The sequence below is a fragment of the Pituophis catenifer genome, unplaced genomic scaffold (assembly GCF_029215685.1).
Source record: "Pituophis catenifer annectens isolate HBS135680 unplaced genomic scaffold, rPitCat1.0.hap2 SCAF_1, whole genome shotgun sequence".
Classification (NCBI taxonomy): domain Eukaryota; kingdom Metazoa; phylum Chordata; class Lepidosauria; order Squamata; family Colubridae; genus Pituophis; species Pituophis catenifer.
In genome coordinates this window covers 184,653,229-184,725,317 of record NW_027256881.1, presented here as the reverse complement: position 1 = coordinate 184,725,317, position 72,089 = coordinate 184,653,229, and the positions used below count along the sequence as shown (strand labels likewise).

The 72,089-nt window shown below is 40.5% G+C and overlaps 1 pseudogene; it reads left to right on the top strand.

Annotated features, from left to right (window-relative positions):
* The first annotated feature begins 15,752 nt into the window (after window positions 1–15,752).
* LOC139309724 (uncharacterized) lies at window positions 15,753–63,438 on the top strand (annotated as a pseudogene).
* Window positions 63,439–72,089: the final 8,651 nt, after the last annotated feature.

Genomic DNA, 72,089 nt, shown 5'->3' with positions numbered 1-72,089 from the left:
GATCCGTATGGATCATTGATAAAAGTATTTCAGAAGATTTGTTTAATGTGTATGTTTTCTATGAGGAGTATTTATTATGCCTCCAGATACATTTGGTTATTCTGACACATTTAAAGTATGTCTGTTATAATGTATTACTTTCAGAATCAATCATGTTTTGATTTAATATTTTGCTATGTTTTTTTCTAAGATTTTATGCTTGTAGAAATTAAAGGCTGTACCTTTACAAGAAAAGCTGTAACTCAGATTCATATGCTTCTCATGATCTTTCAGTAGAACAAACTTATTGATTTCCTCATTTATATCTCAAAATGAATTTAAAATATTTATATCCTACCCCTTAATTTCACTGATTTGCAAGGTAGTTAAGAGTTGCAATAAAAAGATGGAATGAGAACAGTTAAACACATTGACAACCTCTGAAACAAAAATAAATAAATTGCAGAATTAAAAAAAAAGATGAAACACTGTTAAGCTGTCAAAAAAAAAAAAAAAAAAAAAAAACTGGCCACCAAGGAATAGACCTGCCATGTCTATGCTAGAGTTGGTAGTATATTAAAAAAAAATGGGTAACTATGTAAGTTGTATTGAGAAAACATAGTCCCAAATCTTTGTGATCTATTTCACATCATTTACCATTTTTTAAACATAGTAATTTTTGAGGAGTAAAAATATGGAGTAGACTAATATGAGGGTAAATATAACACTATTGGCAAAGTCTGATGTACATATTGGTCCATATAATTCTTAACACAGGAAGTGGATTTTTTTCTGTCAAAGAAAACTGAGGTACAAATCTGGTATGTGTTTTTGCAGTCTGTGTACCAAGTACCTTGGAGAAATATCTGTGACTTTTGGTGCTTCTTTACTGCCTAAATAAGATAAACATTTCCAAAACAAGACACGAAAAGATAGTGGGCATATAATACATACCAAAATACATCAAACTAGTCATGTCAACATTGTACAGGAGAGTTTGCACTTATACAACTTCAATTTCATTAACAATATCTTTGGGATAAATATTTTGGGGCAGGTGCCTCGCATACCTTTGCATTATCTGCTTGTAAGATAAAGCAAAACACAACACATTTAATTGCAGCCCATTCATCTACATGAACTCTAATCTTATCACAGCAAATAATATTTTTAAAAAAACATAACTTATGATGCCGATTGCCTGGTGTGTAATTATGGACAATCTTCTTTTGTTTGGCCAGAATAACAAAATAACAGTGGCAGTTCCTGCTGCCTGGCCTGATCCCATGTGATGTCTGGTAGTCCACCAGACATCCCTGATCTTCTCCTAGATCAGGGGTGTCAAACTCAAGGCCTGCAGGCTGGATTTGGCCTGCGGGGTACTTAGATGTGGCCTGCAGGCTGCCCTGGAAATAGCGAAGGACCAGCCCACGGTGTTTCTGCCACTGAAAATGGAGCTCATTTTCAGTGGCAGAAGGCTGCAGGAAGATCCCCCAGGTCTGCCAGAGCCACCACAGGTGCCCCCAATATGAGTGACATCGAGCTGGCCATGCCCCCTGGCCACACCCAACCTGGACATGCCTTCCCGGCTTTGACTTAATAAGAGGATGGCACGCCTTCTTATGGGACGGATCGGATAAAAGACACATGAACTTCCAAGGTCATATAATTCGAGCTTCATTATTCAAGATCTGGCAGGATATTAAGAGAACTCACTATACTAAAATACCAAAATGGTGGTCCCCGATGGAAGCATTGATATACCCGAACACTCTCGAAATAGGAAAAATGATGAGATACCAAGACTTACTGAATCATGAAGGCGAACTCATCTCAAGACAGCAACTCCAAAACTCCGGCATAAATATCGATTGGTGGCCCTATACTCAAATACACTCAAGACACATAGCAGATAAAAAGCAATATGGAATCTCGAATAATTTGAACGAATTGGATAAGATTTTACAAGGCCCAGAACAAAAAATGATAACCAAATTATATAACTACTTACTTAGATATAAATTACTGGAAGAAACAGTAAAAGAAAATATGATAAGATGGGCCAGGGACATAGGGCACAACATCCAACTGGCAAACTGGGAGAAATTGTGGAAACAGAACATCAAAATGACAAGAGCCATACCCTACAAAGAAAACCTCATAAAAATGTTTTACAGATGGCACCTAACACCAGCCAGACTAGCCAAAATATATCCAAACACCTCCCCATGCTGTTGGAAGTGCAAAATAAAAAAGGGGACATACTACCATGCCTGGTGGAAATGTACAAAGGCCCAACAATACTGGAAGGACACAAAGGAAATCATTGAAGAAATAATAAATCAACAAGTAGAAAACACTCCAGAATTTTTTTTTATTTGGAATGATAACAACACAACACAACAAAGAGACAAAATACCTCATCATACACATTTTGACAGCAGCACGGTTACTGTTTGCGCAAAATTGGAAATCAGATCAACTCCCAACCAAAGACAAACTAATCTCAAAGATAACAGAATGTGCCGAAATGGATAGACTGACATTAGAACTCCAAGATAAAGAAGAAAGTGAATTCTATCTTGTGTGGCACCAGTGGTATCAATGGCTGGAAAAGAAAATCAGTACAAATATAGATGAAAGAATATAGGGTAGAAAAAATAAAACCGGAAATAAATAAATAAAGAGGAGATGCAAGATTATTTCTAATCTAAAACATCTGAATTGACAATGTATTACGTATATATTAACTTATAAAGCAATATATATTCTGATGATGATCAAAACATATATGTAAAGTATGGTGTGGGTAGGTTGGTGGTGGGAATTCGTTTGTCTTTGTAATGTCTTTGTATTTTTTGTATTGTCTTTATATCTCTGTTTAAAACTCAATAAAAAAAATTAAAAAAAAAAAAGGACATGCCTTCCCTGCCCCCCACCCCCCAAAGTCAAACACAACACTGATGTGCCCTCAAGGCAATCGAGTTTGACACCTTTTGTTGTCAAAACAAAAATATAAACAACTATTTTTTATAGTTCCTTTGGTATAGTGATTCTGTCAAAGGACAAAGTGTAGTTGGTGAATTCCTGTCTTTAAAAGGACAGGATGGTCCTTGGTATGTTTAACCTGTCACTATATGGTGTTTTTTATTCTGAAGCACCAAAAATCCTGACCAACAAAATATTATTTTTAATTTTGCTTCTAGTTTTCTGTTTTGTGTTGCAAAGAATATTTTTGCCGTTTATAAGGGGCATCATTGTTTAAGAAAATAGGGGAAATGAAGCTAGAAAACATATAATGGCACTTCAGAGACAGAAAGCAAATTATATGATAAATTATTCTGAATCTGTACACTATTTTTTTAAAGAAACATTCAACTGCTCAGTATGTTAAAATATACAAGTAATATTTAACTTACAAACATAAACTGGGACTCTAATTTCAGTTGCTAAGTGATGTGGTCATTAAGGGAATCATCATATGTCTAGATCCAAATTTATGATCATTTGTACTATAGTCATTAAGTGAATCACATGGTCATTAAGTGAATTTGGCTCCCCCAATTCACTTTGCTTGCTGGAACCTGGCTGAGAAGTCACAAATGGCACAAACCTCACCATAAGACACTGCAACTGTCAAAATGTAAGCTTATTGCCATATTGTAATTACATGAGCTTGGAGATAGTATGATAATTGTAATGGGCTGTAAATGACTTTTTCCAAAACCATTGTGACTTCTAACCATTGTTAAATGAATTGTCCTAAATGAAAAAACTATCTGTATACAAATGGTTGCTATTAACTGTACCATTACAAAATGGCAGATTAGGAACTCAGTGCTTTCAGTCTGATGATGTTCGTCCATCATTTTTGAAGAGGACCTCGACATCTAATGGATTGTGGGCTGTCCACAGTGTGTCCGCAGGTGGCTGGTAACACCTAAACGAGAACGGAATGTTCTGTCACATGTCAGGCAAATGTGTGGGCATCACTATTGCATTTGCAGCTCTGGCTTTGCGGAGTGCTTGCTTCTCTTGTGCTATGGTTGTCCTTCTGTCTTCAAATGTCTGGCAGCCTTGGTGGATCAATGTGCACCATGTCGATAGATCTTGTGCCAGGGTTTCCCAGGAGGTGGTGTTGATATCCAGGAATTTGAGAGAGGCTTTCAGAATGTTGTTATATTGCTTCCTTTGTCCCCGTGCGATCACTTTCCTTGAGACAACTCACCATAGAAGAACTGTTTGGGGATGCGGTGGTCTGGCATCCTTGCAACATGGCCTGCCCAGTGGGTCTGAGCTTTAATCAGCAGGGTGCAAACTGATGGCAGGCCTGCTCTGGAGAGGACTTCTGTGTCTGGCACCCTGTCCTGCCACTGGATCCTCAGAAGTCTGTGGAGGCAGGTTGTGTGGAAGTGGTTCAATTGCCTAGCGTGCTTCCTGTATACAGTCCAAGTCTCACTGGCGTACATCAGGGTAGTTAGCACTACTGCTTGGTAGACTTTGAGCTTTGTAGCAAGGCTTATTCCATGGTGGTCCCACACGTTGATTAGTAGTCTGCCAAATGCAGAGCTTGCCTTGGTGATTCTGCAGTTGACCTCAATGTCAATTGTCACTGCACGGGTTTCAGTTTAGAATAGCAAGGGAGATGCATTTTAGACATTTTGATTTAAGTGAGCATTAGAGCATTATAATATGTACCTCTGCAATGCTCATCAATGTACCAACAGACTGGTGCAGATATTTATTAGGAATGATCAAGTCAGTGTTGGCTCTTAGCACTCATTTAGCTAGATCTTCTCAGGATGTTGTGTTTCCAACCTCATCCTTCACATATATTCACCTTCCTGTTGATTGTCCTTTCCTTCTCTTTCCTCCTACCTTTCCAGCCTAATAGACTTCTCAGGGAAGCTGGTGCCCAGTTTCCTCAAGAGTCTTCTAATATCAATGTTTAAAAGCATCAGTACTCTATCAAAGAGTTAAAGTCTTCTCCCAAAGACTGAAGAATTTCATTACCAAAGGGTTTCATTGGAAAGGTTTTGTTTTATTATTTAACCCATGTACAAAATGGCAGGAACCCTTTGTGCATGCATAAAGAGCTACCTTTAAACTTTCCATGGAGTCATTATTTATGCTTATGTTGTAGCTAGCCATCTCCACATTTCTATTCATTCCACACAATAGTCCAAGATGTGTAAATGAGGTCACTTCTATATAGACATTTTCAAAGATGCATATTCTCAGTTAACCTGTACTTTAAAAGGTTATTGAGAATTGAAACCAGCACCTCTCGTATGAAAGCAAAAGCTTGACAGCTTAGTTATAAAAATCAGTATTTGATGCAAATTAAATATTTTTCTATGTAGGAGTTAAGGTATTATGAATAATTTTATACTAGCTATAGACTGTACTCTTGAAACATAAATAATTTGAGATCTAACTTTGAAGCCTAAGATGTGAATTAATATCATAATTCATTCAGATTTTTGCAAAACATTGCCTCTAAATATCATTGGCTAGAATTCACTATCCTTAATCATATATTCAGTTAAAACTGGAATATCTCCCAAACAGATATGTTAAATGCAAACTCTGGGAGTTTTACAATTCAAAATAGTAGTAGTAACAGCAATGATCATGATCATACTAATAAAGGAAGTATTTTACGCAAACTCATTTTCACCGCAATTCTCCTTCATTTCAGTCTGAATCTCATTTCAGACACAAAATCTCATTTCTTTTCCTTTTTAATTTTTAGTCTACAAGTTTTGACAGATGACAAGCAATCTTATCTGTTTTTCCTCATTTCCATTTCTATAAGTCTTTAATTCCTCAGGCTCTGATTCTGTATCAAGTCTGACATGTCAGTCTTCCATTAAAATTTTCTACTGGCTGATAAAACATATGGGCTAAAGGTTTATTTCAGCTTACCATGCAACCTTCTTCATATAAAAAAATCCTGGGGAAATTCACCTGTAAATAATATGTCAGTTGGAGATCTTATAGTTATGGATAAATTGTAAACCACAAAGAAACACATCTTTTTCACCTAGCCGGGCTGGCTTGATCCCATCCCTTCAATTTTAATTTGTAATTGGTTTTAACCCGGGTTGTTTTAATTGGATAGCCAAATTATTTAATGTTTTTAAATTGCTTTTAATTTTTATATGTTATGTTTTAACATGGCTGTTCACCGCCCTGAGTCCTGTTGGAGAAGGGCGGTATACAAATAAAATAAAATAAAATAAATGAATTACAAAGAACATTTCTTCCATTTATTTATTTGTAAACCACCAAAGGGAAATATTGATATGTATGGCCAATTACCTAACTTGCTAAGTTGGTTGCATTTCAAGTGGAAGATAAGCAAAACAACCATGTTTTCCTCCTGTACGATACCTACAATTATACGTATTATAACCACTATTCTGTATCGAAAAGCCTATTTGCCTTAACTTGCAAATGGGTTTGTGAAAAAATGGAAAGCTAAAAGAATACAGTTGCAGTTTATATACTGAATAAGTGACATAACACTTCTCTTTCTGAGGAGCAGCAATTGTAGAGTGTGGTCTTAAGAAGGGAGGTGGACATAGTAATCTATCTCTAGATTTGGTCAATTTAATATATATGAAATCACTAATATGGTCCATTCAAATTCTGTTTTAGATTGAGAGCTTAAAAGATTGGCATTTAAAATTGACTTTTTAAAATAAAACTTTCCCTAGTACATTTTCATATGCAACCTTCCTTAGCGAACATTTTATGCATGCAGCTTTTGAATCTGGAGAAATGTTCAGTCTTAAGAGTAATTGCACTATGATCATCCCAATAACCTAGGAAGCAGAAATTAAACGGTTCACTAAAAAATTGAACCTGTCCATCATTCTACTTTCACCCTCTCCAGGAAGGAGCAGGGTGGATTTTCAGAAGATGTTTTGGAAGCTAAGGCAGATGTTTAAATACTGTATTTTTCGGAGTATAAAATGGACCGTTTTCCCCCCTAAAAGAGGCTGAAAATTTGGGTGCGTCTTATACTCAGAATGTAGCTTTTTTAAAGCTTTTTTTCAGCCCTAACAAGGCACTAACGAGGCACTAGCGAGCGATCTTCCCAGCTTTGCCTGCTCCCTTGACTCTCCACTGTGCTTTAACAAGGTGCTAGTGAGTGAAATAATCTCCATGCTTTGCTCCGACTCTCAGCTGTTCTTTAGAAGCTTTTTTTCAGCCCTAACTAGACGCTAGCCAAGTGAAGCGATCTCCCCCCCCCCCGTGCTTTGCCTGCTTTTTTCATTTCTGCTTCCTCTCAGCTGTGCCTTAGAAGCTGTTTTTTATCCCCAAGCAGGGGATTAAAAAACCAGCAAAGCTGACCAGACTAAGGACGCTAGTCAGATGAATACCTGGTAGGCAGGTTTTTTTTCCCTATTTTCCTCCCCAGAAACTAAGCTGCGTCTTATACTGCAGTGCATCTTATACTCTGAAAAATATGGTAAATCATTAGTTATCTGCTGTAAAACAGCTTGAGAGTTCAAGGTACAAGATGCTGGACATCTGACATATCTTGGCAAATGAATATTCATAGCTCTTACTGTTCTACAATACTTCTAGAAACTGACCAGATTGATTATTTATTTATTTGAAGACCATTGCAAAAATCATTACCTTGTGACATTGGGAGTTTACAATCCTTAAGAATATTGTTGACTCTGGATTTTTTTTTTCTTTAAAATTTGGAGGGATGACAAAAGGAGAAGAGAAAGTATTTGAATGTGTATACTCTGATAAGCACATGTGGGGCAAATCATTTGCAATGTAATTGAAAATCTGTCATAAGTGATCGTAGGAGAAATGGATCTAGCCTACTGCATTGGTCAAAAGATGCCCAGGAACCAACTAATTAACTAGTAGCCAATGACAACAATAAGCTCCCATGCCAATCTTTAAGTGGAACTATAATCCGTGGCTTTGGGGTGAGATACCACCAGTACGCTGATGACACCCAGCTGTACATCTCCACCCCAGGCCACCCCAACGATGCCCTTGAAGTGATGTCCCAGTGCCTGGAGGCTGTGCGGATCTGGATGGGGAGGAACAGGCTCAGGCTCAACCCTTCCAAGACTGAGTGGCTGTGGCTCCCGGCATCCCGATATAGTCAGTTGACTCCATCACTGACTATTGGGGGCGAGTTGTTGGCCCCCACAGAGAGGGCTCGCAATCTGGGAGTCCTCCTGGATAGGCAGCTGTCCTTGGAGGAACATCTGACAGCTGTAACCAGGGGGACCTTTTGTCAGGTTCGCCTGATCCGCCAGTTGCGGCCCTTTCTTGATCGGGATTCCCTGTGCACAGTCACTCATGCCCTCGTCACCTCTCGCCTTGACTACTGCAACGCTCTCTACATGGGGCTCCCCTTGAGGAGCACCCGGAGGCTCCAACTGGTCCAGAATGCAGCAGCGCGGGTAGTGACGGGAGCAGCCTGGCGCTCCCATGTAACACCGCTCCTGCGCGAGCTGCACTGGCTCCCAGTGGTCTTCCGGGTGCGCTTCAAGGTGTTGGTTATCACCTTTAAAGCGCTCCATGGCATAGGGCCTAGCTATCTTCGAGACCGCCTGCTGCCACCGACAATCTCCCATCGACCCGTGCGCTCCCACAGAGAGGGCCTCCTCGGGGTGCCATCAGCCAAACAGTGCAGGCTGGTGACCCCCAGGGGGAGGGCCTTCTCTGTGGGGGCACCTACCCTCTGGAATCAATTGCCTCCAGAGATAAGGAGAATCCAAGACCTCGGTGCCTTCCGCCGTGCCCTTAAAACCTTCCTTTTCCAGCAAGCCGGGCTGGCCTAATTTTTTTTAAGTGTTTTTAAGTGTTTTGTTTATTGTTTTTAATTAATGGGGCCAAATTTATATATGTATATTTTAACTGTATTTTAATATTTGTACTTGATGTTTTTACTTGGCTGTTCACCGCCCTGAGTCCTCAGGGAGAAGGGCGGTATACAAATTCAAAATAAAATAAAATAAAAAAAAATAAATAATGAAGCATTTCATTCAAGGATTTAAAAGGGGAAAATAAGTCAACTTTACAGAGGGTTTGTCAGCTGGATGAAATAAGTTGGTTAGATGAGATATACACATGGCATGGTTTCTAGTGTCTACAGTACTCAGAGGCTGGAAATATGGACCAATGTCCGCATGCTCCAAATAAATCAGTTTGCTTTGGAACTGTCACTTCTTTTCTAAATATAACCAATGAGTCTTATTAATGTAGTTAACATTAAAATCTAATAAAAGACTTCAAATGATCTCCCATTCAAAGAGAATGCCACCAACAATCATAGGAGAGCAAACACATCAGGATTAGATTCAGCACTCCATCTGCATTTAAAAGACAAAGGCCACTCTTTTGAAGACAGCAAAGTCCACATTTTGGACAGAGAGGACCACTGGTTTGAAAGAGGGGTCAAAGAGGCCATTGATGTCAAAACTAAACAGCCCTCTCTCAACAGAGGAGGAGGAATATGGCATCATCTATCTCCAGTCTACAACACAGTCCTTTCAACAGTTCCAAGAAGGCTCCACACCCATTTGCACCACTCACATGAATCTGACGGCACAGATAAATCTCCAGGTGACCTTAACAACTTACTAAAAGAATGAAAATGACCAGCTGACTGCCAGGAATATAAATCCTTCCATTCCCCACCATCCAGTCAGAACTGAAAAAGCTTCTTGGATGAGAAATGAAATGTCTTCAAAGAAAAAAACAAAAAGTCCAGTTGCCTCTTGAAAAAGCACCTTTGGGACTGCCATGACTGAGAATCTCTATAGACAGAATACTGGAATGGTTTGCCATTGCCCTCTCTGTTGAGTTATGTTTACCCTGATTCTTCTTCTATGACTTATCCATGATGGGTCAGCCTCCTAAGAGTGTATAATACCAATAGTATAGTTAATAGGGTTTTTTTTTTTTTGAAAGTAAAGGAAATTGGAAAGAAAGTATATATTTAATATAAAATTGAGGATGCTCGGATACCAAATAGGGGAAATATTGGACAACAAAGGAGAAAGAAAGAAGAGAGGAGGGTAAGATAGAAGAGGAGAGGGAAAGAGAGGAATGGAAGAAAGGGGAAAGGAGAGAAAGAAAAGAGAAGGGAAAAGAGTAGGAGAGAAGGTCAGAAAGGGGGAAAAGAGGGGAGGAGTGGGGGAAAGGAAGTAGGGAAGAGGAAGGAGAGGAGAAAGAAAGGAGAAGGAGAAGAAGGTTTGTTGTAAAATGAATGGAAAGAAAGGGTAGAAGAGCAACCCCAAATATAATTAAAATGCTTTATTGTTATGCCTTCTTTAGAAATAACATGTATATGTATGATCAATTATGGATAAGAGAATGTACATTTACAATATGTGTATAAGAAATAAAAATATTTTTTCAATAATATAGTTAATAGTATCATTGTGTAATACTATTTCATTGTGCAAACTATTTCAACACTACAAGTTTACAATCCAAAAAGAGTTTAGTATATTATAATTGTCTAACCAAGACATGAGAAGGTCACTGATTAGGACTGAATAAAGGGGAGCACTGAATAATAGTACCCCCCCACAAGTTCCAAAGTTAATAGGTGGTCTACCAGGATACCAGGATATTGAATGGTGTCACAGTCTAATATGACTATAAGCACTATAGTTATTCAGATTCCAATTAACCACTTTAAACAATGAGAAATGTGAAGTGGCTTTATGCCAGGGAGAAGTTGTACAGGCCAGATGTTTGTTCTTCCAAACGTCATTGAGAAGTGTATGAATGTGGGAGAGAAAATTGATTTCTCTCTATTGATTTAGAAAAAAAAGATATGATAAAGTGAATAGATTTGAATTACGGAATGTTTTGCACAAATATGCAGTTGAAGGTCCTTTGCTGAATGCAGTAAGAATGATACATGATGGAAATAAAGTATGTGTAAGAATAAATGGAATGCTTAGTGAATAGCTCACTGTTGAGCAGGGGATAAGCAAGGATATGTGATGTCTCCTTGGTGGTTTACTGTATTTATGGGCAAATGTATAAAATATGCTTGTTATGATGTACACGTTTGTTGATTTATATGCAGATGATGCTGTGTTGCTGGCTGAGAACTCAAATGATTTTGCAAGGAATGTTAGACGGACTACAGAATGAAATAAGGAGTAGGTATCTGAAAACTAATGTATTGAAGACCAAGATAGTTGACAGGGAAAATGGAGCAAATAATGGCAAGCTGCTTGTAAATTGTGAACAAGTAGAACATATAGATGAGTTTGGTGGACTATTTTCTAAGGATAATGGATGGAGAAATTTCAAGACATGCAAATTCTGCTAGAAAGATCCTTGATCATATGCAATATATGGCAAGGAATATGCAATACTGTACATAAGAGCATACTTCTGACCAGTTGGTTCTATCAAAGTGAGAATTGGGTGTATATCCCAAAAAGTGTAAACATTGAAGTCAGTGGGAAGATGTCTGTGTGGTAAAACAAGAATGATAGGATCAGTAATAAACAGGTGGTGAACAAATGTGAATTGAAGACAAAAGTGAGAAACCACTATGGAAGAAAAGATGTGTTGCATTGATAGATTATATTGGGAACAGATATATAAAGGAAAAGAGAATAGATCAAGAGGGAGAAAAAGAAATCGTGTATGGACGGAATTGATGAAATCCTAAAAAAAAAAAAAGTAAAGAAAAAAAGGCGATGGCTATTAGCAGTAGTGGGCTGCTACTGGTTCAGACTGGTTCGGGCAAATTGGTAGTTCTGATGATCAGCTGGCCCCTCCCACCTGCCCTCGCCCTATCCTGTCCTACATTTCCTTCTTTCTGTCTCAGATGATTCGCGCGGCACAGCTGATCTTCTTACCAGGGGCTGCCTTAGAAGGTAAGCAGTTGAGCTTCAAATTGCTGTATTTTGAACACTGCACACAAGCGTGTTAGGTGCACACATGCGCAAAGTGTGGGTTCACAGAGCCAGTTGTTAAACCAGTTGCAGCCTACCATTGACTATTAGCCCTGATAGCAATGTGACTACCACTGAATGCCATCTGTTGCTAGACTAGCAATTGGTTGGTCAGTGGTCCAATCTAGCAGAACATGGCTTTCCTTTGTCTGTTCTTAATGCATAAAGCAATATGTGGACGTGATGGTTTGTAAACACAGAAAAATATAAAGATGTGTACCAAATTGTGACATTAACTAGATTTAGCTGTATTTCCTTTTCTTACTTCAGACATTTAATTTTGTTTTATTATAAATTCTTATTTTTATTGCCTTTTATATATTTGTATATATAAATAGCATAACTGGCATATATACAGTATTGCTACTATTCTTTTTCAAAGACAGGTTGAGAGTAAGATTCAGAAGGAAGCTGGAAATTTTCTTAGTCTGCAGACAGGTTGAGAGGCTGAATTGCCAAAGAAAAATAGAAACAGATTTTCCTCATCAGGGCTGGCTTTCAGGTCCAATGCCAGAAAAGCTCCAGAGAACTGGAATTAGTAAAATAAAATTGGCAGGAAATCAGCGTTCAGTCTGTATCAACACACTGCACTCTAAAATCACTTGGGTCTGGAGATTCTGATAAAAAGGGTACCGGTAATCTGGAACCATTTATTCTGAGGAAGAAAGATTTTCTGCCTCATCTAGATTCCAACTGGGTGAAGCCATGTCTCTGGTCAAGAACAGGTGTTGGCAGCATAATTACCTACTTCAATATAACCCTTTCACTGAAAAAAACCACACCCCACCATATCTAGAAAATCAAGGAATTCAAACAGAGGGAATATGGAGATGAAGATCCCCTAAAAAGATCTAGAAAACATGTGTGAATGTATGGATGGATATACCCTTCCCACATGTATAATTAAGTTCACAAAAGCCCAAGATTGCATATGTGATGTTTTGTTAATATGATTTATTGGGTTAGGAATTTTCTGTCTTCACTGTGAGTTGTATTGTGTTGGCGGGGTGCACTGAGGGAGCTCAACCAATCTCATTGTACATATGTTGCGCACTGACAATAAATATTTGAATTTGTGGAAATATTCAACCGGTGCATTGAATAATTGACATCTGTTATTTTTTTTTTCATTTTATTAGATTTCTATACCGCCCTACTCCCGAAGGACTCAGGGCGGTGCACAGCCAAACAATAAAAACACATACAATACAAAATTTAAAAATAGAATAAAATCAAATTAAATAATTTTGGCCCCGACAAATTTAAAACCCCAAACTTTTAAAACCAATTTAAAATTGAATATATAAATACTAAAAGATATTTAAAATTTTAAAAATCTTTTATAAAAGAGGGGGAAATTTAGGCCAGGCCGGCCTGGTGAAATAGTAAGGTCTTTAAGGCGCGGCGGAAGGTGCGCAGATCCGGGATCCTCCGTATCTCTGGGGGGAGCTCGTTCCAGATAGTAGGTGCCCCCACAGAGAAGGCTCTCCCCCTGGGGGCTGCCAGTCGGCATTGTTTGGCTGACGGCACCCGGAGGAGCCCCTCTCTATGGGAGCGTACCAGCCGGTGGGAGGCTATTGGTGGTAGTAGGCGGTCCCACAAGTACCCGGGTCCTAAGCCATGGAGCGCTTTAAAGGTGGTAACCAAAACCTTGAAGCGCACCCGGAAGACCACCGGGAGCCAGTGCAGCTCACGCAGGAGAGGTGTTACATGGGAACGCCATGTCGCTCCCATAACCACCCGCGCGGCCGCACTCTGCGCCAGTTGGAGCCTCCGGGTGCTCCTCAAGGGGAGCCCCATGTAGAGAGTGTTGCAATAGTCCAGGCGGGAGGTGACAAGGGCATGAGTGACCGTGCGTAATGAGTCCCGATCCAGAAAGGGACACAACTGGTGAATCAGGCGAACCTGATGAAAAATCCTCCCGGTCACGGCCGTCAAGTGCTCTTCTAAAGACAGCAGTGAATCCAGGAGGACGCCCAAGTTGCGAGCCCTCTCCGTGGGGGCCAATGATTCACCCCCAATAGTCAGTGATGGCATCAACTGACTATATCGGGACGTCGGAAACCACAGCCACTCAGTCTTGGATGGATTGAGCCTGAGCCTGTTCCTCCCCATCCAGATCCGTACGGCCTCCAGGCACCGGGACATCACTTCAAGGGCATCGTTGGGGTGATCCGGGGTGGAGATGTACAGCTGGGTGTCGTCAGCGTACTGATGGTACTCCACCCCGAAACCACGGATGATCTCGCCCAGCGGCTTCACATAAATGTTGAACAGGAGAGGCGAGAGGACCAACCCTTGCAGCACCCCACATATGAGGGGCCTCGAGGTCGACCTCTGTCCCCCTGTCAACACAGACTGCGACCGGTCAGAGAGAAAGGAGGAGAACCACCGCAACACAGTGCCTCCCACCCCCAACACTTCCAACCGGTGCAGCATGATACCATGGTCGATGGTATCAAAAGCCGCTGAGAGATCTAACAGGACCAGGACAGAGGAGCACCCCCTGTCCCGAGCCCTCCAGAGATCATCAACCAACGCGACCAATGCCATTTCCGTGCTGTACCCGGGCCTGAAGCCCGACTGGAACGGATCCAGATACGTCGTTTCATCCAGGTGCTGGGGGAGCTGTTGCGCGACCACACTCTCAACAACCTTCGCAACAAAGCGAAGGTTGGAGACCGGACGATAATTTACCAACATTGCCGGGTCCAGGGAAGGCTTCTTGAGGAGAGGCCTCACCACTGCCTCTTTCAAGGCGGCGGGAAAGTCACCCTCACTCAGCGAAGCGTTTACAATTCCCTGGAGCCAGCCTCGTGTCACTTCCTGGGAAGCCAGGAAGGACACGGGTCCAATAAACAAGTGGTCGCGTTCAGTCTACCCAGAATCCTGTCCACGTCCTCAGGGGTCACAGGATCAAACTCATCCCAGATAACATTCTCAAGACCTGCCCCTGTCTCTCCCCCTGAGACTACCCAGTCGGAGTCCAAATCTTCCCGAATCTGAGTGATTTTGTCATACAGATACTGAACAAAATCCTCGGCTCTACCCTCCAAGGGGTCCTCCCGCGCTTCCTGGTGGAGCAGGGAGCGGGTCACCCTAAAGAGGGCGGCTGGGCGATTATCTGATGACGCAATAAGAGCAGCAAAATAACTACATTTCGCTGCTTTTATCGCCACTAAGTAATTCCTAATGTGGGATCTTACTAGTGTCCGGTCAGATTCAAGAAGACTGGCCCTCCAACTACTCTCTAGGCGTCTTTTCCGGCGCTTCAACTCCCTCAGCTCCTCGGTAAACCAAGGAGCCAATTGAGATCGGCGCCGGGTCAGAGGCCGCAAAGGCACGACCCGATCCAGAGCACCAGCAGCCGTCCTATCCCAGGCGGCCACCAGGTCTCCAGTCGAGGCGTGTGCCAGAACCTCAGGAAATGGCCCAAGCTCCGTCTGGAATCTGTCAGGTTCCATCAGGCGCCTGGGGCGGAACCATCTTACCGGCTCCGCCTCCCTGCGGCGGGGTGCAGCGGTTCGAAAGTCGAGACGAAGGAGAGAGTGATCTGACCATGACAAGGGTTCAGTAACTATATCCCCTATATCAAGATCCCTCAACCACTGTCCAGAGACAAAAACCAGATCCAGCGTGTTTCCCCCTGTGTGGGTAGGGCCATGAATTAACTGGGTCAGGTCCATAGCTGTCATGGAAGCCGTGAACTCCCGAGCCATCTCTGATGTCTCACCCACAGACGGCAGGTTGAAATCCCCCATGACCACAAGCCTAGGGGCATCAACCACCACCGCGGCGATGACGTTGAGTAGCTCGGGCAGGGCTGTTGCCACGTGGCAGGGAGCCAGGTACGTGATCAGCAAACCCATCTGAACCCCATGTCCCCATTTCACAAAAAGGGATTCACAGCCGGCCGTCTGAGGAACAGTGGCCTCCCTCGGTCTCAGACCTTCTTTAATGATAACCGCTACCCCCCGCCCCTCCCCTGTGACCTCGGCTGATAGAATGCTTGGAAACCTGGCAGGCACATTTCAATGAGGGAAACCCCCACTCCTGGCCCAACCAGGTCTCCGTAATACCTGCCAGGTCCGCACCCCCCTCCTGAACAAGATCACAGATGAGGGGGGCTTTATTTACTACGGACCTGGCATTGCACAGCATCAGCCGAAGGCCTGGGTCCTGAGGGTCTATGCAACCTGAGGAGCGAGTAGAGCCTTGGGGGCCGGAGCACGCCACCGCTCGTAGACAGCGAGTGCGCACTCCCCTAACACGATATGGCCCCCTGCTCCTGCCATATCTACCCCTCCCACCTACAGTACTGATGTACAAAAAAACTATCCGGACAAGCTCTAACACCCCCCTCGATCCAGGGTCCCCCATCCCCCACGCCACGCTTCACTGCCAGACCTGACCCTCCCCCTTGTGGGTTATCCCCCATACCCACAGCCCGAATTCCAATCTGACCCTCCCCCTCCCTAGGACCCCTTAAAAATTTGACTAAAAATTTTGTTAGAAAACCCCTCAATCCCCTCGTTTTCACATGCCACCTCTCTGGGTCCCAAAACCCTTCCTTGAGGTGGGCCCTCGATAGTGAGGAGGGCCACATCTGCGAGAAGGGGGAATCTCGCAGCGCAAGAAGATCTGCAGTCGTATACATCTCCAAAATGCAGCGATGGAGGCCCAAAGCTCAGACAGTGGACTTCACAAAAGATGTAACACAGCCAATTGTTCATCGATGTGCTGTTGGTATCTCAACTGTCCTCCCACAACAGCAGGAGGGTCCTAAATTATCTCCTCCAATGGGGGCGACCTCCAGCCCGCCCTCTCACGGCGGAACCCCACGGGGCCGTAGATTGAAAAAGTTCTCCCACAGACAAGAGTCATGATGTAATAGAGGACCCCTCAACAGTTGCATCAGTTTGGCTGACCATGGTCGGAAGAAAGATTTATCAGTCTATCAGTCAGTCTATAAGTCACGCCAGGGGCGAAGATGGAAAATCCTTGGCAAAGTCTTATACTCAAGATCATATTTGAGTAAGTCCCGATGAAAAAGGGAAAGAAGGGAAGGGGAAGAAGGAAGAGGGGAAGAAAAGGGGAGGGGGGAGAGAGAAAATTCCCTCAATTAGGGCGAATAATAAGCCCATTTAGGCAGACACAGTACCTGGGAGGGGGAGGAGAAAAGGGCTGGTATCTATGTGACGGAAAACTCCTCCGTTGCCCCCAGCCCTACATTCCTCAGATAGTTCAGTTCTTCCAGGATAACAAATCCAAACCCCAGCCTCCATCGGATGTCACAGGGGGCCTCCAGGTCCTCTACAGCTGCCAAGATATACCGGGAGGGGGTCTTTCTTCTCCAGTCCGTTATGCTCCTCTCAGTTTTCACCCTCTAGCAAGCCCCCCTTCTCCGGCAATAGGGCCTGAGAACAGCTCCAGTACTTCCATGGGGTGTGCCATGGCCCAGTTAATGTTGGGGCCGGCCTCACCACCCCCACTGATATCCACGCCACCATTCCCAGATTCCAGGGGCCGCTGAGGAAGTTCCTGAGTGGGGCAGATGAAATTTCAACAGGCTGCCACCACTCGCTGCCCCACAGCCATACTTCCCCTTTCACCTTGCTGCTATCGCTGCCAACAACTGCCGCCGAACAAACCACCATAACACCACTTTCGGCGGCATTGGAGCAGTGCGGCCAACTTCTTCGCCAGCGCCTCTAGGCATGTCCGGGGGCGAGGGAGATCTCAAAAACCCTCGCCCCCTCCGCTGACTGACCCCCCCCGCCGCCAGCAAGCCACATCTCCATATCTCCGCTCTCCGCTCTCCGCTCAGCTCGGCTCCACTCTCCCTTCTCCTTCTCCTTCCCAGCAGTGCCGCCGCTCTCCACTCCCCACTCAGCTCAGCTCTCGGCGGCGGCGGCGGAGTCAGAGCAGCGCGGCCACACTCTCCCTCGCCGCCTCCGACTCCGGGGGCGTCCAGGGGTGAGGAAGATCGCAAAACCCTTGCCCCGAAGCCATCCGACCGAATCAGGGGTCGCTGGTGGTCGAGCTCCCCTGCAGCACCCCCTCGAGCCCCAGAAAGTCCTCCATCCAGCCGCAGCACCTCACCTCACGACTGCCATCTTGCGCATGCTCACTTGTAATCTGATATTATCTGAACTTCCACATATTCGTGCTTTGTTTAAATAGGTTCTTGTATGGTAAATTTGGACCTATTTAAACAAAACACGAATATGTGGAAGTTCAGATAAAATCAGATCAAATAACAGGTTTCAATTATTATTTATTTAAATAAATTATTTATTTATTTAATATTTATTTAATTATTCAATTATTTAAAAGGGATGTGGTGGCTCAGTGATTAAGATGCTGAGCTTGTAGAGCTTGTAGAGCGAAAGGGTCAGCAGTTCAGAGGCTCGAATCCCTAGTGCCGCGTAATGGGATGAGCTCCCGTTGCTTGTCCCAGCTTCTGCCAACCTAGCAGTTCAAAATCACAAAAAAAATGCAAGTAGAAAAATAGGGACCACCTTTGGTGGGAAAGTAACAGTGTTCTGTGCACCTTTGGCATTTAGTCATGTGGCCGTGGTCAGCCACATGACCACGGAGACGTCTTCGGACAGCTCTGTCTCTTTGGCTTTGAAATGGAGATGAGCACTGCCCCCTAGAGTCAGGAACAACTAGCACATATGTGCGAGGGGAACCTTTACCTTTATTTATGGTAAATTTATAGCCTTTTGAGAGCATATCTGAATGCTGCTACAAGGAACAAAAAGAAATAGTCTTGTCTACAGAATACTCCCATATCAGGGAAGAAAGGACAGAACCTTCCTCAAGTATTTCTGATGCTTCATTCTGATTCTTCTGCAAATTAACCTGGATCAATATACACAATTCTCTGGTCCCATCCACAAACAGACATTGGATTCAATCAAACTTAATCCTGTTTAGTGAACCGATAAAGAAAATCTCTCATGCCTAATTGAAGTCTTATTGATTTCAGTAGGTCTCCTCTAAGCACAACAATGTTTGAATCCAATCAATAATCTTCTCATGCTGATTTTCTTCAGATCTGGTCATGCTAACATTGTGAGCTTTATAGTGAATGGAGATCTGAAAGCAAGATGTCTAAGATATTAATCCATTTCAACATGCATAAGAGAAGAACTTCATGCTCTATTTCAAAGGATTTTGCTCCTTATATTTTAGTCATCTCAACTTCAACGGTGCATTCATTATGCTGTACTATAATTGCCACTGATTATTGGTAATGACCCCTTCATAGATCACTGCCTTGTTGTGGTGAATGGGCTTGTGTAGCTCAATTAAGCTATGAGCTATACTGTGCAGGGCCACCCAAGATGGACAGGTCATAGCAGAGAGCTCTGACAAAACGTGATCCACTGGAGAAGGAAATGTGAGTGCCTGAAGAACTATGTATGGAGGTTCACAACATTGTAAAAGAGGTAGCAGTTAAAACCATCCCAAAGAAAAAGAAATGCAAGAAAGCAAAATGGCTGCCTGAGGAAGCTTTACAAATACCTGAGGAAAGAAAGAAGCAAAAGGCAAGGGAGAAAGAGAAAGATACACCCAATTGAATGCAGAATACTAGAGAATAGCTAGAAGAGATAAGTATACCTTCTTAAATGAACAGTGCAAAGAAATAGAAGAAAACAATAGAATAGGGAAGACCAGAGATCTCTTCAAGAAAATTGGAGATATGAAGGGAACATTTCATGCAAAGATGGGCATGATAAAGGACCAAAATGGCAGGGACCTAACAAAGGCAAAAGAGATTAAGAAGAGATGGCAAAATTACACAGAAGAACTATACAAGAATGAGCTTAACATCCCTGATAACCATGATGGGGTGGTCACTGACCTTGAGCCAGACATCCTAGAATGTGAAGTCAAATGGGCCTTAGGAAGTCTGAGCAACAACAAAGCTAGTGGAGGGGACAGTATTCCAGCTGAGCTTTTCAAAATCTTAAAAGACGATGCAGTAAAAGTGCTACACTCAATTTGCCAGCAAATTTGGAAAACTCAACAGTGGCCACAGGATTGGAAAAGGTCAGTTTACATTCCAATTTCAAAGACGAGCAATGCCAAAAAACATTCATACTACCGCACCATTGCATTCATTTCACATGCTAGCAAAGTTGTGCTCAAAATCCTACAAGGTAGGCTCCAGCAGTATGTGGACCAAGAACTACCAGAAGTACAGGCAGGATTTTGAAGAGGCAGAGGAACTAGAGATCAAATTGTGAACATATGCTGGATCATGGAGAAAGCTAGGGAATTCCAGAAAAACATCTACTTCTGCTTCATTGACTATGCTAAAGCCTTTGATTGTGTGGATCACAACAAATTGTGGCAAGTTCTTAAAGAGATAGGAGTACCAGACCATCTTATTTGTCTCTTGAGAAACCTATATGCAGGTCAAGAAGCAACAGTGAGAATTGGACATGGAACCACTGATTGGTTCAAATTTGAGAAAGGAGTTCAGTAAGGCTGTATACTGTCGCCCTGACTATTTAACTTATATGCAGAGCATATCATGAGAAAGACGGGGCCAGATGAATCACAACTTGGAATTACCGCTGCTGGGAGAAATATCAACAACCTCAGATATGCAGATGATACCACTCTAATGGCAGAAAGTGAAGAGGAACTAAAGAGTGTCTTGATGCGAGTGAAGAAGGAGAGTGCAAAAAGTTGGCTTGAAACTCAACATTAAGAAAACTAAGATCATGGCATCCAGTCTCCTCAATTCCTGGAAATAGATGGGGAAGAAATGGAGGTAGTGACAGATTTTATTTTCCTGGGCTCCAGGATCACTGCAGGTGGGGACTACAGCCAAGAAATTAAAAGATGCTTGCTCCTGGGGAGGAAAGCTATGGAAAATCTAGACAGCATACTAAAAAGCAGAAACATCACCATGCCAACAAAAGTGTGTATAGTCAAGGCTATGGTTTTCGCAATTGTATGATTGTGAAAGTTGGACCAGAAGGAAGGCTGAGCGCCAAAAAATTGAGGCCTTTGAACTATGGTGCTGGAGAAGACTCCTGCGAGTCCCTTGGACTGCAAGGCGATCAAACCAGTCAGTCCTAGAAGAGATCAACCCTGACTGCTCTTTAGAAGGCCAGACCCTGAAGATGAAACTCAAATACTTTGGCCACCTAATGAGAAGGAAGGAGAAGAGCCTAATGCTGGGAAATATTGAGGGCAAAAGAAGAAGGGGACGACAGAGAATGAGGTGGCTGGATGGAGTCACTGAAGAATCGGTGTGAGCTTAAATGGACTCCGGGGGATGGTAGAGGACAGGAAGGCCTGGAGGAACATTGTCCATGGGGTCGCGATGGATCGGACACGACTTCGCGACTAACAACAAGAACAATTGGTAATGATAGTCACATCGTGCTCAGGCAGAATTTCTAAGTAACCTTACAAGAGGTTTAAAGGTAGAATGAGGGTATACACTCTAGACTATTTAGTGAATAGAAAAAATAAATAAAAAGATATTTAAAAATAAATTTAAAAAGAAAATAGAGTATTTAGTAAAAAGAAAGTGATTCTGTAAACACTGATAGTTATGCTGAACTAAATTCTTTTGCTGGTGAAATATTTTCTGGTAAGGGAAGACAATTGAAGACTCTTAAAAAATTTGCTCGAAGAGTTCAGTTGTTGAACTGTGGCTCATCTTGTGTTCACTGTATTTCCTTTTTTAAATAATTGCTTCATTGCACTGTGGAATACCAACAATAGCCAAGTACTGTGATATTGATACAATGAGAACTAGAATCTTTTAACTCTGCACATTTACCTTTTTTTAATTGTCTCGAGTGCTTTGACTGAATTCCAACGTTTATTTTTCTTGACTGCTGACTTTTTTTGGTGTGCATGTGTGTGTATGTGTGTGTGTGTATGAATCTTTTCATTTTGATCTATAATTTACATTATCTAGATGGTAGCCTTTTGAAATCCTAGCCATATAAAGAGGGCTCCACCTGTGTTACACCATTGTTGGGCAGAGGTTTGTCACCTGAATATTCTTTTGCCATCAAGTTTTTGCCCACCACACTAAAAACTACTTAAAACTCATTGTGGTGGTGTCTTGTGTAAAAAAGGGTTTATAAGATGGGCTGCTACATCTGATCAGCACGAAGTGTAAAGAAGCTATCATGGTACTTGAAATCAAAATGATTGTTTGTGGTTTCTTTGTGCTGGCCTTGGAATTACTGTTTAGAAAGCTTGGGGCAGGACAGGAATTATCTTAAATATCAACTTCCTCTTGAAACAGCTTGTTTCAGATTATATACTAAATTTAGATCATCATGCAGTACAAAATATCCTGTCTCCATTATCTGTTTCTGATCACATTTTTCAATATAGGCAACATATCTGAACAAATAGCAGTTGTTGTCAGATGTCTACTAATATGTTTTTTTTTTTAAATTTTGCTACAAAGAAGCACCTCTTAAATACTTGTTCAAAAGATCCGGTTTAATTTAATGTTCCAGAACAGACTATAATTATATTATACCCTACATAATTGTACTATGAGAAAATTATCAGCAATTGGAAAAATCTTTCCTCATAACTTTTTTGCTACTTTTTATTACTCTCATTGCCTATGTTATGCTGTTCTGAAATTGTCATGTTCGTTTTGCAGACTGAGCATGATGAAAACTATTTTACAAAGAATATGATAAATATCCAGAATTTATGAAATTGATTCAGAATTAGGCACCCTCGTGACAGTTGTGCATTTGCTGCTGCATTAAATAAAATTGGTAATTGTTTACTTACTTTAGTTCAACAGTTCTGGATTTAAGAGCCTGAAGGCTAGCATTTCACCGCTGGATCACAGTAAGATGCTTCAGATAAATCATATCAATATTTATTTACATCTATACAGATCCCAGCAACAGCTTTGAAGTGGAGTGAATAAATTAGTTCCTTCAATCCAGACAGGATATCTGTAGCCTTTGTTGCATTCATCCATTTCAGCCTATTACGTTCTCTGCTGATGGCTTTATCCAACAATTAATTGGGTTTTTTACTTTTGATGAATGCTTTGTCCTTCTAATTCTCCATCTGCACAGATATTGTTGATTACATGGACATTCTAGGAAAAGGTGAGAAAGAAGCTATTTTAGATTTGAGGTATTAAAAACAACAACTATTTTGCATAGTTTAAAAAGGACCGAACTCTTAAAAGATCGTTTAAAAAAGAACTTAAATTTGCTGGATTGTCCCCAAAGGTCTATTAATGTGAAAAGATTTATCCCAGTCCCTAAATGGGGAAGGATGAAGATGCATGCAAGTTGCAGGCTGATGGATGACATCTACTAAAGTTTCACAAAGTAGAGAAAGAAAAGCATTTTGGGCAAAAGAAGATTAAGCATCAGCATCCAAACTGATGCTTAATTCCAGCAAGAGAATCAGAGTTCTGTAGCCTCAGATGGAGCTGTTGAGAATACCTTTCTAAAATAATAATCTCATTCTTATTTGAATATTGAATATTTGGATTTGAATACCGGTTCTGTGGGCTTGGCTTGGTGGGCATGGCTTGGCGGGCGTGGCAGGGGAAGGATACGGTAAACCCTCCATTCCCACCCCAATCCATTTCCTCCCAATCAGCTGAGACTTGGGAGGCAGAGAATAGATGGGGGCGGGGCCCAGTGGTGGGCTTCAAAATTTTTTACTACCGGTTCTGTGGGTGTGGCTTGGTGGGTGTGGCATGGCTTGGTGGGCGTAGCTTGGTGGGTGTGGCATGGGAAGGATACTGTAAAATCTCCATTCCCACCCCACTCCAGGGGAAGGTTACTGCAAAATCCCCATTTCCTCCCGATCAGCTGGTACTCAGGAGGCAGAGAATAGATGGGGGCGGGGCCAGTCAAAATTTTTACTACTAGTAGTTCGGTTCCCCAAACTACTCAAAATTTCCGCTACCAGTTCTCCAGAACTGGTCCGAACCTGCTGAAACCCACCTCTGGTGGGTCCAGTCAGAATTTTTACTACCGGATCTCCAGAACTGGTCAGAACCTGCTGAAATCCACCTCTGATTTGAATACTGTTGTCTTACAGACTACAGACTTCTCCTGATGTTACAGTATTTTGCCTGTCAGGGTGCTAAAGTAATACACAGAAATGTATGTAGCAAGAAAAAGAAAACCTGTTTAAAACACATTAAGCAAAGCTGCAGGCAAAAATAAATGACAAAGTATGTGCATGCAAATAGTGAAAAACTCAAAAGTGATGGAAAGGATTTGTGACTGGACACATGTAAAACTAGACAGCATGATTCATTTATACCTAGATTGGGAGTGATGGGGGTGGGGTGGTGGTGGTGGAATATTATGTAGCTATCATGTTATCTGTTTAGAAGCCTCTGGACTATCAAGACAGTGAGAGAAAGAAGCATCAGTTCCCATTTCAAGAAAGCAGTGAAGAAAGATATGAAACTTTATGAACTTAGTTCCAGTAGCAACGGATATGGCATGTTAGAGACAAGTTGTCATGGAAAAAGTGGACATTCAAACTGGCTGATGTTTTAATAATTAGAAAATAACATACAGATAATAAACCAAGAGAGTAACCTGCGTAATTTCTCTCTATTGGACTTACAAAAGAGAGTGGTTAAAGCTTTGAAGAATCTTTAGAGAAGGAATAAAAAAGAAAGAAGAAATGAAAAGAAATTAAGTTCTGTGACATTATTTGAATGGACTAGAGATTAAGATTTTAGAAGCAAAAGTGGGGGAGGAATATAAAGTTGGTTTAAAATAGATATGTTGTTATTTCTGGTAATCCTTAATGGACTTTGGTTAACTCCAGGACTCAAGTGACGAAGCTTTACAGTATTTATAGATAAGAGAAGGGTTAGGGGAAGAAGAGATCACTTGTTATAATTTAAGCTTTGCAATTAAGAGGAATTGAAAAGTTATCAAAATTGTTTATATTTGGATAAAGGAGGTGAGTCATTTGTTTATATATTTTTCTTTTTCTTGACGGTATTCTTACTTTTCTTTTTTCTTTCTATTCTTTATTTTCTTTTTCTCTCTCTTGCCTTAGCACATTTTACTCTCTATTTTTCCATTTTTTTTCTTTTAGATTGTATTAGTTTTAACTATTGCAATTATAATCTTTAATAAAATTACTTTTAAAAATGAAAAAGAATTAAAGTTTTTAAAAATAATCCTCTTACATAATATTAAGTCATTAAACTATAGCATATGTCATTAACTGAATAGCATTTTTAATATCGTACATTATCTAGTAAATGCTTTTAATTTTTTGTTGATTTTGTAATACTGTTTAATAGAGAGAACTATTTAAAATGAGTTCATGAAAAATCTTTTGGGGGAGGCTTTCTGTCACACTGCTCTGCACCCAATATAACATGGCAGCATTAGTATGAATAAGCTGCATAAAATCCTCCTACTGTATAGGTGAAGTTTAATAGTCTCTTCATATAATTGCTATGAAAATTCAAGGAAGCCTTGCCGAACAAAATACATTTAATTGAGTAAGTGGAAGTAGCAGAGGCATTAAGTGAAAATGATTGTGCGGTATTGAAGTTCTTGATTTTAAGGGAAACTACAATTGAGCATAATCAAATGGGTTGCTTAGAATAAAAAAAGTAAATTTTGATAAACTGAAAGCGATAATAAGTAGCATTCCGTGGCAGGAATTCATGCTGATATTTAGAAATCCTGGAGACTAGATGAAGTATCAAATATCTAAAAGGAAGACAGTTTGTACAATGTGTGTGTGTGTGTGTGTTGTTGTTGTTGTTGTTGTTGTTGTTGTTGTTGTTGTTGTTTTGAAAGAGGGGATGGTGTAATATCCAGGGAACCACAGATCAGTTAGGCTAGGAAAATTCTGGAAGAGATTGTCAGGTGTTCTTGGTCAGAATTCAGCAGAAAATCACAGATCTCCTCAGCTCTTCATTTGGCTTGGCTGAAGGCTTAGTGTCTGAAGACTTGGCCATATTAGTAATTTAGCATTAGCTAAGCCATATTAGTAACTTCAGTATAGAAAAGAATGGAACTAACACATCAATTGATTACCTCCCTGCAGGTACCAAGATGGAACTTTCTTACATTCTTAAGGTTTTAAGGTTAAGTGTCCTTCTTCCCACTCTTCTGAATTAAGACACAATTGGGACAATAATTAGTTTACTTGTGATAAGAAAGCCAAGTAATAATTGAACATAACAGCCATTCCTGCTTTGCCTATCTTAGCTTTTACAAAGATCAATCTGTAGATGCTCTGAAAACGGTGTGGTAATTATCAGAAGTCAGCATGGATTTCTCAAGAACCAAACTTGTCAGACTAAACTTATCTAATTTTGAATGGGTAACTTTCCTAATAGATTATAAGAAACCTTCAGATGTAATATATCTTGATTTCAGCTAAGCCCTTGACAAAATAACTCATCGCATTCTAATTAGCAAGGCAAAGTGTAGACTGGATGTCAGGATAGTTAAATGGATATATTGCTAGATGAAAAACCATAGAGTTCTTATCAATAATTCTTTCTTCATCAAAGAAAGTTAGCATGTGGGTTCTGTCCTGGATTCTGATTGTTCAACAGGATTGTTAATAACTTGGATGAAGAAATTGAGAAAATTTATTTATTTATTTATTTATTTATTTATTTATTTATTTATTTATTTATTTAAATTTTTATACCACCCTTCTCTCGAGGGACTCAGGGCAGTGCTCAGCCAACTATAAAACACATATATCCATAAAATTTAAAAAACAATATGTTTAAACAAAAACATATTAAATAATTTGGCTCCAATATTATTAAAAACTAAAACAAACCATTAAAATTCATGTGTAAGCCAGCCCAGCTTGTTGAAACAATAATGTCTTGAGGGCACTGCAAAAGGTGCGTAGGTCAGGGATCATATGTATCTCCGGGGGCAATTCATTCCAGAGGGCAGATGCCCCCACAGAGAAGGCTCTCCCCCTGGGGGTCGCCAGTCAACATTGTTTGACCGATGGCACCCTGAGAAGTCCCTCTCTGTGGGAGCGTATTGGCTGGTGGGAGGCTATCGGTGGCAGAAGGTGATCTCACAAGTACCCAGGTCCTAAGCCATGGAGCACTTTAAAGATGGTAACCAGCACCTTGAATCGTACCCGGAAGACCGCCGGGAGCCAGTGCAGCTCGCGCAGGAGAGGTGTTACATGGATGCGCCGTGTCACTCCCATAATCACCTGCACAACTGCATTCTGGACCAGTTGGAACCTCCGAGTGCTCTTCAAGGGGAGCCCCATGTAGAGAGCATTACAGTAGTCCAGACGGGAAGTGACGAGGGCATGAGTGACCGTGCGCAAGGAGTCCCGGTCCAGAAAGGGACGCAACTGGTGGATCAGGCAAACCTGATAAAAAGCCCCCCTGGCCACAGCCATCACATGATCTTCTAGAGACATCCATGCATCCAGGAGGACACCCAAGTTGCGAGCCCTCTCTGAGGGGGCCAAAATGTTACCCCCAATAGTCAGCGATGGAACCAGCTGGCTATAACGGGACGCCGAAACCACAGCCACTCGGTCTTGGCGGGGTTGAATCTGAGCTTGTTTCTCCCCATCCATATCCACACGGTCTCAAGGCACCGGGACATCACATCAAGGGCATCATTGGGGTGGTCCGGGGTGGAGATGTACAGCTGAGTATCATCAGCGTACTGATGGAACTTCACCCCAAAACCATGGATGATCTCACCCAGCAGCTTCACATAAATGTTGAACAGGAGGGGCGAGAGGACCGACCCTTGCGGCACCCCACAAACAAGGCGCCTCGAGGTCGACCTCTGTCCCCCTGCCAACACAAACTGTGTACAGTCAGAGAGGAAGGAGAACCACCACAACACGGTGCCCCCAATCCTAACCCCCCAACCGGCGCAGCATGATACCATGGTCGATGGTATCAAAAGCTGCTGAGAGATCTAATAGGACCAGGACAAAGGAATAACCCCTGTCCTGAGCCCTCCAGAGTTCATCAACCAATGCGACCAATGCCGTTTCCGTGCTGTAACCCGGCCTGAAGCCCGACTGGTACGGATCTAGATAGACAGCTTCATCCAGGTACTGGGGAAGTTGTCGCGCCACCACACTCTCAACAACCTTCGCCACAAAGCGAAGGTTGGAGACTGGACGATAGTTTGTTAATACAGCCAGGTCCAGGGAAGGCTTCTTGAGGAGGGGCCTCACCACCGCCTCTTTCAAGGCAGAGGGGAAGAAACCCTCACTCAAAGAAGCGTTAATAATCACCTGGAGCCAGCCTCGTGTGACCGCCCGGAAGGCCAGCACCAACCAGGAGGGACACGGGTCCAATAAACATCTGGCAGCGCTAAGTCTACCCAGAATCCTGTCCACATCCTTGGGAGTCACATGGTCAAACTCCTCCCAGATAACACTCTCAAGACCCACCTCCATCACCCCATCTGAACCTATCCAATTGGAGACCAAGCCTTCCCGAATCTGAGCAATTTTATCATGCAGGTATTGCACAAAATCCTCAGCCCTACCCTGCAAGGGGTCTTCCCACGCTCCCAAATGAAGTAGGGAGTGGGTCACCCTAAACAGGGCGGCTGGGCGGTTATCTGCAGACGCAACAAGAACGGAAAAATAATTAGATTTTGCCGCTGTTATTGCCACTAGGTAGATCTTAATATGAGACCTCACCAGTGTTCAGTCAGATTTGGAACGGCTGGCCCTCCAATCACTCTCCAGGCATCTTTTCTGGCACTTCATCTCCCTCAGCTCCTTGGAAAACCAGGGAGCCAATTGGGATTGGCACCGGGTCAAAGGCCACAAAGGCACGACGCAGTCTAAAGCTCCAGTGGCTGCCCTATCCCAGGCGGCCACCAGTTCTTCAGTCGAGTTGTGAGGCAGAGCCTCAGGGAATGGCCCAAGCTCCATCAGGAACCTATCCGGATCCATCAGGAGCCTGGGATGGAACCACCTAGTCGGTTCCAACTCCCTGCGGCAGAGGGAAGCGGCTCAAAAGTCTAGTCGAAGGAGTGAATGATCTGAGCATGACAAGGGCTTGATGGCTATATCCCCTGTTTCTAGATCATTCAGCCACTGACCAGAGACAAAAATCAAGTTCAGAGTGTGTCCCCCCGTGTGAGTAGGGCCTTGAACTAACTGGGTCAGGTCCATGGCCGTCATGGAAGCCATGAACTCCCGAGCTGCCTCTGACGTTTCACCGACAGATGGCAGGTTGAAATTCCCCATGACCATAAGTGTGGGGATATCCACCACTACCCCGGTTATTACGTTGAGCAGCTCGGCCCGGGCTACCGCTATGTGGCAGGGAGCTAGGTACGCAATCAGCAAGCTCATCTGCACCCCACAACCCCACTTCACAAGGAGGGACTCACATCCGACTATCTGAGGTACAGTGGCCTCCCTCGGACAAAGACTTTCCTTTATAATAGCCAACACCACCCCGCCCCTACCCTGAGCCCTAGGCTGATGGAATGCGTGGAAGCCTGGTGGGCACATTTCAACGAGGGGAACCCCACCTCCCAGCCCAACCAGGTCTCCGTAGTACCCGCCAGGTCACTCCTCCCTCTTGAACAAGGTCGTAAATGAGGGGGGCTTTGTTTATCATGGATCTGGCATTGCACAGCATCAGCCGGAGACCCAGGCCCTGAGGCTCTGTGCAACCCAGGGAACGAGAGACGCATTGGGGACCGGAGTGCGCAATCGCTCGCAAACAGCAAGTGCGCACTCCTGAAACATGATATGGCCCCCTGCTACCGCCATATCTGGCCCTCTCACCCACAGTACTGATTAAACAGCCCTCACCCTCATTTGGTAAATGCTTACCAAATTTACAGCTGATCCAAAATTTGATAGGATTGATATTGCCTATGAACAGAAATAACATAGAAAGAGAAACTGGACATGTTTGAGAGATGGATTGGAAATAACCAAACAAATGTCAAGAGACACTAAAGCACATATGTTTATTTTGGGAGTAGAAATCAAACATACAATGCAAGTGGCATTCCAGGTTTGGCAATAGTACTTGAAGAAACAATCATGGAAATTGCAAACTGACTATGAATCAGAAGTATGATGTTGCTTCACAAAAGGCAAATACATTTTTAGACTTCAATAGAAAATAAAACCAATTATGCATAATTTTTGGCACCACATTTTAAAAATTCAAACCACCACAAAGGGGTAAGGTAGAAATGAAAGAATCGGCAGGACATAGAATGAAAGTGCAATTCTGAATAAATCTTATAAAAAGCAATAGTTGGACAATAGAAGCAAATATCCATAATACACTTTCACTGAATATGTTTAAATAGAGGCTGAAGAAGTATTTATCGGGCATGCTTTGATATTCTGGACAAAAGAGATTTTCCTTAGCTAAATTGAGATTACCATTTGAGGAAGGTGTCTTTCATTTATCTAGCTTGCAAAAACATCATTGGACCAATATTTTATCAACCATCTGCTTCTGGAATGAAAATATAATTGAATGTTACTCCTTATGCATTAAGTTGGAAAGTTACTATTTAGTTCCTTTGCAAACATAGAATGTGCTTGGGATAACATATAATAGAAAAGGTCCTTTATTTCCAGGAGTGCAAGCAGTGACAAATCTTTGGGTCACAATGAGACAAAGATTGAATCGTGATTGAATGTGCACTGTTAGGAGCAGTGGGGGGAGAGTTTTGGCAACACAGTTTTCTCAAAAAGAGGCCCAGATTAAGAAACTGCACAATCCCAAACTGGGTAGAGAAAGAAGGCTGAACTTCATGATAGCCACACCCTAGAATCTGTCAAGGTATATCTAAGAGGTTAGAAGGCTATAGCTTTAGTTTGGCAAGATTCTGTCCATTAGGTATATGATGTAATGTAATGTTGAACTATATACTAAAGCTTTGGAATCTGACTGCTTATTATGAATTATGTTTCTATCAAGAATGAGAGGTTGCTAAAAAGAATAGTACTGAAAAGTTGGATAATTTATTCCAGATGTCAAGGAATAATTGTGATCTATCTGTTTTGGAAAAGGTAACATTTTCTACTAATCAAAGGTTGATTACCATGCCAGAAATTTTGTGATATTTTATTTGTACTGCTCATGCTATAATAGTGAATTCCTTGCTATACCAGTTACTAATGATAAGAGTAAAATATAAAATGGAGGAGTGTCTTTTCTTGTTCCTTTTCTTTCTTTATATTTTTAGTTTGTTTTATTTTAATATTTTTCTTTAAGATTAAAGACTGCATTTATAGGAATTCTGGCATTGAGCAAGGAGTTGTACTCAGTGACCTAAACATCTTCTTTCAACTATATCATTCTATGCTTCTATGGGAAGAGTAAGAGTCTTTTATGAATAGACATAAAGATTAGTGATGGTAATGGTTGAAGAATTCCTAGAGAGTAAATTCTCATTGAGATTAAAGATGAACAAGACATGGGAATAATTCCATTACATATAGTGATATAGGACTACGAAGTGAAACAATGTTTAATGTCTGACACTAGAAGTAACAGCTATTATATCTAAAGATAAAGCAAAGGTTAATAGATAATAGATAGAGGACTGAGATCTTAACCTTACATTTGTTTTCATGGAGCATAACATGAACCTTCATTATTCTGCTTGATCAGATTCTTTATTATCTTCTGAAATCCATTTGAATTATTAGAAATATCTTCAGTGCATTGTGATAAAGTTTTACCTACCGTCTCCCACAGATCTGGAGATTTATCAAAGCTGTTCCTTTCCTACCATTATCATCCAAGTTGTTCAGTGAAACCAGCATTAGTGTGTACTACTCCAGTCCCAACATTAGAAAAGATTCATCACTATGAAGTTTAAGACTGCCCTTCCCTGAGATGTTATAAAAGTTATATAAAATATTGAAAAGATGCAAAGATCAATTTATCTAAGTCAGATGATATTGTTGCAATTATACCCCCATGCATGGATTCCTTTGATCATGATTTATGATCATGTGTTATCAAATCTGTGGTGACTCTTAGCAACCACATAAATAAATATATCTATCCCCAACCAGGTCCTTCAGCTCTTCCAACAGTCTTCTTTTTTCCTTCTATCCCTCAGTCATAATTAGAGTTAAACATTGTGAGGAACAGAGAAGATGACACAGGTAGACACATAAATGTTTCTCCAACAGTCTCATTGGCCAAGTGCTTGGAGAGATCTTGTCATGTTCTACATGAAAATGCAATGTGTGTGCTTAAAGAAATGAAATTCCAAAAAGAAATACCCTTGCAATTCCATCTTCCTCTAATTCACATATGCATTTGTCTGGTCATATGCAAGTTAATATGAGTGGTTCTTCTGACAAGCTACAAAAGTGTCAAGGATTGTTCTTTTTTTTTTGGGCCTTGAAATACATGCTAGGATGAATAAAGACAAGAACCTGGAGAAGGATGAGGATAAGCATTCATCTAAATGGGAAGGCAGCTATCTGTAAACTTTCAGACAAAATGCCAATTTTGTTACAATTTCAAATTCAATTTGCAAAGTCAGAAATACATCAGCTTAACTAGGGATGAAATTTTAAAAAAATCCCCTACTGGTTCTGTGGGTGTGGCTTGTTGGGGGGAGGTCATGTGACTGGGTGGGCATGGCCAACTCGACATCACTCACATCTAGGGGCTTCTCACCAGCCCCTCCCCTCCCAGCCACTCCTTGTTGCGAATGGCAGGAAAATGGGGAGGGGAATATTCCTGCCTAAGGTCCTTCCCTTGGTCTGTGCTGAGATTGAGGAATGGATGACAGGCAGGAAAATCCCCTTCCCCATTTTCCTGCCTTTCACAAAAATGGCTCCATTCCAACTGCTCTCTCCCGTCCCTCTCCCTCCTGGGGACTACCTTAAAAGGGACAGGCTGCATCACCTCCGTTGTCAATGGAGGGAGAAAAGTTAGCATTCTCTTTGCTGCATTTAACATTGAATTCTGTGGCAGAGAGAATGCTAACTTTTCTCCCTCCATTCAGAACAGAGCTGCTGTTCCCTTTATGGTTCCCTCCTGGCCCCCTTCCTCCTGGGGACTACCTTAAAGGGACAGGCTGCAGCAACTCCATTCTGAACGGAGGGAGAAAAGTCAGCATTCTCTCTGCTGCATTTAACATTGAATTCTGTGGAATATCAAGTGGCCGGAAGAGGTGAGTGGCGACCGGCCAGGCGTGGATGGGGCCAAGGAGGGGTAATTACTACCGGTTCGGTGACCTGATGCCCATAATCCCTAGCGGTACGCCCTAAACAGTCTGAACCGGTAGGATTTCATCCCTGAGCTTAACCCCACAAAATCTGCTAGTGTCATGAGATATCAGAGGCCTGGAACAGCTTTCCAACTTGTGCAGAATCCTCTTGTGTAAGAATCCTGTGAGCCCACACTTGCCAGCATATGAGGATCAAAAATAGGTATGTGGGTCTTACTTTTTTCCCCTTTTTTCTCTCCCTCAGCATGTAAGCTGTTTCTGGATGCCAAAAAGATTAGAGCCTATAAAACAAGTATTAGTAACCAGCTTCTAAAAGCACAAATCAAGAAACACATCCCAGTAATGTAGGAGATTTAGCAGGGAGTGAAACAGAACTTCTCATTGATCTGTCCACCCAAATGCTCAAAGAAGCTGTTGTATCACTCAGTACAGTTCAGTTTCTTGAACATATTGAGTTTGAAAGCATAACTGCATAGATGTTTCTAATATAGTACATCCTTGTCCAGATTTCCATAATGAACCTACTGTATACATTAAATTACATTTGATCTAACTGTGCTGCAAATGCTTCACAGAAAGCATCTCTATGAGATGAATAAATTAATTAGGGTGTTCATACAATGCACACATTATTCATTATGTGAATTGCAAACTGTAGTTGCCCAATAGCTGGAATTTGCAGTTTGGATCAAAGGTGGGCATCTTGTTTGAGTTGAGCTCAACTCCGAGTTACTTCATAGATACATTCCTGCAGTGTTTTTTTTAGCAACAATGCAGAGGAGTCTCTTTCTTGCATTCTTCCCTGATCTTTTCTTTTTTTATGTCTCAATCTAATCCATAACCCTGTAAATTCTCAATGCTCCTAATCAGATCAGATCTGATCTGATCTTACTGCCACCAAGGTGAATGCATTTTGGATACTTTATACCAGGATTATTATTTTTTTATTAACTGCAGTGCAGCAAGCAAATCTTTGTCTGATTTTTGAAAATCTTCCTTGGGGAAAGAAAGAAATATCACATCAACTTTATTCTTAGGTATGTTTGATATTTTAACAAAATATTTTTAATTGAAGTGTTAAGAATTTCAGATAGATAGATAGATAGATAGATAGATAGATAGATAGATAGATAGATGAATAGATAGATCCACATATAGCTATACCTCATCCTATGATCTTCTGAGACCGGTTGGATATGATACTTTAAGGCATTAGGCAAGAAACCAGGAGAACAAAGTATACAGTAATTATTACATGAAATGAAAGAACTTTCCATTTATACAGTAAATCTTTAAATAAAGGTAAAGGTTCCCCTCACACATATGTGCTAGTCCGGGTGTCAGCAACCCACGGCTCTGGAGCCGCATGAGGCTCTTTGGGCCCTCTGCTGCAGCTCCCTGTCCCATCACTGGCTGGCCCCACCCCTCCCCTCCCAGTCACTCTCGCCTGGCCTTGGAAATCCAAGAGGTACAGAGAGAGGGGAAGAGAGGGGGAGAGAGAGACATAGATACACACAGAGAGAGATACAGAGAGCAGGGGGAAAGGGAGAGTGGGCACAGAGAGGGGGAAGAGAGAGAGACATAGAGAGATACAGAGAGAGGTGGGGAGAGAGAGAGAGAAAGAGAAAAAAGGGTTTTGTGGTTCCTGGTGTTTTTTAACTACCGGTTTTCTGCCCTAAGGACCTGCTGGGTAGGTGTAGCTAGGGTATGTATATCATGTGACTGGGTGGGAGTGAGAGATGTGGGGTTGACCACGCCCAGCTAGGTTTTGTGGCTCCTGGTGGTTTTTTTTTCTGTGAGAAATGGGTCCAAATAGCTCTTTGAGTGTTTAAGATTACAAACCCCTGTGCTAGTCGTTCCTGACTCTAGGGGACGGTGCTCATCTCTGTTTCAAAGACGAAGAGCCAGCGCTGTCCGAAGACATCTCCTTGGTCATGTGGCCTGCATGACTAAGCACCAAAGGTGCATGGAACGCTGTTACCTTCCCACCAAAGGTGGTCCCTATTTTTCTACTTGCATTCAAACTGCTAGGTTGGCAGAAGCTGGGACAAGTAATGGGAGCTCACCCCACTACGCAGCACTAGGGATTCAAACCGCTGAACTGCATACGTTTCAATCAACAAGCTCAGCATCTTAGTCACTGAGCCACCATGTCCCTTTTAAATCCTTAAATAGATTTGCTAAATTTCTCATTTCATTGAGAAATAAAATGCATCTCTGAAAAGTTAAGTATTTTCTCTTGGTATTGAATTGAAAATGATAATAGAAATCCAACAGCTATGCAGGCCCATATATTATACACAAACACACACACACAAACATAAACTTGATCTTAGTTCTAGAATTACTGTCATATACTTGCATTTTGTTCCTTAAAAATAATACTAATTTTGTGTGTTGTGGCCTATCTCACTTAGCTGTATGCTGGTTGGTCTAGATAAAGTCATGATAAAGTTCAAGCAGAGTGTTTTGGATCTACTGTATGTGTAAAAAGATAGTTCGAAAAGTTTGTATCTTTGCTGTTTATCTGGCAAGTGCTTCTTTAAGTTACACCTAGATATTTTATCCTGCCTTTCCTTCAGTAGTGATAAATGGTAGGTAATATTCCCTACAGGTGCTGAGATCCCAAAGTTGAATCTGGCACACATGCCACTATATTTCCCCTTTATCATCTTCAAATTATTAAGCTACTTGTGAGCAAGTATTCCCACCTATCACACAGTCTGCAAACATAGATCGACATAAGATCAATGTATCATAACAATGCATCATAACATTCAAGAAGATCAATGTAGATCAAAAAGTCAATGTATCAAAGAAGATAAAGATCAGTGTATCATAACATTCAAGAAGACTGATTTTCAAAGTATAATAACAGCTAAAATGGATAGAATGGGTTATAAAGACTGTCTGTTTCTAAAACAGATTGTCATCCTACAAATGTCTGAGCAAATGGTCAGTCCTTCAGTTGTCATATAAAAGAGAGCAAAAATGTGAGCAAGAAGATAAGGCTCATACATATATCACCCAGCTTGTCTACTGAGGTCTGCTGAATTCAAACATGGAAGACAGGCATAGGAAAAGGGGAGATATTCTTGTCTACCTATCCAACCTCACTTGAATCCCTCATAAAAGTGTCAGACCATTATTTAAAATGTGAGATAATTTTCATAAGAAGGCAGCTCCCAAAAGGTAACAGGAAGGTACCTTCTACCCCAAAGAGTTTTTGTGTTATCTCCATATAACAAAAGGACTGTTTCAAACACTTCAGCACAAAATGAAAGTTGGTTTTGGAGTAGTCTGAGCAACTGGAAATGTTTGTCTGATAGATATGGTTTTGTCCCTAATTATGTTGCTAGGTCATGGCCACTGTGTTCATTAAGCCCCTCCCCACAGCCTCAGCTCTTGAACCCCACTTCTACAAAATGCTAGCTAGATTGAACTTCGAGCATAGGTTAGGCTCTGCAATCAAGGAAGAAAGATGATATGCTCTAGTTACCAACTGTGACCAGTTTCTCAACTGCAAATTAGCATCTTTCAGTGGGACGTGAATTACAACTGAAAATGTAATTACAGTTTAAAACAGTAGGTTTCCCAAGACTCTAGTGTGTCTAGAACTGCCTTGAAAAAATCCATTTATTTCTTTAGTGTATGTTAAATCAAGCATCACCAGGACTGTCTCATTTCTTGCCAGTGAATATGTTAATCGGAAGATAATCCAGTGGAAATTCATATACCTGAGGCTGATACAATCCACTGTATTAAGGAAAAGCCTCCATCCACCAATTTTGATTTATTCTTAATCATAGAAGATTAATATGGAATTTGGAGTGTAAGTTACACAGCTTATTTATGAGTTTTGCAGAAAAACAATAACAAAAGATTTGGCTGCAATATACACTATCTCTAAGTATGTGGTAAGGGAAGCAGTGGCTCAGTGGCTAAGACGCTGAGCTTGTTAATTGAAAGAGTCAGCAATTCATCAGCTTAAATCCCTAGTGCCATGTAATGGGGTGAGCTCCCATTACTTGTCGCAGCTTCTGCCAACCCAGCAGTTTGAAAGCACGTAAAAAATTAAAGTAGAAAAATAGGGACCACTTTTGGTGGGAAGGTAACAATGTTCCATGCGCCTTTGGCATTTAGTCATGATGACCACATGACCACAGAGCCGTCGCTGGCTCTTCGGCTTTGAAACAGAGATTAGCACCGCCCCCTAGAGTCAAGAATGACTAGCACATATGTGCAAGGGGATCCTTTACCTTTACCTTAAGCATGTGGTAGACTTGTATTTTAAAATAACTGTAGTGCTGCTACCAAAGTGTTCACCAAAATATGAAGTGGAAAGTACATGTTTTAGTGCCTGCAGGGATATAATTTGGATTAATCTGAAGGAAACAAGGAGGTGATGCTTGCTTTTCTCTTTACAATTACAATGGCAGAAGTGATCTCTTATAACATAGAATGTCCTTTACTTAGTGTCATTAAGAGCTCATTCCTCCACCCAACTACCACAATCTTATAGTGATCAAGTATAATACATGTATTATGGGTAGGGAAAGCAAGATAACGTGACACAAAGTTGCTACTTGCAGTTTTAAGTCCCATTAATGGAGACAAAGAGATCCTAGAAGTGGGATTAAGAAAAGGTTACAAGAGCTAAGAGGCTAGGCAGTATACATACCTCATCCTACGTGCTATATGCTTTCTTACTTCAGTAAATGTTTGGGTTTTGCACACTGTTTTCACTCTTCTTGTATGCAAATCTCTTTTTTTTGAAAAAAGAAATAGTAAATCAGTTGATCCATCTCAGTGCATGTGTATGTTTCTGTTATGTGCATCTATATATGAACAGTATTTGTGCTAAGCATCTTTGCAATTCTTTTCATGCACCTGGTGCAATAGAAAGATAACATTCAAGTTTCAGTCCTTTAACTAATAGTGACACAGAGAAGAAAATAAATGACATAAATAAATAAATACAAATAAAGGTCTTAACTGTTATGTGCATAACTATGAAGTAGCAGGTCATGCTGGATGTCATAGGGAGGTGTGATGCATCTCTACTGGAATTCATATGTGTCCATGGTCCCTCGTTCTCAGATGGTCCTTAGAACAGGGGTCTCCAACCTTGGCAACTTTAAGCCTGGCAGACTTCAACTCCCAGAATTCCCCAGCCAGCAAAGCTGAATAGAGCTCATGAACAGAGTGAGTTACATAGCTAGAGGAGACAAAGAGAGACAGAGACATTCCTTCCTTTACTTTCAGGATTGTGGTAGGAAAAAGAAATGTCACATTTTTTTAAAAAAAGTCAAATGTTATTAGGACAGGTTTTTATTCCCCACTTCAAATACATTTAGGGTGATATGTCATGTCCTGGGCCTCCAGGACACGGCATGACATCTAGAATAAAGAAGTTTCCTATTAGTAAGAATTAAAATAAACAAACAAAAATATATATCCAGCTATTTTGATTAGAAATATCTGCCTCTGTTCACATTAGGTCACTGCCTGTCCATCCTAAAATACATTTATAGACTTTGGGGATCTTTGCAGTGAACGGAGGATCAATTTGAAAGGGCTGGATTTATCTCAACATAAAAGCCTTGCCTGAAGCTTCCTACTATCATAGTCCCAAGCAAAAGCAACAGTGCTTGATTGGGGCAAACGTGAGGAAGTCATGTACCCTGAAATGTTTGAAATGTTGTGGCTGAAAGCAGAGGAAAAAAACTAAGTGGGCCATCTCTCAAATAACATCAACTCTTTCAGAATCCCTGACATTTCTTCTCATATTTTGAACAGATCATGGAGGAATTGACAGGAATGTCATGACTTTTTCAGCAGTCAAAAGGATAAAACCATTTACATCTTTCCATGCCACCAAGCCTCTGGTTTTTCTCCATTATGCGTATGCTGATGCCGTCAAAGAATTCTTATTTTGTGAATCCCTTTTGGAAACTATAAAGGCCATCAGCATCTCTGAAATGGGGGAAAGTTTCCTTGCCAAACAAAACTTTGTCTGGAAGGGGGAAAAAATGGTACTCTACACAGATGGAGCACCTGTGATGCTTGGCAATGCATCTGGTTTTGCTGCTTTGGTGAAGAAAGAAATTCTACGCATCATTGTGAGTCACTGCTTTCAAAATCAACATGTTTGGCATCAAAGGCTCTGCCAAAAATCCTGAAAGACATCTTTCCTACAGTAGAGCCATGAAAGTCATCAGGGCTTTGAATCACTGCCTCTTTGACAGCATTGTCAAGAAATGGGAACAGAATATGAAGCTCTTCTCTACTACACAGACATTTGCTCGTTTTCTGGAAGACAAACCTCTTAATATTTTTTGAGAAAAAAGCAACCCTCACAACGATTTGACAGAGAGTTACATTCATAGCCTTACTTACTTGGCAAGAGTTTGGGTCCATATGATAACACTTGTTATTTTTTTATTCCAAGTACTATAGTCACCACTTTGAAAGAAAAGATTGGAAGAGGACAACTGTGCAAACTTTCCAGTGCTGGTGATAATGTTTCTACAGGCTGGAAATGAAAATGATGAAGACATTTCAATTTTGCAGACAGAAGTATTGCAGCTATTGTGTATGGAAATACTGAAGAACTTTTTCGAAAGTTACTTCTGCTCACCTAACCTTAATGAATTCAACTCCAAAGGCAGGAGGGAGAGAGATAAATAATTATTAACCTCTATTCAGGGTAGCCTTAACTGACAATTAGCAAAACTCTGGAAAAAATAATGACTGTCTAGAAATGCTAATGCAAGTTGTAGATAACTAAAGTTGCTTTCGAGTTGACTTTGACTTCTACTCCTAGTAATTTACATGCACGTACTTTGACATCTTTTTAGCTGATACTAAAGTTATGATTTCCCTCCAAATAGGCTCATTCTGCTTAATTTTCTAAATCAGCCACATTGCCGTTTGCGAAGGCACAATGCAGGTAGTACAGATTTGATATTTGGATTGAGGGACATAAATTGTGAGGAAAAATTTCCATCTTCTTCAGGCTCTGTTTATCTATTTCATTTGTATGCTTCTTTCCTGATGGCATGATATATATTGATTTAGTTTTAAGGCTGACTAGCCTTATCCACGGTGAATGGTGCCTTGAGGAAAAGAGAAAATATCCACTTGTTCTCTGGTTAAAAAATTGGACAGACCTATAATGAAATATGGGGGTAGAAATTAAACAATCATATTATAGTTTTCAGATGTTGTTCACCCATCTTTCTTTGATGACATTAAATGATGCTAAAACAAACAAAACCCCACTTCTAAGATCATTATCATACTTTACAATTACCGTACCTCAGGAACTGGTTGAGGGCTTGGTTTGAGATTCTGGGTGGTCTTGTTGATATCAGTTCCAGCAGAAAAAGTCATTTTCTCCTCAGATAACAGATCTCTGTTTCCAAACTGTACCACCTCAGAGTGTTCTTAGGGGTTTACATGCTGTGATGCTCCTTAATACACAGCTAGTATTCTAAAAAAGAAAATAGTATCTCTTGCCTCTGCAGTAAGATGGCAGCTGTAGAAAACTAGAAAACTGGAGGAAAGGAAGAAAAAGGATAACTAAACTCTTCTCATTGACATTGGGGTGTCAAACTCGATTTCATTGAGGGCTGCATCATGGTTGTGCTTGACTTTGGGGCGTGGGCAGGGGGGAGTGGCCAGCTTGATGTCACTCATGTTGGGGTGCCTATGGTGGCCCGAGCATTCTGCCAGTGAAAACGGGATCCCAAGCTCCGTTTTCAGCTGCCACAGCCTCCTGCAACCCTCTGCCAGCGAAAACGAGCTCCCTCCTGAGCTCCATTTTTGCTGGCAGAAGCACTGCAGACCTGTCCTTTGCTGTTTCCAGGGCAGCCCCATGGGCCAGATCTAAGCACCCCGCAGGACAGATCCGGCCCCTGGGCCTTGAGTTTGACACCCTTGTCTTAGAAAGATTATCTGTAGTCTTTGCTTAATGACTAGTTGCTTATTGAATATTCAAAGAGACAATACACTAAAAAAAAAAAAAAAAACTTATGACATGTTCTCAGAGTTACAATTGCCACACCCTTCTCCCATGGTTACACTATTGCATTTTGGTTACTTGGCAGTTAGTCCTCATTTAAAACTGGTTGTAGTGACCTGTGGTCAAGTAACTATGTTTTGTTATTTTTAAAAATCATTTCCAGCTTGTGGTTCACTTACTGATCATGTGATTCAATTAACAACCATCATATAAACAGTCATAAAATAGTCAGGTCACCTGGTGACTTGCTTAAGAACCACAGTGAGTAAAATTTCAGATTCAGGTATGGCTGTAAGTAAAGGACTACCTGTATTTGATTTTCTAAGAGCTAATCCAAGCATTTTTCCTGGTTTTCTGGTTATAGTACACAGGAGTATTGAAGCTAACCAGAGGCAGAGCATTTCCAAATACTTATTCTCTCTGGCAGTAAAACACAATAACTATTAACTAAATAATTTACATTTGCTGTCTGTTCAGGACACCTGATATTAATTCCCCTAGGCTGCCCAGTGACAAAAGTTTTACTGTATGTGGGTGTGAGCTTTTTTTTTAATCTCTATTCAAGGGTGCAATTCAGAAACTAATGTTTCAGATGAATTTTAACCTTTTCTCAATTCATCATCATATTTATATACAGTGGAACAACTATTCATTTATGGAGTTAGGGGGGATGTGCCCTAATATTTTAGAACATTTATTGTCATAGTAACAGTGACAGCTCTTCTTCAAATATAATTTTGCTTTGTGGCAATTATCACTGAACCTCTTTTTAAGACAATATTTTCAAAAATTTCTTCCTAGCTCTACTCTAAATGTTCAACTGAAATAAAGTATCTCATTTCCAAGTTCCATATTCCAAGCCATTTCTACTTGTTCAGCTTGGTTGTATCCATCCATCAATCAATCAATGAATTAATCCACAAGTTACAGAACTCTTTCTTTCTTCTTTAAAACCAAATCCTAAAGAACAATATTTTAGAAAATATTTAATTTAACCTCTGACTTCCTTCCTTCCTTCCTTCCTTCCTTCCTTCCTTCCTTCCTTCCTTCCTTCCTGTGTGAGCAGCCATAACAATATAAGAACCAGATTAAGCTACTGCCATAGCTCCCACAATTTCAATTTATTGTAGGAACTACATCATTACTAGTTTTAAGGTTTAGAGGGAGTAGAGCAACATTATTAATGAATTCCTGATTGTCAAAGACCTCCCCTCCTCCCCAGCAACTTCTACCCACTTGTGTGTCTTTCACTTCATATCCATCCATAGAGGGAGAAAAAAGTGAAAAGATGTTTGCTTATTCAGAGAAGAAAGTGAGCAAGCAGTAATACCTTGGAGAAGGAGGGCAGGTGGCTAGAGGGAATTTTTATTTTACCAGAGTAAAAATCAGCATGTTATTGACCTAACATTGACATTGGTAAACAAAAAACAACAAAAAAAACCCCAACCCCCAAAAATGACAAATCTGGACGTTAAAAACTAGATCATCATTAAATCATCTATATTTTTCTTGACTGTACACCGCCTTGAGTCCTACGGGAGAAAGGCGGTATAGAAATATAATAAATAAATAAATAAATAAATAAATAAATAAATAAATAAATAAATAAATAAATTAAATATATACAAAATAGTGATTTGTTAACAATCAGGAACAGAAAACATGAATGTTTTTGATGAACAAGGCAACTAAAGTAAGGAAAGAGTTATGAACACTTTACATAAATAAAGTGAAAAGATGCCTTTAGTGTGAGGAGCAAAATAAAAAGCAGAAAGATATTCAGCCATAAATGGGACAAGAGGAGCCTAATCTGCTTTTATCACCATCTGCATGAAAATGTTTCATAATATCAAACATTTTTATTTTTTTATTAGTATTATTATTTTGCAATTACTAACCCAAGTCAGCTCTCCTTTTGTTCTCCTTTCCTAGGGGCTATGTGGCTTTTGGTATTTTTTATAGATGATTGTATTGTTGGGGTTTGCAAGGCTGAATAACTTGCAGACACAGGACCTGCTTTTAAGCAATACAGAATTCAATACTTTCAAAAGGAAATGCAGCTATAACTGGAACGAGCCATTGTATTTTTTCCTTTCCATCATTTTTATGGAAAAAAAATGTATTTTCTACACAATGAACAATTTATAGATTCAGCGAGCACATTCAGGATCAGAGTCTAAGGCCTGTTAACTAAAAAAAGGCAGAAGGCAGAATGCTATAAGAGGGGAAGAGAAAGAAAAAGAAGGGGAAAGAGGGAGGTTTGTGAGAAATGCATATGGATTAAAGAACATTACACATGGAACACATAACAATCTGTGTGCGTGTATTTTAAGAATAGTTGGCAAAAATGGGAAGCAACCATGGACTGTGCAGTTGGTGACATGTTAAGTGAATCACATTCTTCTCTAAGAACAGCTGGGCAAAAGGCATCCTTCTTACTTTTTTGCTGATTTAACTGCCATTAATGCAAGAGACAGAAAATGGAGGGAAGGAAGCCAAACATCAATAACAAATTGTATTGATGAAAATAACTTGTTAATGTAAACAAGTTATTTTCATCAATACAATTTGTTGATGCTTGGGCTTCCTGCTTAAGTGGGAGATTGGACTAGAAGACTTCCAAGATCCCTTCCAACTATCCCTTCCAATAACATTCCACAGCTCCTGCTATAAATCTTTTAGTTTTGTTAATATACCTGTTAGTTGCTATACAGATATGGATATAGACATAATTACATATGTATATTCATACTCAGTACAAATTTGCAAAATGGACTGCCTGGTTCTTGTCAGTTTCAACATGACCCTTGCTTTACTACTGACATACATAATTTGCCCATAGGCAAAATAAAAAATACTCTTTTACTTTAGAAGAAAGCCTGTCTACTTTCAGAGGGAGGGAGGGAGAGAGGGAGGGAGGGAGGGAGGAAGGAAGGAAGGAAGGAAGGAAGGAAGGAAGGAAGGAAGGAAGGAAGGAAGGAAGGAAGGAAGGAAGATACTGAGTGTCTTAAGGGGCTAAAAAGGGTGTTGGGGAGCAAAGGCAAAAATAAATTTTGGTAAATGGGTTTTTTTTTTTTCAATGCTCTTCATCTCAGAAAAGTTATTGCTTTAGAACATAAGTTCTGTTTAAATTACCTTGGGCAAACTGGCTACCTGAGTTATACCAACTTATATTGGTGCTAACAATGCAAGTACTGTTCCCTTAAGATTTCTAATGACACATTTTAAATAAAGTAATACAATATTGAACAAGCCTGGTCTCTAAAGACAAATATCTAAGAAAGTATTTAAAATCAAGTAATACTGTCCTTGATCCAATTATAAACTGAACTAATTTAAATATTGTCAATATCTTCCTTCTGCCAATCATTCAAATCAAAGTGATTGCATAGTTAGTTACCAAATTACTTAGAAATTGAACACTTTTAGTACCTAAGTGTCATTTTTGGTTTTCTTCCAAGGCAATTTTGTTAGCAATAACAAATGTTGGTGTTTAAACAGACAACACAGAAACTTTAAAACATAAACCATGTAATAAATGGGAAAAGCTGCTATAAAAAGTCATTTTAGACATAATTGAGCAAAAAAAAAAAAAGGGAAAGAAAAGAAATGATGGTAGTGGCATATATAAATCCAGTAATTTTAAGATATTCCTGATAAAATGCACAGAAAAAAGTCTATCTGTGGCATTCCATTATTTGTAAATCAAATTCATGAAGCAAAATTGCATGTTTACTTAATGATATTACATGTATGTACAGTTATACTAATGGGAAAGCAAAGTATCAGACATCTTGGAAGCTGGGGATATTATTGGCAGTATCTCAGCTTCCTTCCCATTCACATAAATGTCTGGGTTAATTATTGCCTAAGTTCACAACATAATAGAAAGGAAAGAAGAGGCTGGTTATCAGGTTCACCACATCTCATTTTATGGACTAGCATAAAGTTCATTAATAGTACTGTGCATTCCAAAGGCCAAACTGTGTCTGGCAGGGAGATTGGACAGCAAAATAAAAGAGTAGGAAAGTTTAAGATAATCTTTCCATTGCAGATGAACTGTTCGAACTCTCAAAGCTTTTTTATTAGAGGAAAAAGAAAACAAAAACACTGGCAGGATATAATATATATTGAATGTACGACATCTCTGTCCTTAGAGCAGAGCAGGAGATTGGACCAAAGCTACTTCTTGATGACCAACGTTCTATCTATTCCCTCCTCAGCATAAAATAAATCTGAAATTGATATGAATGCTTCTGAGTATTTTGACACTATGATGCTATGAATATGGACTTGTTTATATGTTTAACTCATAAAGTTTGCAAAGAAAAAGCCAGATGTGTTAGTACAGACACTAGTTGAGCACAGAGGTCAATGATTGCTTATTTGTTGGCCAATGATTGCTTATTTGTTGGCCAGTGGTTGATTTCATCCTTTGGCCTTTGCCTAAAGACACATCTTGCTTATCAAAAATAAAAGAGAATGTATTCTCTTTAGTGTCTGTGTTATGTGTCTGAGATGTCTGTATTGATTTTGGTAGAACATATTTATTACTTTAAATATTCCTGTTCTGGGCTTGCACTTCTTTGTGGAATCCAAGCATACTCCTGCAATGGGCTTCTAAGCTTAAGAGCAAGATGGAAATGTGAACCAAGAATTTGTTCACAGAAAGCACAAACTGACCTTGAAAGCACAAGATGGAAATCTGTTGTCTTTTCTGAAGTAGCATTGAAATAAACCCCAACCCCAGAGACAGAACTGCAGGAATAAGGATGTATCAACATTGCTCACATTTTTGGACCTCCGGTTGACATCATGGCGAGAACGGCTGGAAAATAGCAGAACTCCGCTGGGCTCTGTGAAATGCAGCTGGCAACTGCTTGCTGGGAGACCCTACAGGGTTAAGCCTCCCTGGAGGGGAGGGGAGAAGGGAGAGGTGTTTCATTGATTGCAAGGAAACTGCAATTTCCTCGTTGATCCAAAGAAAGCTCTCCTGAATGGCAGCAGTGATGAAGGCCTTTTTTGGTCAGTCACAAGCTGAGACAACTGGAACACTAAGATCCACTGCTCTGGAGCAGTGTGCGGACAGAGCAATGAAACTGGATGAGAAAATTTCCAACTGTTACTTTAGAGGATTAACCTAAATTAAAAGTTTCAAAAAAATGATCTCCAAATGTTAAAAAAGCAGTGATTGGATTTATGGAGAAAGATTAAAGGCTAAACACTAAAGAGGAATATTAACGATTCAGAAGTAAAAGAAAAAAAAAACTAAAGGATGATTTGAAACATAGAAAGCCTGGAAACAACATTGTGAAAAATGACTATTGGGAGAAATTGTTTTTGCTAAACTCTATTTCTAACTCCCCTGACTGGATGACAATCAGCTGTTTCTGATTTTTACATTCTGTGAAATGCTGGAATTGGGAGCAGGGGAGCCATCTACTGGAGGAAGAAGATTACTGCAACGTGTATAATTTAAAAGAAAATGGGGAGAGAAGTAAACAACGTCTGGAAAGCTGCTTGACCTTGACTTTATCTTAATAGGTGATTTGGATGCTGGGAAATATTTACTGAGCTTTTTGAAGATTCAGAAGGTGAATTAAATTAAACACTAAAACTCTATTGGAATGTACACTGAAAAGCGGTTTTGAAAGATTTGAAAGAACAAAAGAAGAAAAGATAAATAAGACTTTAAAATCTGGACAACTGGGAAGGTGTAAATTGAAAATTATAAAAACTGAAAAGCAAAACTAATAGAAAATTTGGGGACTTGGAGGAATAAGTTTGGGGTTGACCAAATCTTATTAACAAGTGATTTTTTTTTCTGGACTTTTCAGATATTGAAATAATGGGACATTAGAGGTATATTAACTTGTTACAAAATGACCCAGCAGGAGACAGTAAAGTTCTATGAAGAAATTCTAGAAATAGCAACAAAGAATTAAAAGAAGTTGATGGGAATGTTTAAAGATATTGAATGTAGAAGGCTCTCAACAAATGGTGGGAAAAGATTAATATAACATACAGAAGACAGCTGAGAAATTAGAAGGAGTGGTGGAAGGGACAAAGCAAAATAAAAGATAAAAAAATAAAAAAATAAGTTAAAAACAGATAAAGATACTGAAAAGACAGCTATAATAAATATTAAAAATCAAATAGACAATACCCTAAGAGCTTATAACAGAATAGAGGGGAAAAAAGGAAGCTTTTTCAAAAATAATGAAAGGGTCATGGATGGATATTCAAAAGATGCAGCAGAAGGAGGTAAAGGGTAAGACAGAGGGAAAATTAGTTTGTGCAAAAATCCTAGAAAGCCATATAGGATTCCAAGAGAGAAACATAAAAGAATCCATTTTATGTGACCTCGCATTCCTACGCAACTGCCGTGATCAAAATTTAATCCCCACATGCTTCCAATTGAAATACCACTCCAACTCTGCAGCCACCAAACACATCCTGAAAAGAACAGAATTGGCCCTAATCAGAAATGAACTTCACACAAAAAGATTCCTCCTAGACTGAATCAACAAAGATCTCCTCACACTTCACCTCAAACTCAGCAACAAGATCTACCCTGCACTTTGGGACAAATCCAAACAACTCGCTGTCTGGAGAGCCGAAACACAGACCACCCTCAAGACAGACACACACACTAACAAACTCCGAAGACTACAAGAATGCCAGAAACAAACCCCTCCCCACTCACAGCCACACATGAAACAAACAGTGCATAACATCTCAGATAGGATCCTCACCAAAGCCGAAACCAATGTCCTTTCCAAAGGATTCAACTTTGCAGTCGCTCCCAAACACATCCCCACTGAAACCATTATATGCGGAGTTTAAACCAGCCTGACCAAAATCAACCCCGATGACACTAACAGAATCAGACTCGAAATCACCAACATCTTCTGCACCAGCAAGCCACCCAAAAGCAACTTACCCAAAGAGGAACAGACAGCACTACTTAACCTGAAAGAAGACACTAGCATAATAATCCTACCAGCAGACAAGGGAAATGCCATGGTGGTTATGAACACATCTGTCTACCAAACCAAATTAACCAACCTACTCCAAGACTCCACATACAAACCCCTAAACACAGATCCCACCACCTACCTGGAAAAAACCATTAGATCCAAAATAAAAGCCTCCCCCATCAGCGAAGAGATCCAGCAAAGAATCATTCCCAGAGAGAAATCATCCAGATGCCCTAAGCTCTATGGTCTCCCCAAGATACACAAAGAAGGAACCCCATTTAGACCCATAGTCAGCTCCATAGGCTCACCTCTACAAAACCTAGCCAAATTTCTCGCCAAACAACTACAGCCCTATGCAGAATCCATCAACTCACACGTAAAAAACTCATTCCAGTTCATAGAGATCATAAAGAAACAAAACTTACAGCCCAGCGACCTACTCGTGAGCTTTGATGTCATATCCCTCTTCACCCAAGTGACAATCAAAGAAGCCTTGACAGCTATCCAAAACAAATATAACCCCCCCCCCCAGCACATCCTAGATCTGACCAACCACTGCCTATCCAACACATACTTCATCTATAACGGACAAAAATACAAACAAATAGAAGGAGTATCCATGGGATCACCCCTCTCACCTGTCATTGCTAACCTCTACATGGAACACTTTGAAACCCAAGCTCTAGAAAAATCTGATCACAAACCCAAACTCTGGCTCAGATACGTAGACGACACCTTCATAATCTGGCCACACAGGAAAGAAAAACTGGACAACTTCCTCACAAACCTCAACAGCCTACACCCCAAAATACAGTTCACCATGGAAACAGAAGCTAACAACCAACTTCCCTTCCTGGATGTCTTAGTCTACAAGAAATCCAATGGTTCCCTAGGACACACCATCTACCAGAAGAAAATACACACAAACCGCTATCTGCACGCACTCTCACACCACCGCCCAGCACAGATCAACTCTGTAGCCAAGACACTCATCTCCAGAACAAAACGCTTAGCTGACACCTAAAAACCAAACTACACACTCTCACTAATGTACTAACATCCAACGGATTCCAAAGAAATAAGATTACCAACCTAATCCAAAACCCCCCCCCCCACTAAAATCCAAGACAGAGAACAAGAAAACGGCAAAGCCCTCCTCCCATACATAAAAGGCACCACAGACAGAATCAGCAAGATCCTCCACAAACAAAACATCAAGACAGCATTCTGCACAAACCGAAAAATATCCACCATCCTAAGAAACCCCAAAGACAAAACTGAGTTAGTAAATCAAGGAGTATGTAAAATCCCATGCACTGCCTGCCCCACCACATACATCGGACAAACCAGCAGAAGAATAAGTGCACGCATTAAAAAACACAAGAACTCAGTCAGAAAAGAGGAATCAACTTCTTCCCTGGTCCAACACCTCAAAGCCACAGGACATGATATTGACTTTAAAAAGACCAGAACTATTGCCAAAACTGAACACTTTAAAAACAGAATAATCAGAGAAGCCATTGAAATAGAAAAACGTCTACACAGCATGAATAAACGAGATGATACCTCCCGCCTACCAGCCATTTGGAAACCCGCCCTTATTGACAAACGAGTCCCTAACACTAAGAATGACACCAGACCCACACTCATGAAAACCACACAGATGTCAGCATCACACATCCATGCAAAAAGCAAACCCACACCAATGAGGCATGACCACAAACCAGAAGCCAGACCACAGCTGCATCATTAGCCACTTTAAACCCCTCCAATCCATACATGAAGCAAACTGACACCCACCATGAAGATGTGGCATGACCACAAATGCGAAGCCAAACAACAGCAACGCAGCTCACCAGTTCAAATCCCCCTGCTACTCAGACTAACCCAAGCACAACCAAGCCCCCACCTAAACAGAACACACCCCCATCCAATCAGAGCACAGCCAAACCCCCAACCAATCAGGACACACCTCCACCCAATCAGAACACAGCCAAACTCCCACCCAATCAGTTCACACCCCCACTGGCAGTTAAAAGGAAGAAACAGCTGCGATCACACATATTGCTCCTAGAAGCACGAAGCCGAAAACACCAGCCTGAAGATGACTAATGAGACTTCGTCAAAACGTCGCCAAGGCACTTCCAATTTTACACAGGAGAAAACCCGAATAACCAAAGACCTACACACACACACACACACACACACGAATTTATTATAAATACAGATACATTAAGATTAGGAGGTGGAAGACTAGGATTAGGTATATTAAAAGGTATTATTATGATCAACAGGATATAAAAAATATACTGGAAAATATAGTTTTCAAGGACTATAAATTCAGGGGACTTAGAGATATAATCTTGGGACTGATTAAATCTTATTGACAACTGGTTTTATTGGTATTTATAGAAAGTTGAGCTTTGAAAATGTGGTGGAGCACCGAGTGATAAATTGGGAAAATAGTATAATATTTATTGATACATAAAAGAATATATTATAATTATAATGAGCACATTAAGGCTAGAAGTTGGAAGGTAAAAATTATGTATATGTAATTGTATTAGTACTGTGAGCACTGTGTGAAAAATATGTAAACCGAGTCATTACACTGTCCACAAAAAAATGTTGGTTGTTAAAGAAAAACTGTAAATAAAACAGATACAAAAAAGGTTGCTCACATTGTAAACTACATAGTTCAGTCATCATGTTTTTCATGAGCCGTCTGACTGTCCCTTTTTCTTGAAGATCTTTGAGCTGGGATTGTTTCTGCCCTAAAGAAACAATCTTTCTGCCCTAAAGAAACAATCTGCCCTAAAGAAACAAGCTTTCTCTGGACTGATCCAACCATCACTGGCAGAACATAACAGCAATGCCCGAGTTTATATACTGGATGATGCTATGAAAATGCTATAAGAGACATTTTATCTAATCAAGTTATATGGCTGCTGAACTTACAAAATATAGGATTAAAAATAGAGCAAACATCATTTGAGCAGCGGACAATACTATAAATGTAAAATTGCACTTAAGGCCCATAATCCAGCTTTAACAACACAAGAAACTCATCAAATGGGTACCATCCTGGTGCTATTCTAATAAGGTGGAAATGACTTGCAGTACATCCAAAATTACCAGATATTGTTTGCAGTATCCAAAGCAATCGTGGAAAATATACATTGTACACATTTTTTATCTCTTTTCCATAGAGAAAGTTCAGCAGTCAGGAAGTTGAGGTTAGATCAGGGGTATCAAACTTGCATCAACACGTCATCATGTGACATATCATTACTTTTTCCCCCTTCGCTAAAATGGGGTAGGCGTGGCACAGCACATGATACTTCCGGTCCGCGGGTCACGAGTTTGACACCCCTTGGTTAGATGACAACCATATGATTGTTGCTCAATTATGACTTCCAACTTTATAATTGGCTAAGCTATTCTGGGCAGCTATTTTCAGTAGCACTTGGATCCAGTAGGGCCTAGGTTTCCTAGCTCTGACTGAAATAACCTATGTATGTGTGCTGTAAATTTTTGTATTATCTTGGGCTTTCCATGTGTTGTATTATACCATATCTTCAGATGTCTAGAATTCTGAATACGAGAAGAAGCTTGATAGTCTTCTTTTGCTGGTGAGTTTAACTGCTTCTATTGCTCACATCTTTTAAAAAGATACTGGTATGAACCATAGGTTCAGAAGGCACAACACAGCTTTTAAACAGCTAAGATTTTACAAAAAAACAGCATTGAGTGTATTGGCATAAAGCTCACTAGATTTGATTTCACACGTATTATTACCAATCTTTCCAATATGCATGCAATATATATTAAAATATTTATACTATTATAAGATGGAGATATTCTTTCAAATAAACAGGAGGGAACAAACATCATTGCAAGTCCTATGGGACACCACAAAAGCATATATAAGAGGACTAACAATTTCATTCAAGGTGAAGAAAAACAGAGAGAAACAGCAAAGAAGAAACAATTTATTGATTGAGCTTGGAAAACAGGAACAGGAATTACAGAACAGACCCGACAGGAAAGAGATCAAGGAAAAAATAAATCTTATTAAACATGAAATAAATCTAATAACAACAACAGAAATAGCTAGGAAAATCAAAATGGCAAAACAAAACCAATTTGAATTCGCAAATAAAACAGGACGTTGGTTGGCCTATAAACTAAAGAAAGAAAAGAAAAAAAGACTAATACATCAACTACAAGACGAACAAGGGCAATTGCAGCATATGGATGAGGAAAAAAAGCAAATCGTAAGAAACTTCTATCAGGAACTATATACACAGGAAGAAATCCAATTGGAAAAAGTAAAAGAGTATATTCAACATTCAAGAAATAAAGGAAACTCAAAGAGAACTCTTGAACAGACCAATATCGATGTCAGAATTAATTGAAGCGAAGAAGAAGCAGAACAACAATAAAACACCAGGTCCAGATGGCATCCCGGCGGAATTTTACAAAATTGAATATCAGCCAATAGATGATATTCTATTACAAGTCCAGAATGAAGCAATTATAGAAGCCAAAATTCCTAAATCATGGATAGAGACAATTATTACATTGATACCCAAAGAAGACTCAGATCTCACCCAAACCAAAAACTACAGACCCATATCACTTCTAAACGCAGATTATAAACTATTTACATCACTCATGGCCCAGAGAATGAAGAGAATTATCGTGGACTACATCCATCCAGACCAAAATGGATTCATTCCAAATAGGCAAATTAATAAGAACACAAGAACAATAATCAATATCCTGGAATACTATGAGCAAAAATCGGATGAAAAAATGGCCTTACTCTTCCTTGACGCACAGAAGGCGTTCGACAACCTTAATTGGGGATTCTTAACATTGCAATTAGAAAAAATGGGAACCGGCGATAAATTTTTAAATATGATCAAAACAATATACTCCGGCCAAACTGCAAAAATATGGATAAACGGAGAGATAACAGACCAATTTAAAATATCCAAGGGAGTGAGACAAGGATGTCCCCTCTCTCCTATATTATATATATTAGCATTGGAACCACTGTTGAATGAAATTAGGAATGACAATGAAATAAAAGGATTAAGAACAAAAAACCAGGAATATAAATTACAAGCATTCGCGGACGACGTAGTATTTATTTTAGAATGACCAAAACAATCAGGATTGAATTTATTAGGGAAGATAGAACAATATGGCAAAGTGGCAGGATTGAAAATTAATAGACAAAAAACAAAACTACTAACTAAAAATTTGACAAAAATCCAGGAGAAAGAATTGGAAGAGACGTTAGGAATACAAACAACAACAAAAATAAAATACCTAGGAATTTGGCTCACCAATAAGGTATCATCCCTTAAAGAAGACAATTATATTAAATTGGCCAAACAAATTCAGAAGGACTTAGAGGCATGGAGTAAATTGAGACTATCACTATTAGGCAAAATTGCTTCAATCAAAATGACAATTTTACCGAAATTATTATACCTATTTAGAACAATACCGATAAATCCAGGAAAATCATATTTCAAAGACCTTGATAAAATGACATTAAAGTATATATGGCAAGGAAAAAGAGCCAGGATTAAACTGAAACACCTGCAGGACACTAGAGAAAGTGGTGGCCTGGGACTACCAGATTGGCAAACTTATTACACTGCAACAGCTTTAACTTGGATTAAGGATTGGATGACACTCGAAGATAAACGAACGTTAGCATTAGAAGGATTTGACCTGTCGAAAGGCTGGCACGCATTTTTATGGGAGGAAAAACCCAGACAACATGAACACTTCAGGAGATACTATATCAGAGGAGCATTGACAAAAATTTGGACCGAAATAAGGAGAAAACACTACGACAAAATCCCAAGATGGCTATCAACCATGGAGGCCCAAATTTACCCGAACACAATGGATATAGACAAGATGAAAACCTATGACGAATTGTTGAACACAGAGGGAGAAATGAAAACAAGAGAGGAATTGAGACAACAGGGCACGGACACTGACTGGTGGACGTATTTACAGATAAAATCAAGATATAAAAGTGACATGAAAAAATTTGGAATCCAAAAAGAAAAAAATGAATTAGATAAAATTATAATGCAATCAGACGATAAATTAATAACTAAAATATATAATTATCTACTAAAATACAAATTGGAAGAAGAAATGGTGAAGGAAAATATGATTATTTGGGCTAAAAATTTTGGATATAATATCAACCTAGAAAATTGGGAAAAAATGTGGAAAGTAAATACTAAGCTGACAATGTCCGTGCCCTACAAAGAAAATACATACAAGATGTTTTATAGGTGGCATCTCCCCCCTGCACGGCTGGCAAGGATGTTCCCCAATACTAATCAGAACTGTTGGAAGTGTAAAATACAGAAGGGGACCTACTACCTCATGTGGTGGTCATGCCCAAAGGTCAAAAAATTTTGGAAAACAATTCAAAATCAGCTGGAAGAAATCACCACCCAAAAAGTGCCCCTCAGACCGGAAACATACCTATTAGGAATACTGACAAAGGACTATAAAAAAGAGACACAATACTTGATAATACACATCCTAACCGCAGCTAGAATCACTTTCACACAAATGTGGAAATTGGAGGATATGCCATCAGAAGAAAAAATAATACAAAAAACAATGGAATGTGCGGAAATGGATAAACTGACCAAAGAAATACAGGGAAAAGAAGATTCAGATTATTATTTAATTTGGCAAAAATGGTACAACTGGTTAGATAAAAAGAACACGAAATAAGGGAATACCACCCAATGATACAAAAATAAATAAAATGAAATAAAATGAAATATCATTGTATAAACATTGATACATGATGAAGGATAATATATACAGATATATAGATATATAATTACCGAAGTAGCTCTATTTTCAAAGTTCAAGCTTTATGACTTGATTTCACTGTATAGTTAGTTTATGTATAGTTTGTTTAAATGTCTACGTTTGTATATGTATGTTTGTTTATAATAAAAAAAAATATTTATACTATTATATAGAATATAATATTGTGACAAGCGTTTGTGACAAACATTCCAGGGCTAATATCAAAATGAACAACTTTGCTGAAGAGACCTTACAGAATGGTTTGAAGATGGATGGGTCCAAAGGAAAGTGATCCCTTGGAGAAATTGAACCTGAGCATTACAAGGAGGCTGTGGGCATTATTAAATATTTAAAAGCCAAGTCGGTCATTCTGCTGATAAAATGGCTTTTCCTGACCCTGTCTATGCTTTATCTCTGCACATACATGCAGCAATCACTTGATTCCAGTGATGAGTTTCAAAAATGTTTACTACCAGTTCTGTGGGTGTGGCTTGGTGGGCGTGGCAGGGGACGGATACTGTAAAATCTCCATTCTGTCCCCACTCCAGGGGAAGGATACTGCAAAATCCCCATTTCCTCCCAATCAGCTGGGACTTGGGAGACAGAGAATAGATGGGGGCAGAGCCAGTCAGAATTTCTACTACCGGTTCTCCGAACTACTAAAAATTTCCACTATCGGTTCTCCAGAACTGGTCTGAACCTGCTGAAACCCACCTCTGCTTGGTTCATACTAAAAGAAAAAAGCAAGTAAGCACTGGGTAAGTGGTGGACACCATGCTTTGCTACCTTACAGGGCTGGGAGCCTGCCTTCCATACTGTATGCTGCATGGGTCGGAAATAGAGCTGAGAAAATATCTACAGGCCCCTCACATTCTGGACATAAACTGTTTCAACTCCTCTCCTCAGGACACCACTATAGGGTATTGCATGCCAAAACAACTAGATACAGAGATAGTTTTTCCCTCATGCCATCATTCTGCTGAACACCTAATTCCCACAGTATATTTGCCTATGTAGTATGACTGTATTACTATTATCCTTCTCATCTTTTCTACTAACTTCTCCTACTGGTATCTTATGATTATATTACTTTCCTGTTTGTATGTACACTGAAAACATATGCACCAGAGGCAAATTCCTTGTGTGTCCAATCACACTTGAACCCTTCCATTCCATTCCAATAAGCTCTTGAGGAAGCTGATTTGGTGTGCCATGGACGGGTTATTTCATCTATCACAATGAAGTTTGTTGGCATAGAAGAAAACCATTGCTCATTAAGGCTTTGGGGCAGTGGTGGGTTTCAAAACTTTTTACTACCAGTTCTCTCGATGTGGCTTGGTGGGTGTGGCATGGCTTGGTGGGCATGGCTTGATGGGTGTGGCAGGGGAAGAATACTGCAAAATCCCCATTTCCTCCCGATCACCTGGGACTCGGAAGGCAGAGACTAGATCAGGGCAGGGCCAGTCAGAGGTGGTATTTACCGGTTCTCTGAACAACTGAAAATTTCCACTACTGGTTCTCCAGAACTGATCAGAACCTACTGGAACCCATCTCTGTTTTGGGATGTCTTCCTTATTTCTTCACCTATTGAAACATTAACCAGTTTTATTTATATATCATATTTCTTAACCACCCATCTCCCCTTAAAACTGAACCAACAGGTGCATTCTAGCAACCAGTCCCTGCAAGAAAATTAGTTTTGTGTATGTGTGAGCATCCTGCAGGAAAATTATTAGTAACTCAGTTTTGCTATTAAAATGTTTCCCCTTCTCCTATTTAGGAGAAATCTTCCTTTCAGGTAAATGTAATACATTACGTCTGCTTCAATTCTCATTCTACATGGCTTGGCTTTCAAGATATGTACTATTCATGGAAAGCAACTCTTTCCATTTTCTATAGTCCTTAAAAACAGCAGCAGCAAGACTTGATCCACAGGGAGAGCCATCACATGTCACAAATATTTTGCTGCAGGGAGACCATTCTCTTGTGGAATACACACTTAAACAGAGGTGACATGTTGTGCACCTGTTTCTGCCTTGGGCCCATCCCATTAAGTAGCAACTGGCAAAGAAGAAAGCTGCCTTCACAATAAATGGGATGGAACTTACTATTTGTCAGCACTCAACAAGGACCAGGGCACAAACACAACACAGCTGCCAACTGATTCTCAGTTGGAGGCGTTTGCAGCTGTAACTGAGGACAACAGATGGAGTAAATTACACATTTCAACAACCTTTAATGTAGCATCAAACACCTTGCCTTTTAGCTCAGAATAAGAAAATACGGAGACATTTCTATTTCTACAGCTTCCCCTTTCATAAGAAATGTCATGAAGCAATATTCCCCTTTAGAAGGCCAGATCCTGAAGATGAAACTCAAATACTTTGGCCACCTAATGAGAAGGAAGGACTCACTGGAGAAGAGCCTAATGCTGGGAATGATTGAGGGCAAAAGAAGAAAGGGACGACAGAGAACAAGGTTGCTGGATGGAGTCACTGAAGCAGTCGGCGTGAGCTTAAATGGATTCCAGAGGATGGTAGAGGACAGGAAGGCCTGGAGGAACATTGTCCATGGGGTTGCAATGGGTCGGACACAACTTTGCAACTAACAACAATATTCCCCTGCCTTGTAGGCTAGTATAGCATATTCATGGCCTGTGGATCTGCACAACTCGTGTAACAAAAATGAGCAACCCAAGCAAGGGGAAGGGTTCTTCGAATTCTCAGTTAAGTGCATGTTATTGTACTTTGTGCTAATTATTTAAAGATGGCTACGGTGTATACTCCTTCTCTACCCTGCTGACCACTGATTTCCTTAGTAACAGTGAGATTAGTAACAGTGAGATTAACAACAGTATGAAATAAATGGGTCTGTTCTGAATCCTCCAGCACATCCCTGAATTCTTCATTTCAGTTGCCAGTATAGAAAAGGAGAAGGCAAGGGAGAGTAAGGCCATGTTTTACCTTCAGGTTTACCCTAGCAAAGGCTTCACTCTCCTCCCCACCTATTATCTCATCCCATCCCATCTCCCTCCCTCGTTTTGTTTTTGTTCTTGTGGCCTTTTCAGGATGCAAAGAAATTATCACCATATAATTATCGATATTACTCAGTGCCTTAAAATCAAATATGCTTCTGACATCCCACGGCTAAAAGACAAAAGGGTTTTCATGAAAAGATTTCCTCTGTGCTTTCACCAGATGCTCTTTCTCTTGCATCTCAGAGGTCTCGGAGAACAGTCACAAAGCACCACTTGAGAGCCAGGGAAGCTCATTTTGGGAAGAACATAAGGTGCTTCTTTAGTCAAAGTGGGCTATTCATCTGAGCTCTTCTGTCCAGCAGGAACTCTCCAGTGTCACTACCAGAGGATACATCACTTGCAGCCTTGGTTTGGTTAAAACCATGAATCCCAAATCCCTTACTAGGCTCTTATCTGGCACCTACTATCAATCATAGTCTGAATTTGTACAACACAAATTGTCCAGCTGGGACACCTGGAATCCTATTCCTAAGCCAAAAATAGACAATCTGATGTGTGAAGCAGGCCACTGTGTCTCCCTTTTTCTCTGCTCCGCAATTTCATTACAATGATGAAAATCCAGAATATTTTGCAGACTCCAAAGCATACTAGCTTCCCAAAATTTGCAATTAGCAGCTAAATGTTTAGTTGAAATTATCAGCTGAATGCATTTGGGTATTTAAAACCTAAAAGCAAGCAGCTTTGGACAATTTGATTTAACATTGTCTGGGATCTTTCAATTAAGCAATGCCATCTATTGCGACCCTGGAAAAATGCCTTTTCTGTTGCAGCATCTGCCCTCTGGTATGAAGTTCTCCAAGATCTGAATAGCAATAGCACTTAGACTTATACTGCTTCATAGTGCTTTTCGGTCCTCTTTAAGTGGCTTACAGAGTCAGCATATTACCCCCAACAATCTGGATCTTCATTTTACTAATCTCGGAACGATGAGTCAACTTTGAGCTGGTGAGAATTGAACCGCTGGGAGTCAACAGAATTAGCCTGCAATACAGCATTCTAACCACTGCACCACCATGGCTCTGCACAGCCTTCATCTTGCTGGTGTTTGATGGTGTTTCAAAGGGTCCTGAAGAACCAAGGTCTTCACTTATACTTGTGTTGGTATAATTGAAGCCTCCTTTTAACCCAGTTTGTTACTGTTCCATCTTTTTTTCCTTGTCATTTTTAATGTCACATTTTAATGTTCATATTTTAAGCAATTTGTACATTGGCCAGAGTTGCTGAGAATCAGGTGGTATATGCATGTTGATGGTATCATCATCATCATCATCATCATCATCGTCATCATCATCATCATCTCTTTTATTCATTAAACATGAATAAAAGTCAACTGAACATTTAAAAATGTGTCACAAATATGATTGACCGGTAGTAATGGTTGATATGGGTTGCTGCCAGCATCCTAGGTATCAACCAAGTACCTTCTTAAGATGTACGATGTTCCGAGTAGCACAGTTTTTTGCAGTTCTGCTGGTGTTATTGCAGGAAGCTGCAATTTCTTGATGTGTTTATACAATTCTTGGACATGGGACCCAGTGCCCCGATGACAATGGGTATCACTGTTACATGTTTCATCCATAATCACATAGTTTTGATGGCCAGGTTGCGATATTTCATGATTTTTTCCAGTTCTTTTTCTTCGACTCTGGCTACTCCTGATACCGCAATATCAATAAATTGTACGTTTTGGTTTTCGACAACTGTGATATCTGACATGTTGTGTTCCAAATGACAGTATCCAAAAGTCCCACAAGATCTTCACCTTCTCATTTTCAATAACTTTTTCCACTTTATGTTCCCATGATTTTTTGGATACAGGTAAGTCAGGACCCTGGCCTCAGGCTGCTGCTGTTTAATGCCAGGTCTGTTGTCAACAAGGCCCCCCTCGTTCGGGATTTAATCCTGGAGGAGGGGGCTGACCTGGCATGCATAACTGAGACCTGGCTGGGCCAGGAGGGGGGGTGCCCCTCTCAGAGATGTGCCCAGACAGGTTCCAGATATTGCATCAGCCGCGACTTCAGGGAAGGGATGGAGGAGTGGCAGCTATTGTCTGGAAGAGTCTTTGCCCTCGCAGGATCCCTGCCCCCGAGATTGTTGGGTGTGAGTCTCTCCTCTTGAGATTGGACTCAGGGGTTCAGTTGGGCTTGTTGCTGACGTACCTGCCTCCCAACTGCATTACAACAGCCCTGCTAGAGGCGGTAGCTGGGCTGGTGGTGGAGTTTCCCAGGCTTATGGTACTGGGGGTCTTCAATTTGCCGTCACTTGGCGAATCCTCAGATGCGGCTCAGGAGTTCATGGCTTCCATGACAACCAAGGACCTGACCCAAGTAGTTCAGGGTCCGACTCATGGGGGGGACACACACTTGACAGGGGCAGTGGAGATATGATCTGGAATTAAGGGGTATAGATGCTTCTCCCTTGTCGTGGTCAGATCATTTTCTGCTGAGGTTAGATTTCAGGATGCTACTCCTCCATTGCAGGGAGGCGGAGCTGATTAAGTGGTTCCACCCCAGGCACCTAATGGACCCTGAAGGGTTCCAGAAGGAGCTTGGGGAGATACCTGACTCCGTTGTCCACAGTCCAGCTGAGTCCCTGGTGGCTGCCTGGAATAGGGCGGCATCTGGGGCACTGGACCGGATTGCGCCTTTGCAACCTCTCCATGGCGGTGGATCCAGGAAAGCTCCCTGGTTTACCGAGGAGCTCTGGGAGATGAAGCGCCAGAAGAGACGTCTAGAGTGACGCTGGAGGACCAGTAACTCCGAATCTGACTGAACACTCTTAAGAGCCTTTATTAGGACTTATTTAGTGGCGATACTGGTGGCAAAATGTTCACATTTTCCCACACTTATTGCATCCGCTGATTCACGCCCAGCCACCCTAGTTAGAGTGACTCACTCCCTCCTTAATGCAGGGGGAGTGGAGGAGCCCTTGCAGGGTAGAGCTGAGGAGTTTGTGCAGTTTCTGTTGGATAAAGTCGCTCAGATTCGGATGGACCTGGACTCTGATTGGGCAATTACGAACGAGATGAAGGTGGCAGGTCTTAGTCCTATTGTGTGGGATGAATTTGAGCCTGTGACTCCAGAGGAAGTGGACAAGGCTGTAGGAGCGATGAGTTCCTCCACTTGTTTGTTGGACCCGTGCCCCTCCTGGCTGGTTTTGGCCAGTGGGAGGTGACACGAGGCTGACTCCAGGCTTTAGTTAATGCATCCTTGAAGGAAGGGGCCTTCCCACAAGCATTAAAGGAAGCAGTTGTAAGGCCCCTCCTCAAGAAGCCTTCCCTGGATCCAGCAGAATTAAAGAACTTTCGTCCAGTCTCCAACCTACCCTTTGTGGGAAAGGTTGTAGAGAAAGTGGTGGCACTTCAATTCCTGTGGTCATTGGAGGAAATGGATTATCTAGACCTTTTTCAGTCTGGCTTCAGGCCTGGCTACAGCATGGAAACTGCCTTGGTCATGCTGGCAAGCCCGAGATGGGGGTCATTCCTCCATCTTGGTGCTACTTGACCTTTCAGCGGCTTTCAATACCATTGATCATGGTATCTTTCTCGGACGACTAAGGGAGTTGAGAGTGGGAGGCACCGTGTTACGGTGGTTCTCCTCCTATCTCTCTGGTCGGTCACAGTCGGTGTTGGTAGGAGGTCAGAGGTCGACCCCTAGGCCCCTCGTTTGCGGGGTGCCTCAGGGCTCGGTCATCTCTCCCCTCTTATTTAACATCTACATGAAGCCGCTGGGTGAGATCATCCGACGATATGGGGTGAGGTATCAGCAATATGCTGATGATACCCAGCTGTATATCTCTACCTCGCGTCAATTCAGGAGGCGGTGGATGTGATGTGCCGGTGCCTGGAGGCCGTGAGGGTCTGGATGGGAGTCAACAGGCTCAGACTTAACCCAGACAAGACCGAGTGGCTGTGGGTATTGCCTCCTAAAGACCATGCTGACTGTCCATCCTTGGTTCTGGGGGGGGGGGGAGAGAAATTGTCCCCCTCCGAACGGGCTCGCAATTTGGGTGTCCTCCTAGACTCACAGCTAAGATTAGACCAGCATCTGTCAGTTATGGCTAGGGGGACCTTTTCACAGGTTCGCCTGGTGCACCAATTGAGACCCTACTTGGATCAGGAGGCTCTCCTCACAGTCACTCATGCCCTTGTCACCTCACAGTTAGATTATTGCAATGCGCTCCACATGGGGCTACCCTTGAAAAGTGTTCGGAGACTACAGTTGGTCCAGAACGCAGCCGCGAGAGCTGTCGTGGGTGCACCTAGCTACACCCACATTACACCAATTCTCCATGAGCTGCATTGGCTTCCTATTGGTCTCCAGTAACAATTCAAGGTGTTGGTTATTACCTTTAAAGCCTTACATGGCTCAGGGCCAGGGTATCTTCGAGACTGCCTTTTACCGCATAGCTCCCAGTGATCGGTAAGATCCCACAGAGTTGGTCTCCTCAGGGTCCTGTCAGCTAAACAATGCCAGCTGGTGGGCCTGCAGGAGAGGACCTTCACTGTGGCTGTCCCAGCTCTCTGGAACCAGTTACCTCCTGAGGTCCGGACCATCCCCACCCTATTGGCCTTCCAAAAAGCAGTGAAGACCTGGCTCTTCCGGCAGGCCTGGGGCCGTTGATCTCGCTGTTGCAATCTGGCGAGATCCGGCCATGAATGGTGTGAATGGGTTTTAATTGTTTTTAATGGTTTAACTTTTAATGTTTTATATATAGTTTTTAAATGCATTGTAAGCCGCCTTGAGTCTTCGGAGAAAGGCGGCATACAAGTTGAATAAATAAATAAATAAATAAATATTTTTTACATAATGACCAGTGGATTAATTTAGCAACTCGATCATGTCTAATTTTGTAATCAGTTTACGTGATTTTGCTGCACTCACATATTAAATGTGAAACAGTTTCAACTTTGTCATTGCAAAGTCGGCAGTTTGGATTGTCAGTGGATTTTTGTATCTTCGCTTTCATGACATTAGTTTGTAGTGCTTGTTCTTGAGCAGCAAGTATTAAACCTTCCATTTCTTTCTTTCTCTTAAGCCATGCCCATGTCAAGTTGTTATCACACTTTCCTTCAATGTTTTTCAAGTGCTGTCCATGCAAAGCTTTGGTTTTCCATCTATTTAATCTGTCATCCAGCTGTTGTTGTTGTGATGATGATGATGACGATGACTATGATAATGATGATGTTGATGTTGATGTTGATGATGTTCTAAAATATGGGGGAACTGGTCCAAATAGCATTGAATTATATAGGAAGTGCATCTATGGAATCTCAACAGGAAAGAAGGAAACAGAACATTCTCCAGAGGGAGAGAAAAGCAGAGAAGTCTCATACTGATCCCAACTTATGCCAAACAATATTTTTTCCCAGTGATGCTTTTGAAAAATAAATTTAAGCTGAATCCTTTTTACATGCTGTTACAACTTGTAACCCTTTGTTGTTGAAATTTGCTTTTCCCTCCCACTTTCCCCCACTTTTCTCGTTTTTCTTGAAGCCTTCCCATTTTTTTCTTTCTTGGAAGTTCAAAGATTGCCTCCCACATCGCTCTCTCCTAAAGGAATTAACTTAGCCTTTGGTATCCTTGGTTTGCCTGCTAACTACAGTTACTTAAAACTAAAATTTTTAGATGTACTGAAAGAGAAGGGATCTGAGACTTGTTTCTATAACTGAAACACTGTTCAGTGTAACATTGGAACACAGCCAGAGAAAACAAACCATGTCTTAGCAAAATCCATTATGTGTTAGATTGCACTTCACGATTGCCTCCAAAATCTTTTGGTTTTTTGACAGGCATTTAGAGATTCATGTGCAGCTACTGTATTCATCCTTCCAAGGTTGGTAAAATGAGGACCCAGATTATTGGGGGCAATATGTTGATTCTGTAAACTGCTTAGAGAGGGCTGTAAAACATTGTGAAGCAGTATACAAGTCTTATTGCTTTCCTGTATATACTGCTGATTACTTCTCCCCTCCTTTCAGATAGATCAAATTCCTCTTCTTCAAACCTTAAAAAACTTAATTTGTCACAAAACAATTCTTCAATAGGGCACTTGTTGGTACTTATATATGAAAATATTTCAATAGACTTTGAAAATAGATTTTGAATAGATCTAGTATGTTCGTTTGTTTTTTGTCAAAACACACCTTGATTATTAAAAGGTGTTTTATTTTTTTCCAGTTTTCTTGCTTACAGCAAATGGAGATCGTCACTGTTTTTGCATAACACTGCTCTTATGTTTTTTCCCCTTCAATTGTACCTGCATTTGCTTCTCTTTTCAGTTGGAATAACCACATCCCAACAAGTTGCCTTGATGGTCACATTGCAAACAAGATGAATCCCTCTAAAATTTTATTTTTGAGTTGTCCCTTTTAAATATTTATCTGCAGTATAAAGATGGCAGCTGGCTTCCAAGGATGCTTCCACTTATTTAATTAGCAAATACCCATAACAATAACTCACAGTAACCACACAACAATAACTGGTGACTTTATCACTACATGGTTGGAATACTGCAATATGCTTCACATGGGTTGATTTTGGAGACCCATGAGAAGCTTCAGTTAGTCTAGAATGCAGCAGCTTCTTCTTAGCTGGCACTCAATGGTATCATGCATTATATATTGTATTTCTACTTCTGATGCAATTCAAGACAATGGGGGTTACCTATAAAGTAGGGTTACCAGATACCTGAAAAGGATAAACAGGATAGAGACAAATGGAAAGAAAGATGGGGGGCGAGGGAGAGAAAGAAGGAGGACACACTAACTGTTTAACTTTCTTGGCATCCATGACAAAAACTATGAGAAACACTGCAAAGAACGTACTTGGGCCTCCATGTCTATGAAATTATTTTTTCCAAGCATCAGAAAGGTTGGTTTTTAAATTGCAATATTTTCACAACGTATCTTCATTTTCAAGAACATATGCTAATGAGAATATAAAATCGACAACACGCTTTTCAAACTCTGCCATAGAAACAATAACGAATCGTATGATCCACGGACTATGAAAATCACAGATTTGAAGGGACTGAAGTGAAGCCAAGTGCTGGAATCAGGGAATAAATTTAAACCATGTAAACTGAGGTTGTCAAGTCTATTAACAGTTAACGAAAAGAAAGAAGCAGTCAATTTACAAGGTCACAGCAATAAAAGTTGAAATACTATTCCTGTGAAAACAGTCCAAATTAAAACAAAAATAACCCACAAACCCTCAAAAAGCCAGACAATACTTGATTTCAAGGCTATGCCTGTCTGTTGGAATACAGGACAAAAAGAAGGACATGTTTTCATTTTGCTGGATGTTTGGTAACTCTATTGCCAAATCCTACATGGCTTAGCACCAACATCTCTCAAGGACTACCTTCTCCAACCAATCACTCAGTCCAACTCACTGGGTTCCAGGAGAAACCGCTGGTAGCCTCCTTCACACCAGCCCAATAGAGACTGATAGATGTTCCATTTCTAATAATCTTTGAAATAGCTCCATACTTAAAATATCTGTGCCTTCTAGAAATGATTAAAAAAAACAGATGTTTTGGAGAGCCTGTGGGTGATATGTACCACCCAGGATGTCTGTACTACGTCCCCACCAGTGGTAGGTTTCAAAATTTTTTACTACTGGTTCTGTGGGTGTGGCTTGGTGGGCATGGCATGGCTTGGTGGGTGTGGCTTGGTGGGCATGGTAGGGAAAGGATACTGTAAAATCTCCATTCCCTCTCCAATCCAGGGGAAAGTTACTGCAAAATTCCCATTTCTTCCTGATCAGCTGGGACTCAGGAGGCAGAAAATAGATGGGGGCAGGGCCAGTCAGAATTTTTACTACCGATTCTCCAAACTATTCAAAATGTCCGCTACCGGTTCTCCAGAACTGGTCAGAACCTGCTGAAACCCACCTCTGGCCCCACTCTTTTCTTTTTCTTTTTGTCTTTTTAACTGTAATGTTTTGTTTTTATTTGTTTTACTTATTTATTTAAAGGACTTACAGTTTATGGCTTCCCACCTTATGTGCTATAACCTTGGTTGGCTTCCATAAATAACTATAAAACCTACAGAAAAGCCCTATTAAAAATGTGCAGTGTCCCAACACTCCTCTATACATTAACATTTATATTTGCTGGGCTCCAGCTTCACTCTAACCTAACACATTTTTTTTTTCCTTAGATGTTTTATTTTTCATGTTTCTTTTCTGGAAACAACAAGAGTCTTATGATTCTAGTAGATAATAAATCTTGATAGTAGCTTGAATTATCCTCCCCCACTACCAATTCTAAACGAGACTAGCAATGTGTACGTCAGTCAGTGAGTCTTTATTGACTCCTTTGCAAAAAAAATGCCTGCTTTATCCACACCCATTGTTCATTTTCTTTGGCTCCGGTTTTAAGTTCTTGCCTTTGTTTGCTTTCAAATTATTCTTTAGATTCTTCCTGAAAAGGATTACTTAGAGTCTGCCTGTTTTAATGATCACTTTGTCTTGTCCTTCTTTTCTTTAGCAGTAATCAATTAATCAAAGTCCTGTTCAGGTGAAATCTTTGCACCTCAGTGCATTTTCTTCCCTTTCCTTTTCCTGTATATTCTCTTCTGCTGTGTGGCTTGTAACAACAGTTTTACATCTTGCCATTTCTTAAGGCATACAGTATGATGAATTTTGGGTTCCATGATAGTTGCAAAAAGCAAAATGTATGGGATGGCAAATTGCTGATAGTCCCATCTTGTTTCAGTCTGTTTCTTTAGAAACTGCTTGATAGATCAGAAACATCAGACTTTTGTTCTCAGAATTCCACCCATTTAACCAGAGAATGATGGGAAGTATAGAAGATCTTATTTTGGTAGTGGCTGCCAAGTTTGGGGCAAGTAATAGATGGGAGTAATGTTGCTGGCAGGTGGAATTCAAGTCAATAGTTTATAGATCAAAACAAACAGCTCTGTTTTTTTTTTTTTCTTCTTATTTTCTCTGGCTCACCTCTGTTCCTTCATCTCTCCATCTATCAGGGTTGCAGAGAAAAACAAGATTGGGTAGACATTGTTGTCCTCGTCCACAACTTTACCTAAGACTATGAGTATAATAAAGGAGCCACAAAACAGTAGCAATAGCACTTAGACTTATATACTGCTTCACAGTGCTTTACATCCCTAAAACATATTTCCCCCAGCAATCTGGGTCCTCATTTTACCAACCTCAGAAGGGTGGAAGGCTGAGTCAACCTTGAGCCAGTGAGAATCGAACTGTGAACTGCAAGCAGCCGGCAGCCAGCAGAAGTAGCCTGCAGTACTGCATTCTAACCACTGCACCACCACGGCTCAGTACAAGAAGTTGCATGCTTAGTAAGGCCTATTAAGAATTGATCCTGCTCCCAGAAAGGACTTAGCATCCATCATGATCATGCAGTTATGGAAAACCCTGGCTTCATTGTCCACAGTTTTTTTTTTCCAACAACTAATGTTGAATATGTATAGCTTCTTTGAGAACTGAAGTCAGATTATCCACTGTTGAGTTTGTCATTGATCAGCATGGACTTCAGCTGTTTGCACAGAATACTATTAACCTTGAAAGTGCTATTTATCTTAGTTCAAAATCCACGTGGAATGCAAATAATTCATTTATTTATTTAAATCACCAAAGCCAACAGTATCTATGTGCCTTTGTGATTAGCATGCTGGAACTTTATGAAAAGTTCAGTGAACATTCATTATTCAGGCTTGCTGCAGTTTGTGTTGGAAGTCAAGGAGAAATTTTGTCTGCTTAATGACTGAAGGATCAAGTTTAGTTAGTAAAGCGGAACTAAGCTCTGAAATCCTGCTAAATGTTGAAACAACTGGCAATTTTTACTTCATGGCTGACAAGCTTCATAGGCATGACCCTGAGGACAAAAAGAGTTATAGAGAGAAGGGGGGAAATGCTAAAATTTCCTTCATCTGAATGGACTTTCATTGCCTGATTGGAAGGGATGGAATTCCATTTACAGTTGACTTTTTGTTTTCAGAAATAACATAAAACCATGGAGATTTATTCAAGGAAACCCAAATTTTAACTTTTTGTCATATGTGCTTCTTTTTACTGGAATGATCACCTTTCCCCCATTTATTTATTTGGAATACTTAGTAATCCTAAGAGTACTCTAATGTTCTGTATATTTCATTCCTCCATGATGCTAAGGGGATTCATCACTAAATTCCAGAATAAAGCCTTCCATTGCTTTGAGTGCTTCTATCTCTTTTCACAAAAGAAAAAAAAATGGAGTGGCAGAAATGGCGCATTTGGAGATGCAGGTAAGATGGAGTTGTACGATGAGAAGGAGAGGGTATTAGCCACTGATATTAGAAAATAAAGCCCATGGCTTAGTGGAACAGCATATAAAAGGTTTGACTTTGCTGAGTAAAGCACCTCAGGGATCATAAATGGGAGGGAGGAACTTGCCTGAAAACTTGATGTGTCATTTATGTTCAGAGAAGACAAAGGCCAGGCTAGACAGACCAGTGATCTGATTCCATAAAAGTCTATGATGTATATAATTTGCAGATACAACATAGTGACACAGAACATCTGGAAGCTATTAGCTGTCAAACAAGCTAATTGGTGATAAACATCATATGATGGAGCAAAGCTGTTTCAACAATACCTGTCAGTATTATTCACAATTGCAATTGCAGGTACGGCTGTAAGTGGGAACACAGGAGGAGTCAGGTTCTTCTCATGTCAGTCTGAATTCTGAATTCTGCCATGGGTTTTGGATATCTTAAATGCCCAGTGCATTTGGGTAATGCATTTGAAATCCTCCAGCAATCAAATTGCTTCAAGTTATTTCTGCACACTGCACACGGCTAACTACATGATTGGTTTTCTACAAATTCCAGTTCATTCAATGCATGTGCTTCTTTTTCCCTGCCTTCATTAGAAGTTGCATCATTTCTGTTTTTACAGCACAGGGGAAGGGAAAAAAAAACAACCTCCATGATTTAATCTGCATATGAGGACTCTTTCTACACTGTGCCTCCCATCTGACAGAAACTTGATAAATTAGGGATAAGCCTGATGCTCAACCTGCTTTCTGCTCAGGTTTTTGAAAAGGAAAACAGGATTGTACATACTAGTAAAGTGCTGGAGTTTGGTACTGAGTCATGGTGGCGCACTGGTTAGAATGCAGTATTGCAGGCTAATTCTGTTGACTGCCAGGAGTTCGATCCTGACTGGCTCAAGGTTGACTAAGCCTTCCATCCTTCAGAGGTGGTAAAATGAGGACCCAGATTGTTGGGGGCAATATGCTGACTCTGTAAACCGTTCAGAGAGGGCTGTAAAGACCTATGAAGCAGTATATAGGTCTAAGTGCTATTACTATTGGGGGTTAAAAAAATATGTCAATGATGCATGTGCTGAAATATTGAATACCTGTCTGCCATTTCTAAATTCCCCTAAAATGTGAAAGGCTTACAATGTAAATGGAATTGAAATAGAGGGTGGGGAGGCACAGCAGGTGACAAACTAGATTCACTTAACACCTGGGTTACTAACTTATCAACTGCAGTGATTTGCTTGATAACAGTGGCAAGAAAAGTAAAATGGGGCAAAACTCACTTAACAAATGTCTCGCTTAGTAACAGACATTTTGGACTTAACTTGGTCATAAGTTGAGTACTACCTGTACATAGAGATGCCCATGATGTTATCAAGGATTGAGACAGTTCAAAAAAGAGTATTTTCACTGTTCCATTGATAATGAACTGGAATTCTATACTCTGTGATGATTCATAGGGATTGTATTTCTAATGCTTTTGTTATAAAACATAGGCTTCTATATGCCAGTTATATCACACCCATCAATTCTCTTGCTCACCCACACAAATGCACACAAACACTTATTCCTTTCGTCTTGATAAGCAGCTTTGGACGATTGGCATCAAGGGATGCAATACAGAGATCTTCCACCATCTGTTAGAAAAATACTGCAGCCCCTTTGACATTTTCATTATTATAGTTGCTGCAGCCAAGGGTTACTGTAAATTGATGATTTAGGGGGATGTTGCTAATATGCGGCTCAAGATATATTATTCATGAGAGTGAGTCACAGGCCTAATTAGAGGCATGACATGAAAAGATTTTCAGCCCACAATATGGATTGTTCCGAACATGAAAGATTTGACATGGAAATAAATTTTCACTTACTAAGAATGACCTTTTACATGCTAAGCATAGCCTGCTAGGGTATACATTCCTTTATTGCTTCTTCAGGAAAGCTAGAAAGAAGTGGGGAGGGACTGATAATACTAAAAAAAAAACAAAAAAAAAACCCTGCATAGGTTCTACATTTGATACAGTGCTAAGAATGTCCTTCAGAATTGCCAAGCATTGCTTTCCCAACCATCTAGTTGCTCAACCCAGTTCCTGTTGACTCCAGTGAAAGCAGTTGATGGATCCATCTGAGACTAAATGCATGTTTATCACCTTCGCCACTTTAAAAAGAATATACATTAAATGTCAGTAAGGAGGCATTTGGGATCAGTCAACAGAATTCACTGAAGTGTCCAGAGGATGATGACCTTGCTCCCAGCAGGAGTGAGTGACTATAAAATTATGGGCTTGAAAGAAAAGTGGCCATTAGAAGTATTCCTTAGTGGGCACAGTCAATTTAGCAGTTTATATGCATTTAGGGAAACTGATGAATGATTTAATAAAGTGTATTCACAAATGAATGCATGCTTGATAGCAACCCTCCTTCCTGTATTCACAACAGCAGGATCTGTTCTCCAGTTCTCTGTGATTTTGTTTGTCCTTGTGAAGCCTGTAAAAAAGAGTAATAATAAATTTCCAGCTTAATTGATGATTAAACTGATCTTAGTGCACCATTAGTTAACATTTGGCCAGAAGTACTATATTAACAGCATTAACAACACAGGAGTTCAAACAACAGCAGAAGGGAGATTCTATTCAATTAATCATAATGGTGAAATAATAGAAATGGCCAATATATTTAATGGCGAAAGCATTAGCAAAGGCTCATGTTAGGGTCTTGCTTGGTACAGCAGGTTAATGCACCAGGCATTTCTTTCCTAAGCTCTAGGTCCAAAAGGCAGCACTACTGAGATTCTAAGTGAGACAAGCAGGGCAAAAGAAGCAAGGTATTTGATTAGAGCAAAATATCCCAAGATAATTTTTTAATGGATTAAGGTGAGGGGAAAGTATGTGTTACATTTTAATGCAAATTTCCTAAATTTTAAACTGTGTGGATGGAACCGAGTCACCCTTCAAAATACTGCACTTTCCTGAAATTTATATTCCAGTTTTCTAATTTGAAAAAGTATACAGAAATATCGTACATAGATCAGGATGAAAGATATCAGCACATTATTCAGCACAGGAATATTAGTAAGAGTATATATACATAGTAATGCTTTATATTAGGTAGTTGCACACAAAAATGAACAGAAATCTTCTGCTGAACTCCATTGATGTGAAAATGGAACAAAACACATCGAGACAACAAAATATTAAGCAGACATCAGCAGAAGCCAACAGAATTCATGAGCAGAATTGGCTTTACCTCCAATAGCCCATCATTCAGGGACTTGGCATCTTCTATGCTCCCTCCTCACCCCCAAAAAATCCATTGTCATCCCGACATGCAGATATCAACTCCAAGCATTTCCCATATAGCCCTCCCTTTACTGTCAATTCTGGCAATTGAAGTCCACACATGTAGCAGGAACCCAGGTTGGAAAGGCAGCTCAAACAGATGTCTGCACACATGCAGCAGGAATATTGAAAGACAAAGATCTTTTGAGTTGCAACATTACCTACAAGGTAGCCTTATGCTACCTGCTTATGTGGAAGCCATTGTGTATGTATTATAGTAGCATTACTATAACAGCATTACTGTTATAATTACTGATATTTGCCTAAGATGCTCACACAACTTACATAATCTGCAGGATATAAAGGTTAAAATACTGGAATAAGATGGAATTCAGCCTCAGCAGTTCACTAAATAACATTG